Genomic DNA, 70,741 nt, shown 5'->3' on the forward strand with positions numbered 1-70,741 from the left:
ACAGTGGAAGAACGTCTGCACTGCAAGGCGTGTGGCTGTACCAACTTCTTTCGCCTTCACTCATCGCCCCTTGCGCCATCCTTCCTCAGCTGCTCCTGGCCCCCAGCCCCTCTGGCCGCTGCAGAGGGAACAGCCCGATGTGAAAGGGGCTCAGCGAGGACAGTGACAGCTCCTGCCTGGCGTGTCACCATCCCAGCCCGCGCTGCCAGCGCTTCCACAGGCCCCGGCGGGGCAGGAATCTCAGGGCACGGCTGCTGCTTTTTGGGAAACGCCGCTTTTTGAAAACGCCACTTTTCGGGAACGCCACGTTTTGCCACCTCGGGAGTTTTGCAGAAGCACGCAGCTCGTGCTCGGTGGAGCCGGTGGATCGCTGAGGGACTGATGGGAACACTTCTGGAAGCAGCATTACGGCAGCGCTGTGCAAACACCTCGGCCTCGGGGCGGGCCGCTGCCCTGACCCCGAGCCCGAAGCCAGCTCACAGCGGCGGCATCCGTGAGGGCACCGGGAGCCCGTCCCCGAGGTCAGGGCACGCAGCAGGAGCTGCCTCCCTCTGCCCAGCCCCTGCGCCGCTCCCAGCGCAGCCACGGGGCGGGCGAGCCGGCTCCGGCCGCCCTTCCCCTCACGGAGCGGGCCTGCCGTCCCCCGTGCGCAGCCGTCCGGCCCGCGGCAGCCACGCTCCCCGGGGGACAGGCGGGAGACGAACCCTCCGAAGGGGCAGGGACGGGAAAGGGAAGGGGCCGCCCGCGGGCCGAGCGGAGCCCGAGCCCTCCCGGCGCGGAGGGGCGGCCGCGGGGGCTCCGTGAGGGCGGCCGTGGGAGCCGGCGGGGCGGCGCAGGGGGCGCTCCCGGGGCGCTCCCGGCTCCCCCCCGCTCCCTCCCCGGCAGGGCCGGCGGCGGGGCCGCCCCCATTGGCCGCGGCGCGGCAGCAGCTCCGCCCGCCGGAGCGGCGCGGCGCGGGGAGGGAGAGAGGGAGGAGGAGGAGGAGGAGGAGGGAGGGCGCCGGGCTGCGCTGCGCTGCTAGTCCGGAGCGGAGCCTGGCAGCGGCAGGAGCGGCGGCGCGGGGTGCGCAGCAGCCGGAGCCTGCTGGACGGAGGCAGCCCCGTCCCCCCGCCCTCCCTCCCCTCGCCTCTTTCTTTGTGCGCAGGGCAGGGGCGGCCCCGATCCATGGTCATGGGCGACAAGAAGAGCCCGACCAGGTGAGCGGGGGCGCGGGGGCGGGCGGGGAGAGGCGGTAAGATGGAGGGAGCGCGGCGCGGCCGCCTCTGCCCCGGCCCCGGCCGAGGGGATGGCGGCGGGTAGGCCCTGGCTGGCAGCCGCCGGCGTGCGCTCGGCCCCGGCGGGGGGAGGCGGCGAGGGGCGCCTAAGATGGAGGGAGCGAACGGGGAGGGGGCGGCGAGCCCGCGCCGCCCCGCCAGGTACGCGGGGGGCCGGGGCGGGGGGGGCCGCGGGCGGGGAGAGAGTGAGGGAGGCTCCTAAGATGGAGGGAGCGTGGAAGGGCAGCGGGAGGAGGAGGAGTGCCGGTGTCTCCCAGCCTGCCGCCGGTGCCAGGGCTGGTGCGGTGCGAGCGCAGCCATGGCGGCTCCGCTCGCTCGCACTCCCCGCTCCGCGCACTCGCCGCTCCCAGACAAAGGGAGGTTTAACAAGGTGGAGGAGGGAACGCGCCTCCCAGCCCGCAAACTCGCCCACCCACCCTCCCACCCTCCCGCCGCGGGCGGGGGGACGCGGGCGGCCCGGCCCGGCGGGTTCGGCCCGGCGGGGCCCCCGCACCTCTCCGGGCCCGGCCCCGCTCGGGGTTTGTCGGCTGCTCCCGGCCCCGCGGGAGAGCGGCGGTGCGAGCAGGCGCTGGGTTTCGGGGCTCTGTAACATGGTTTCTCATGTGTGTGTTTTCTTTCTCTCCTCCTCCTCCTCCTCCTCTCTCTCTCTCCTCCTCCCGCCGCCTCTCTCCTCCTCCCCAAACACACACGTACACACACACGCTTCCCCTCTCCCTCCCCCTCCTCAAGGCCGAAAAGGCAAGCCAAACCTGCAGCCGACGAAGGCTTTTGGGATTGTAGCGTGTGCACCTTCAGGAACAGCGCCGAAGCCTTCAAATGCAGCATCTGCGATGTCAGGAAAGGCACCTCCACAAGGTACGTCCGCACCTTTGAACGCGGCTCGGGCTCCGCGCTGGGCTGCGCCGACTTGTTGATTTTTTTCGCTGTTGCTTGGATATCGGCTGGTTGCATCCCTTCTCTCCCCCGATGCGGTCTCTTCTGTCCCCGTTCAAAAGCTTGTGGATTTTAAAAATTCCCTTTCAAGCGTTTAATTGGAGCTGGAAGACATGTTTCGTGGATGTGGCAGCAACCTGAATCTTTTTGTTGTTCTGTGCTTTTTTTTGTTGTTGTTGCTGGTGTGCAGAGAACCTTTTGGAGATGCACAGCCAGCCAGCAACGCTCTGACTGTGGTTTGGGGCAGATGGTTTTCTGTGGTTCGGGTGGAGGTTAGCCTATGTTCTCTGCAGGAGTAGAAATGATGTAGGATTAGGGAGCGAGAAAGGAAACGGCTGAAACTAAAGATGCCGTGAGAACAACTCCCTCCCTGAGATGTTGATCTCTCGGTGACTGTTGTCATCAGAAAGGAATCGGCTTTGTGCTCAGTGTGGGAATGGTGCGGGATTTTGAAAGCTTTAGCTGTCAGGTCTCTCTGATTGCTTTGCTCTGAGAAACTGTGGAGGTCTTTGTGAGGTGGTGAGTCTGACATGCAGCAGTTAATTTAATCCCAAAAAAGCCCCCGAAGTTGCTGTTTCTCAGTTGGGGGGTTCGGAAAGTTTGTTCTGGAGATATCAGTTGGCGCTAAAGCAGGCATGTGATGCTCTGCTTTTCCTTTCTTTTTGCGATTCGTTCTACCATGTTGATTTCTGATTTTGTTCATAATGTTCCTTCCAAATGTGAGTTCCCATTGCGGTGCTCTGCCAAAGAAACCGTCTGTGACGTTTCCATTGTGAAAGGCTGCGTTTTCCTTGAGTGCAGCTGTGTATTGAGGTGCTCTCATCAGCAGGCTGTTTGCATGACTTGGCTGTCTTGGCTTGATTGACAAAGGAGGTGAAAGCGTGTTGGATTGTTATTGTTCGCACTGTGCTTTAGACAATGTGAAGTGCCTACATTTTAATGGGGAGCATGTTTTCGGGCCATTGAAACTCTCTGAGTTACAGTAACAGAGCGCTGAAGTGCTTCACTCTGTGTTTTGTGATGCACGTCAGCTACAAGTATCTGTGCTTTTTACAAAATGTACAGAGGTGTTGAACTTAAACCAGTAGTAAATGGCGTGGTTAGAGCATTGAGTAAGGTCGAGCTTTGGGACGGCAGTGTTTGTGTGCACCTGGAGCTGATTCTTGACTCGTTCAGTCTTACGTATTCGCGCCGCTGAACCTTCCCAGCACGCTTTATTCCTGTGGGTTTCTGATTCCTTGGCTTCCCCGCTGGCTCAGGTGGAACGTGTTGCTTCTGCAGTCGCCTGGTCCTGAGCTGCTCCTCCTAACCCAGTCCCAGTGTCACACCAGTGCCCGGGTGTCAGCAGGAGCAGAGCCCTATGGAGATGCAGGGGTCCAGATGGGATCTGTCCTGTATCAGACACTCTTATTTTCGGTGGCCACCATGCTGCTGTTCATTTGGAGAGCAGCAGCCTGCTCTCACATGCCCTTACGTTTTTATTTTTTTTAAAGATAATTTTCAGACTGTTTGTTGCAGTAGTAGGGTGGTTTGCCTTTTAAAGGGCCATTAGGAGCGATAGCAGTCGATGATTTCAGGTTAAGAGCTGTAGCCTTACTTGCAGATGTGATCCTCGGGTCTAGAACATTGTAATTCTGTTTAGCTTTTAATGGACCCTTATGAATGGCTTCTAATTTTAATTCATTTAATTCATCAGCTTTCTATTCATTTTTGCTGCTTTTAAAATTGCTTTTGTTTGTAGAATTTGAGAAAGTATTTAAAATATTCAATGGCCCATCATGTCTTCTTGCATATTTGTATAATTTATGAATAAATATAACAGAAAGCAGGAGTGATTGAGTGTTGTGAGAGAGCACTGTGTGTTGGGAAGTTCTGAGAGGTCAGAGCTATTTGTGGCGTTACTTTGAATTTTGTAATATGTGATGTACGAGTCAGTGCTGGGAAATTACTCAGAATTTTTTTTTGATAAATGACTGATGTAAAGATACTTAATGAGTTATGATTGATAATTTATTACTTGAAAAATAAGGTGTCTGATGAGCTTGACTTTTAAGTTGCAATTTGACAAGTTGATGACACTTTTCCGCAGTTAAAACTGCCTGGCTTCATTGTGACTTACTTCAGTAACACTTAGGGAAATTTATCAAACTCACTTTAAAAAAAAATTCAACCGAGTAGTGAAAGACATGGTGAGGCAACTGTTTTTCATCAAATTATTGTGTGCAATCACAGCATGCCCAGGGATTTTTTTTAAGATCTGGTATGACCTACTTCCACCCTCCCTGTGCTGCGAAGGCAGTTATTTGTTGTGGAATTTACTTTGGCTGATAAATATTCTCTTATTTAAGAACTGGTGAGGCCCTTAGCTAATTCTCACCGTGTGTATATTTTTTCAGACTCAATATAATCTGTTGGCATGTGGGAGGGGTGGCTGGCAGCAGTTAGAAGTTTTATTTTCTCTGATCCAACTATCCCCTTTCCCCAGGATCTCATAAAAGGAGCTTCAAGCAACAGTGAGCTTTAGAGTTGACCTGCCAAGTCAAAATCGTTGTAGAGGCTAAACAGTTAAATTGCACTCGACTGCTTTTTCAAGGAGCTGTTTATAAATATTTCAGGTGCACTTTTAAATAAAAATTAGGTCAAATCCATCTCTGAAGAATTGTTGTGCAAAGATTATATTAAACCTGTAGCACTTGAGTGCTGAATTTGTTACAGTATGTCACTAACTTCCTTTCCTCACCTGGATTCTTGCTATTTTATGGTTAAACTTTTATTACTTTCTATTTCGGCAAGCATGATGAGGTTTTTTACTGTTTTCCTTCTGTGAGGATGATGGCAAAGACACCAGCTCTGTTCAGGACAGAGCCCAGCTGGGTGAGATGATGATTTAGCTGGCTGCAGAGTGAGCAGTGGGGAGCTGTTGGCTGGGGTTTACAGCGCCTTATTCCTTTCCTGGAGATTTTTATTGGTGTCACGGCACGAGGAACTGCTGCTGGTCACCACTTTCACTTGTGTCCTGTGGCTCTTCTGGTGGTTTGCTCTGGTGTAGCAACACCAGCTCCTGCTCTCAGGAGAAGACTGGGATTGAAACTTCTGCCAGGAAGTTTGCTCCACAGACGCATGTTCCTCTCCAATATCCATTACTTCTTCAAACACGGAAGGAAAGTTTACTTTGGATTTCCTAAGAACGTAAGGGCAGGATTTGGCCTCGTGTTTCCTGTGAGTTCCTATTTGGGGGTAGGTGATGGCTCTCTGTTTCTGTTTGTTTTTCTTAATGGCATTCTTGCTCCTCTTCTCCTTTGCTTCTCTGATAGTTTACATATATTGTGTTCCTGTACACCTCTTGTAACTTCCTCTCTCCTCCCAGGCAGGGCTGTGAAGTGTTTCTACATGGGATTGTTTTCAGACTTTATTGTGAAGGAGAATATTTGCTCCCTGCTCCTTACGATTTCAGGGAAACTGGTTTTGGAAACTCTCTTTTTGAACCAATAGGCAAGCGGTGGGATGTGGTGGAGCTTCTCTGATGTTAATTTTTCTCTAAATTTGGGATGAATGCTTTTCTTTTCCAAACTCCACATCCTCTTATCGTGAATGTGCCTTGAGTACAGAGAAATGCACTTAAAGTCAGTGAAAACTGTGAAAGCAACAAATGGATGTCTGATATGCAAATGAACAAAACAATGGTAGATTTTAGTACAAAAATGAGTTGCAATGTGTGTGTCCTCTGCAAGGTATAAATTGGGAAAGCATTTCTGTTTTATTTGTTGCTAATACCTGTATGCCTGAAGTCCAGGATTTGGAGTTTGCATCGAGTGATGTGAATGTACACGTCATTGTGGAGTGCCCAAGGAGTGCTTCACCTTTTTGCCATCCTTGTTTTTGAGAGGAGGCCAAGCTGAAACTGTTTATATTTATAAAATTAATTCTCTGGTATGGAACAGATGTCTCAGATACTGGCCTTTGTTTCTCTTTAGTTCTGCAGAAAACTCTCATGTTTGCAGGATCTGAACTACCACCTTGAAGGATGCAAACTACTGTCCATGTCACCATGGAAAAGTATTCTCTTCTGCCTCCAAGCTGGGCTGACCAGAATAGGCACCAGATAGTCCTGCTATTCCTGGAATGAGGAATCAGGCTTATGATCCTGACCTTCATACAAGTAATATGTGCCCTGCTTATTTGCCATGTGTTTGCAGGACTGCTCTGAAAACTCGCAGTGATGTGTGGCTGGGGTGTAGGTCGGAAGCCAAGTGGAATTATTTGGTTCTCTCAAGTTAGTTAGCTTTCACTTGCATTAAGGTGGGTTTTATTTAGCATCATAGCTGGCCTTTAAGTGGCTTAATTTCTATGATGTGCAACTTGTCTAGAAAAAAAAAAAAGCTGTTGTGGAAAGCAGCGTTGGTGCTTTTACTTTGGAATATTTGTTTTACTATTTGGCTGTTTAAATCTATTGTTAAATCATCCCTGTTTTTCCTGTTGATTGCTGAATTTAAATGGCTGTTGGATTAGGAGGAGTGAGGCATGTTCTGTAGCAGCCTGGAGTTGTGGCAGTGTTCCACTGGACCAGCCACATCCTGAGGATGTGTCCCCTCAGGGAGTGCTGTTGTGGCGGTGCAGGGTGCAGTGTAACTCTGCCTGGGCACAGCTGAGTGCTGGAATGCTCAACACCTATTTGCAAAACGTTTGCCCACGTGCCAGGAGTTCTTGAGATCTCTGTTGTCTCATCCCTTATTCACCAGCACTGCCTAAAAGTAAGCGGCTGTTACTTTGTGGATTTGGGGAGTGCTGCTGCGAGATCTGGCAAACCCACCAGGGCAGAGGAGCCAAGGGCAGGAGCAAACACCATCTGACAAGCAGACAATGCTGATGGTTCACAGCAAACCCTGAATTCTGGGGCTGTGGTTTGACAGCACACCAAGTTTGAATCTGTGACTTGTATTGCAGAACCACAGGAGTCTCAGCCACATGGCTTGGAGTATTGATCCATTATGAGCTGACTTCTGCTACAGATTCATGCTGCACTTATTTTTTAAAGTAGCATGGAGTTTAGTCTGTGAGGCTTCAGCTGAGCAGATGAAGCTGTTCAGCTTCAGATCAGCTATTATCTGTCAGCCTGGTGCAAGCATAACCCTGGCATAAGATCTGTGTCTTGTACTTTGGCTGTTTGAAAGAAGTGAGAGTTGTGTCCTGATTTGCTCTTTGCAGTGTTTGGCTCTGGCATTAATGATCTCATTACCATCACCCCAGGATTTCTCTTAGATCTCAGCACCTCTGGGAAATCATTCTCAGCAGGGAGAATCCTCAGTGTTGACGTGCAGCACCAAGGCAATACCCCTTTGCTATGGCTGTCAAATTTGGGTACCTGAGGAGCTGTGGGTGGCAAATTCACTGGGGAGTATGATGGTTCCTGTGACTCACTTTGCTTCTACCACTCTTTTTTTTTTTTCCTGAATGTCCTACTAAGGAATAATAGCTATACCTGTTGTTTTCCTTTTTTTGTTAGGATAAAAAGATCTTTGGGTTAAATAATAAAATCTTCAGCATGAATAAGGGGCATTGATAATATTGATATAGAGTACCCGTTTGGGTGAAGTGTGGGTGGTAGGGTTCAATGTCCATCTCTGATTTCTCCTGGAGACTCTCTGAAGATCTAATGGATAAACTGCAACACGGAGCGTGTATAAAACATCACTGCTAATATGCAGTGTGGATATTATTCATTTTTCCCTTCCTCCATAGGCTGCTTTTCTGGGAGACAGGAATCTAAATCAAAGTATGTATGTGCATGTAGGAGGAGAGGGCATGCAGCTCTTCCATTGCTGTGAGCAGACGTTGCATCCACGGGGATGCTGACCCCTGGCTCCCAACAGGTCCTCGTGGGGAACTGGTAGGCAGAGGAATGCAGAGCAACTTTCTCTGCATGCCTTTCTTAATTGCCCTGATTGTTTCATGTTCCCATCAGCTGCTGCTGCAGAGGGGCTGCTGCCTTTGCATGGCTGGTGGGTGTGTTTGCATCCTGATGTGGGGTTTGTCTGGTATGAGGAATTGGTTCAGCTGGAAATAAGACAGTGTGCAGTGTTGCCCAGAGTGATAGTTGAGAGGAGAGAAGTGGTGGATGCATGGTGTGGTTCCTTGTGGCCATCCTCTGCTCCTGTGGCATCCTGGCTGAGTGTCCTGTGCTCGGTGTTGGTGTTCCCCAGCAGCATGCAGCACCCTGGGATGGGACTCTGTTTTGGCTGAATTTTTAGGTCCCTGAAGACAATGCATGAGAACCAAGACCCTCGTGACGGGGGAAAGGAGTCAAGAAATGTGTTGTGGGCTGGATGGATTGTTTTGGCTGGCTACACCTGGCTTTTGTGCTGTAATTTGGACACCCCTGCCATAACTCCAGGCGAATTCACTGCTGATGTTGAATTGGGTGTCACTCGTACGCCAGCTGCTTTGCATTATTGGTAGGCTTACTGTTCCTTGCTGTGGCACTGCTCCTTCTCTTCCTGCTCCACTGGGCTTGAACAAACAGGTCCTTCCAGGGTCCCTCAGTGAGGAACACAGAAATTCACAGCACTTCTGGGGAGTCCTGCTGATCTGCGGGAATATTGCAGCAGAGTGAGACACTCGGCTCCTGCGTCAGGAAAAGCATGTGCTCTGCTTGTCCTTCATTTCATGTGCATCTCTCCTTGTCTGGGGAATTCTTCTTAGGAGGAAACCCACTGACCTATTTTGTGGGATTTCAGGTGGTTCTGTAGGTTAGTGGGTTCCAGTCCTGCAATGTAGGTCACTCGCAAGGTGCGCTGGAGTTTCGTAATGTGTAGCTCTGACCTGAAATAAGATTCATGCAGACTCTTTCTGTGGCTGTGTCTTGCAGCTGTACTTCGTCTCTTTGCACTAGGATATTTCTTCACAAGGTAGAGGGAGAAATTTGGCCATTTCCAGAGGGAAAGAGTCTTACAGGAGGGTTTATGAGTATTTATTTAAAGTTGTTTCAGACAGATAAGGGCAAATTTCCCTCATTGCTGCTTTGTGTTAAGGGCACAGCAAAAAAAGGAGACCAGGAACACTGAGTAGCCCATCCATGCTACTCTAAGCAGATGTCCAGGATTACAGGATACAACAGAAATAATGTGGAAATGCCTCCATTACGTTTATATAAGTTCCTTTTACAGCTGACATATGCTAAATACATTGATTGTCTCTTTGTGCAGACAGATTTCCTTTACATCAAGCAGAGCTCCTTTCGCACTTTTTTGGTACATCTGGAGGTACAACCAGATTCTTAACATTGCTCTTCCCATAAACCAGCTATTAATTAGGAGTGTGTTCTTTGTAGCAGAGTGCTAATTGGTACAGCAACAAAATCACTGCCTGTTAAACATGGCAAAGACTGAAATTCTGACTGGCTCAGGTATAAGTGAGAGAGAAAAGCATCACTTCTCTTTGCTGGCTCACTTTGGGTTTTTTTTGACTGTTCAGTAACTCGTTGTATTCCAAATCATGTGAATCTCAAGTTCTCCCTACAAAACCCAAACTTAATTGCTTTAAACTGGGTGTTGCTTTGATAATATTTTATTCCTGAAGTTCTCTCTGTGTTTCTGAAAGTTCAAAGTACACCCACAGCCAATTTTCTGTTAAGTAATACTAGAAATTCATGAGGAAAAGGGCTTGTAGAGATCTAAAATATGGGTCATGAAACCAGGAGACCTGATGTGAACTGTATGTGGTCTTTCTTGAGACACTGGCCTGGGATTGTGGAGCACATCTTTACGCTACAAGGATCAAGGTACTAAAAATTTGGAGAGGGAATTTTTACGAGGGCGTGAAGGGACAGGACAAGGGGAATGGCTTCAAACTGGACAAGAGGGAAGGATTAAATTAGGTATTAGGAAGAAATTCTTCACAGTGAGGGTGGTAAGGCCCTGGCACAGGTTGCCCAGAGAAGCTGTGGCTGCCCCATCCTTGGAACTGTTCCAAACCAGGTTGGACAAGGCTTGGAGCAGCCTGGAACAGTGGAAGGTGTCCCTGCCCTTCCACATGGCAGAGTGGTTGTAATAAGTGGTTTTCACAATCTCTTCAAACCCAGGCCATTTTATGATTCTCTGTTCAGAAGTTCCAAAAACTTTAGGTTCAGGATCTTACCAGATTGGTTGTCTTTAAATAAAATGGAAGCAAAACAAATCAGTTTTGGATTTTGTTTAGGGCTAAACAAGGAATAAATGTTTAGACACGTTTTCTCGAGCAGATTGTTCATGGGGATTTCAGAGTTATAATGAATTGTTTGTAACATGCAGAGGTGCTAAGTGAGACAAAATATCTTGCCTGAGATAAAGCTGCCTTCTTCAGATTTATATTTTTGAGTAGACAGAAGTGAGGCTGATCCTAATCTAAAATATTTTATCTGAACTAAATTATTTTTGTGCGCCTGGAACTGTGCCTGGATAATTCATGTGCAGCTTCAGGTGGTCGATTCAGGGAGGTGGACAGAGGATGCAGAACTGCTGAGATTTGGTGGCTTCAGTGATGTAAAGTTGATTAGAAAACTGCCTGATGAGTGGTGAGTGTGGGTTACTTCCTGCACCCCAGTCCCACATGTGCAGAGTTTTATAAATTATAGGGGTATTTATTAATGGAATAGGATTTTTTTCTTTTTTTTTTTTTTTTTTTTTCCCATCTATGTAGTAAATAAGTATATGGAAGGATTTATATTTTCTTTCACTTGTGTTTGCAGATGACAGTGGGGCTTGTATGATGTTAATGTGATTTCAGCCTGTGTAAGAGCTGCTGGAATTCACCCTTTGGCAAGTCAGCTAGCTAAATATCCTCGGGATGCCATTTTTAATCTGTATGATTATATTCACTGTCTGTGTTATAATTTGATCAAGAAATTTATGTCTATGGTACGTGTTTCGTTCCTTTGTTTAATTAAAAAGAAAAAAAGATCTAGTTTAGCAGAAGGACGTAAATCTTACTTGTGCTGGGTGGACAAAGCATGCTGATCTGTTCAGGTCGCTGGAAATGTGTGTCTCTGCTGGAATATTTGGCTCTCATTATATATCTTGGAGCTCTTATTCTGAAAGTGCTTTCACTGTTTTTTTCGGAAGTGGCACAGAGCACTTTCTCTTCCTGAGATGAGATTTCAATAAGAGAGGCAATACATTGATGGATGATGGCCCTGTGATGGAGTCAATCAGCCAGTGCAGTCATTTGTCTCCTGGGGATACAGGGTAGAGCACATCATTAGCAGCAGAAGGGGAGGCTTTCCTCTCTAATGCTAATAGGGCCAGGGAGCTGGTTGGTGTCTGTTTGCTGCCATTGCTCCGTTCTTACAGGTGCCTTGCAGAGAAAGAAAACCGTTTTTATTTGTTACCTATGGATGTGGATAAATTTAACAGAAATATTTAATAAGCTTTAGGAAACGTTTGTGATTCAGCGTAGTACTAGCAGTTTGTAAACCTGCATCACATAAAAATGCTGCCCATAAAAATGGTGAATTATTCTGGGGGAATTGTGTGTGTCTTACTGGTTTTACACACAAGTAGCTTGACTGGTGGAGATAAGACAAGGCAGCTGGCTGATTTGGAGGGTGGTGGGTGTTAATTGGAGGAGAGCTGTGGAAAGGGAAGCCCAGAAGTTACTGCAGCAGAGTCTGGTGGCGCTGGGTTTCTGTCAGAGCAAAAGGCAAAGCACGAGGCACTGAGGGAGGGTGGCTTGTCCCAGGGACAGTGCTGGTGTGTGGCAGCAGCACTGAGCTGCATTCAGGGTAGCTTGGTGTGCTGGGCATCGTGCAGCTTTGCCCAGGGAGGGTGAGTTGACCTGCAAACTGCTGTTCCTCCATGGCTGCTTTCCTCCTTTCTGGGGTCTTGGGAGCCACAGCAGTGATCCCATCAGGAGCAAGCATGGACTTCCCTCGAGGTGGGCAGGAGTGCTGCAGGATACAAGGCTACGAAACCTTGTGTAGCAGAATCTGTGTCCAGAGATGGTCAGTTCCAGCAGGGCACACATGGAAGCTGTAAGTGTTGGGAGAAAAGGGTTGTTCAGAGTGGCTGGTGGGTGTTTCTGTACCCTCCAGCGCTGTGAGCTGAGGGCTGGCAGCTCAGACATGACTTCCTGGGGACAAGGAAAGCTTTAACTTGCTGTGAATCTGGACATTCAGGTAACTTACCTATCCGTAAAGTAAATGCACTATGAAGTCCACATACAGCTTGTAGGAGATAAAGTTCATTTTTGGGAAGCACTTTGGGTTCTGAAATGTCTTCTCAAGAACTGCACGTGAAGTCAGACTTAACAGACACTGTTTATCTTCCTTTCTCTGAACTGTATAGATAATGGTTAAAAAAAAAAAAAAGAGCAAGGGCAGCCAGAAAGCAAGTGATGTTGAGCTGCTGGAATGGTGTGGTGGGTACTTGTACACTTCTTTTTTCTCGTGTACAGCGATGCCTTTGCTCCTGAAGTATGGGAGGAATGGCTCAGCCGTGTGGTGCTAAAGGCGTGGGGTTGTCAGAGTTGTGCAATTTCACATAGGGGTTAGCAGAGTGAGGAACATGCTTTGTCATGGGTGTGGGAATACAGGGCTCTGGCAGCAATTAGGAGTCATTAATTAGGAGTACTTATTGCCGGATGTGAGTCAAGTTAGTTGTAAGTTGCTTAACTTCTGAGGTCAAAAAGATCTGATGCATCTGAGATATGCTTTGTTAGCATCCATGGGACTGTGGGGCTGTCCACAGGGACAGGCTGGAATAGCAGAGCTCAAACTGAAATTTTGGGCTTCATTAGATGACTTATTGACAGTGACAGTTTGGCAGCACCTCTGCCAGCTGGGACCACGCATTTGCATTCAGAACTGTAGACCTGTGAAGGGTTCCTTGAGGCTCCTGGGTTGCATCAGCTGGGAATATACAAGTGCATGCCAGGAATTTACACTGCTGGGCTGAGTGAGACACACTGAATCAGCATTGAAAAAAGCAACAGTGAAATTTTCTGGTAAGGGAAAACTGTCCTGCCCCTATGAAGGGGATGACTTTTTTTCCAATTGCAAATTAACAAATTGATAGAAAAATCAATGACAAACAACATGGGTAGAATATCGTGCCTCTGTGCTGCATACCTGCTCAATGAATGCACGGGAGATCGCACTTTCATGTTCAGCCTGTGCACTTACAAAGATGTAAAACATGAGGACAGTCTCACTTTTTATGCCTGAAAGAGACATTTGTGCTGCCAACGGCCCAGCATGTCAAGCAAGTAATGGAAAAAGATCCGTAATAATGTACCTGTTATAGTTCTCAGGGTTTTCCCTAATGTGCAGGGACAGTGAAGGATAGCACTGAGCAGTAGTTTGGTTTTATTTCCATCTCTCCAGTTTTTCCTCTCTCGCCATTTTTTTGAGTTTTAAGCCAGACTAACTTTCCCACTGGCACTTGGAATTCAAAACTCTGAAGTTGTACAGCTGTGTACTGCACTTACTTGTTTATAAAAGCTGTCACAAGCATGAGTGGTTTGTTGGTTTTTTTTTCCCACAAAGGTGTAGTGTGAGGAGCAGGTTTACTTAGTCACGGTGTGGGAATACAGACACCGTGCTTAGAAATGAGTTTAATAACAGTTGGTCGCTTTATTTCCGTGTGTGCTGGCATCTGCAAGCCTGTCTTGGTTCAACAGGTAGCTGATGCTTGGGGAGAATGTGACCTTTTGCTCCTTGCATTGATTTTTTGAGTCATGTCCAGAGGCTGCAGAAATCAGTGCAGCACTTTGCTGTCAGCTGCAAGGGCTGGATCAGACCTCCGGGATCGATGCTCTGAGAAGAAAGGGAATAAGTTGACATGAAACTTACCGTGGTTGTCTTTTATGATCTTGCCTTTTTTTTCCCAAGATTGTTTGTTGAAGTAGATGTTTTTAACAGATAAAAAAGATTTGAGAAATGTGTTGAATAAAGCCCTAAACAAAGACTTCAGGGAATAGCGTGGTCTGTGTCCGTGTAAGCAGAGGACTCCTCAGACTGCTCTTTGCTCTTGGTCTTCCTGGAGCCTCTAAAGTCTGAACAGGGCCTGAGACTGCTACAATTCTGGATCTGGTTCTTTTCTATTTGTTTTTAGGTTTGCTCTTTTTTAAAGAGAGCACCTAGGTGACCAAACATTTTCGTGTTTTCAAGCAGAATGAAACAAAATACCCAGAAAAACCCAAGAGATTCACCATATTTTGCAGAGCTGCAGTTTTCAATGAGCCTCATCTACGTGCTCACTTGTATCAAAAAGATTACATTCCTTCTCCCTGGAGTTGTATCCATGTCTTTGCTTGTACAGCCAGCAGATTATTAGTAGGTAAGACAGGTCGATTATCGTGACTTGCTGCTTTCCCTGCTTGTGCCAGTTCAGGGTATTATTGTTAACAGCTTTTAAAGTAAAGTTCCTCTTGGAAGAATTGCTGGCTCCAGGCAGAAAAAGTTTTCCAACCAGTTCTGAACTACTGGGACTGTTGAATTTTTTGAATTGCTGTTCATCACTCCACAAAATTGCTGCGAGTACACCTTGAATCATACATAGCCTGAAGAACATCCTGGGGGTAGGGAGACACAAATAATTGTTTAATTGCTCTGCTGTGTAGCTTACATCATGTTGAGCATACAGAAAAAACTGATTCTAAACAGTGTTTTACGGTAACAGTTCTCTTGAGTCTGAAGATGAGCATTTATCCCAGTAAAGTTTAATGTGGTGGGAAGCAAGTCATGCAAATGTGTCTTGACTTGAGTTTAAGTTTGTTAATAAAAATATTGCTAGTCTGTCAGCTTTCAGATGTTTGGTAATTATGCTAACAGAACTCTTGAAGAGTTTTAAAAGGAGAACATCATTCTGTTGGAAGGAAAAACTTTGTCATTAACATGTGCAAATTGTTAATAGCTATTTTCATATTCTATTAGGTTAATGAAAAAACATCTTCTGTGGTTGTTTGCAGATACAGCAGAAATCAAATAATATACTAACATTGTTTTAATTAAGAACACATTGATAATTCTAAAAAGTCACTTTTGACATCCAGCTCTTAGGCTTGAAATGAATGTCAGACTTGGGCTTTTTTATACTCCAGGAAAATATGTGCTTTTCTCACAACACGCAGCGAAAGCAAGCTCATGAAAACCAGTATGCCAGAGCACATCCATTGCAAAATATCATTACAATAGTTAAGTAATTAGCCCACTGCATGACTTAGCAGGAGGGATAAACAGTGCATGTGGAATTGTGTTGGAGCTTGCAGGGAAGGTCCTGGCTGGCAGAGTGGCTGGGAAGGGCACAGGCAGAGCACATGTCTGGGGAGAGTGTCTGCTGGGTCCAGGAGCTGGTGGCTGAAACCTTTCAGTGCCTGTGAGGACGTGCAAACCAGACCCAATTTTCTCTTTCCCCTATAAAGTTGAAGGTGGCTGTTGGGAAGAAGAAGTCTTTGCTGTTAGCCCAGCTTGGCTCCTTCTGCTTCCCAGAGCTGTCCCGTGGACAGCATGTCCCAGCCCGTGACGGAGCTGTGGGTCAGGTCAGCAGGAATATTGGCTCTTTTTGCAGCAGACAGATGAGGGGGTTTGATTTGTCTTCCTTTCAGCTAGAACTGAATATTCTGAATCTGTCAGTTGCTGTCAAGAGGATTGTACTTTGGATTAGTGAGCTCCTGGAAGCAGTTTGAATCATTGCAGTTAAAAGCACGCCGAACAGCGGTGTAATTAATAGTTATATAATGGACCCAACAAGCTTAGGAAGCCAGGATGTAACTTGGAAAGAAACACAGCCCCGTGCAGTCTCTGCATTGCTTGAGGACCACTGTGCATTTAAAGGGTGAAGCTTTTTGTCCCAGGACCATTATGGTCAGGGCAGGTTATGTGCTGATGTGTCAGTTCCATCACGAGACTTACAGAGACATCTTTCTGCACCTTTCCTCTTCCCTTCCTTTTCTCTGATGTCCTTCTCATCAAGCCCTGGTCAGTCCAAGAACATTGCTCATTTTAGGCTTGTTGGAACTATTCTTTGCTTCTGTATTTGCAGAAATCTTCAGCTGCTGTGTAATTATGGATGCCACATGAAAAAACTCCCCAGCTCCTGAGAATAATACGCATTTCTGCTGTGGAGTTCTTGAATAGATATTTCAGGGCAATTATGCAATACCTTTCTGCTGTGCAGTACCTGTCAGCCCTTAAGCACTTGTGTTTTTAGGGGAGTTGAAATGGCTATTGAGCCTTCCAGAGTAGTTTCTGCTTTGTGACAAGCTCCAACCTGTCAGGAAAAGCTGTGTATTTCAGCAAGGCAGCAGGTGAGTCTGTACACGTCAGACCTCCTGTCTTGTAGGGATTGGATTGGAGGTGTAATGCTTTCAAGTTTATTATATTAATTTCTGTGAATATCTTAAGTACACTGATGTGGTGATCAAAATTCTGAGGTGTTGCTCTAATTCTGGGTGAGTTTGATAAAAATTTACTGTAATTTTCTTCCTCTAGCTGACTGCTGAACACTTCAGTTGTCTTAAACCTTTGCACTCTAACATCTAAAAATTTTTTTTTCACTTAACTGATGAAGGTGTGATGTTTGGAGACATGGTTTAGTGGTGGACCTGGCAGTGCAGGATTGGACTCTGCTTTTTGTCTGTTCCAACCTGTCTGATTCTGTGAAAAAGGGAGAATTTTGCTGGTGTAGAACTTAGTATTTCTGTTTCTAAAAAAGTGCCTTTTCAAATGTGATTGGTGATTAATTACAAAGTAATTGTCATCTCTAAAAAGAGCTACTTTATTTTAAAATAGGATACTACTGCTAAGCAAATGTAAGGCTGTCTGCCCTCCTGGTTTCTATCTACATCACTTCCCCAAGTCAGTTTGCTCAATATTCACTGCCACTGACCTTGGATAATTAAGAAAAAAGTGTGCTGCTCTGAGAAGATAAATGCAGTCTGTTTGGAATGAGGCTGATTAGCTCAGTTGTGAAAGTGTAATTTAATGTCTGTAGTTTCTGATGGGGTGGATGCTGCCTCTGCCAGGCTTGATGTCCCTCTTCTGCTCCTTGATACCCAGCTGAAGCTGTTGCTGAAAATCCCCTGAGCCTCCAAGATCTGAAACTTGCAGTGGACTTCTTCAATTTCCAAAGAAAATTAATTTAAGGCTTCTTTCCCTTTCTGAACCACTGACACTTCCAGCACATTCCCAGTGCAGCTACAAGGCTGCAGTTGTGCCCCGGGTGGAGGTTTGAGATTCCTGCCTGGAGCAGCAGCTGGAGCAGAGGTTGGTGCATGAGGCTGTTCCAGTTCCACAGCAGGATCAGTGTCACTGCCAGCCCTGTGAGCTGGGGGCAGAGTGGAGACCAGAGAAACACCAGTGGAGAGAAAAGGCCAAGTCACAAAAGCGACAAAAAAATTAGGGAGATGAAAAATTTATTCAGACCTGTGAAAAGACTTGTCAAAATTTGTCTGTTCGACAAGTCCCTTGCTCTCTTTTTTTTCTCTGTGCTGCTGCTTGGGCTTAATTTTTTTATTTGTGTTTACTCTCTGAGTTACTTGGATTGTTTGTGACTTAAAATACCTGCTTGTTTACAGTGTGAAGGCTGTTTGTTTTTTAAACATCTTCATGATGATCATGCAGTGGTATTTTAGTGGGCTTTTTTTCTTACTCTGGGTTTTCCACAAGATACTTATCACTGTATTTGCTCTGGCAGAGTACTCCAGGCTGAAGATGGTTCATGAAGTTAAAGTTGCATTTTAGTGATCTTTTTTTGGTTTTATTTTGCTTTAGCTGGTGTCAGCCTCATCTTTAGAGAACATACACTTGGTGGTAAATTGTGTATTTTGTCAGGTTGTCTTTTGTTATTTCACAGTGGGGGACTGTTGCTGGTGGGATCTTTGGGTGCTCATGTAGTGGCAATAATTGTCAGTAGGGTTTTGAATGGCATGTGGACTCCTGGCTTTTGGAGCCAAATCTACAGCCTTGGAAATCTTCAAGCTATCATAAGCTTCCCCCCATACAAAGGTAGAAATTTATTTGGGAAATTGCATAAGACTTGTTATGCAAGCAGTCTCTTTTTAGCTTCTATGTAAAGTGTATTATAGAAAAAAGTGTTATTTTTTTTTTTTTCAAATTCAGGCAGCAAGTGGCACAAAAATCTCACAACTGCGATGTTTTAATGAAGAGAGGTTTTAATGATGGTTGTGTTGTGTTTGGAACAGAGTTAAGGCAGAACTGTACACAGCTCCAGCAAATGCTCACACCTGTTCCCACAAAGAGATTCAATTCCCACCACGCATCCAGTTCTGAGGAACAGTGATTGAGTGGACAGACTGGGGATAAAATCAACATAGCTCTGTTAATTGAAATACATTTTTCCTAGAATGTTGCTGGTAAACAACTTCTTAAATGAAATCTATCCATCCAATCTTCCTTTACATCTCATTTAAGGATTTGCTGCTTACCCTGAGTTCTAGGTCATTTTTCACATGTCCGTGCATGTCCTGAAATAACTCATTTTGTGGACATCTCTCCCTTTCCTCTGCAGGCTGGTGCATGGCTTTGTTTTTGAGTTTCCCTGAGAATCTGGTTTTAAATAGAATGAGCTGATCCAGTGAAGTATTGCTGGGGTTGTAGGAGGACACGAGACCCCTGGTCCACTTTACACCTTTAACTCCACAGCATTAAAACACATTGTGGCTGCTTCCCAGCCTCAGCGCCCTTATGGGTTTTACATTCAGCTTGTAGCTGTGTGCCTTGAATAAATCTGTTTAGTTGAGGAAGGGTTGTTTCGTGTAATATGTCTGAGTGGAAGAGTTACTTGAACAAAAGAGACTTAGAATGAAGCTGTTAATTGTCACAGCCGGTGACTTTTTTCTGTGCATTGCTGCCAGCTGAGAGCACTTTAAACTCCCATCTGAGGTATGAGAAGGCCCATGCCTCTTATCTGCACCTCCCTGAGTAAGGAAAGCAGTTGTTCAATTATTCTCTATAATTAGTGTGCTTCAGTGGGTAGGCAGGTATTAGTTATTCACAGCCTCTTTCACTCCTGCTTTTCCAGGAGTGTTTGCCTTCCAGTCTTCTTCCTTCTCTGTCCTGAGGCATCTGGATGAACCTCACCTGCCAGGACCTGGGTAGTGGGTGGGCTGTTCCTAACAGTTGTGAAAAGAGGGAAGTTTAGATGAGTACAAAAATTGGTCCAGCTGACATAAGAATGTCTTACCTAGGTTGAAAGACTTTGGGGAGATGCTGTGATTGCAATAATGAATTAAATATTTAGAATAACTTTTCCAGTTTTCTGTGGTTCCCATGAAAGGAGGCTTGCAAGTCTGAGGGCCTGTTTTTCAACTTCGTGGGGTTAATTTAGACTAAGCTTATATCTTCCTGTAGATATTATTGAACTTAAACCAGCAGAACATCACCACCTTAGTACTACTGTTGCTGCTGCTTTCTGTAAAATGCTTGTTATAAAGTATTGCAGGATCCAGAAGGTTTCTCATCACTTGTAACCCCGGGCAGGTTTGTTGTGCACCTGTCTATGGTGTGGAGGGTATGTGCATAGAGGATTAGCGCAGTTTATCTGCATGGAGAACTTCATGGTCTGTAAAATTCTGACAGAAAACTTTAACCCCGTGTTATGGGAATGATACTCTCCAGTAAGTGGACCAAAAGGGAATATATGACCTGATGTTCTTGATGATATGAGAAAAGAAATACAGAAGATGATTTTGTTGCTGGAACCTGTGTTATAAAAGAAGGCGAGTGTGAAGCTGTTGTGATGGTTTTTTGTTTTTTAAGCAGTGAAGAAATAGCTTGTCAAAGGCTCTATGTGCAGGTTTTGCAGTGGGCATTGTAGATCCTGCTTGATAAAAGGTCAGCTTCTTTAGACTTTATCATTCAAAGTTCTTTCATAAGCTTATCAGGTATTTTATGTCACTACATGTCAGTCATTGAGATGGTAGCCTTTGAGACAACATCTGTTTAGATTAAAAATCCACTTTCCTGAGAAAAACCTTTTCTTGGAGACTTCTTTTGCCAAGTACTTTGATGGGAATACGTTTCTGTTTTGCTGAAACTTGTGTTTCAGCTCCTACTGTAAAGAAAAGGGGACAGTTGGGGCAGAACAGTGATGGAAAAGCACATTGCATTTTTTTCTGGCTTGGGTGTACCTGAGATTAGGAGAATGAGGGTCCTGAATTTTATAGCTTAATGCAAGCACACCATTCCCAAAGGAAGTAGAACAAAGAAGAGCGCTGCTGCAGATGTCAAAATGAGCAAAAGATGCTTAGTACCCAGATTTTCTGCTGAAAAGTGTATTTTAAAGGTTCGTGTTACTCTTCCTTCAGCCCTGATCCCTCAGTCAGTCCACTGCCTGTGTAAGGCAAAGAAGTTTGCTTGAACCTGGTGGAATTGGTGTCACTGAGGTTAAACTTCATTGTAGGCTGTATTGTCTGAAACACCAGCGAAGTGCATTTGTCTGTGAGCAGAGAAGCCGGATGCTTCCCAAGCATTTGGTGTCTGTACCAGCATCTCTGGGAAATGTCTGCAGCCTCCAGCGAAGGAGCAAAGGATTCTCTTACAACTCACGCTGGTAGTTTTTTAACCACTGTGTAAGTAGCGTTTAAGCTACAGCAAGCTTTGACTGTGTAACTTGTTGGCTTTTCCCTCTTCACCTCACCACCTTCTTTGAGCTTAATGTGACACTTGGGGTCAGAAATAGGAATCCTTTTCAAGGAAGCTCTGAGGTGATTTGCTACCTTTTCCTTTAGAGAAGACTTGAAGATTTTTCCAGGTTCACAAGGACCTGGCTGTGTGTGTTTCAAAGAGCAGCATGAAGTGGCTGGCAGGATCAAGGGCTGCTTGTTGCTTTTGGATGGAGCTTCCTGCCTGTGCTGCCACTGGGAGGGGGAAGAAGCTGAATAAACAGGGAAACTGTGAAATAAACAGAAACAAAACCAAACCAAGCCCCTGCCTCGGGGCGTGGGCTCAAGGCAGTCAAGCGGACTCTCTTTTGTTAAAAGGAGGCACATAAAAGCTTTTCTGCTGTTGTTTTTTTTGTGCCATAATGATAATTTCCATGTGCTTTTCTGTGGTATTCGATTGCTTTTAATTTCTTCCGAGGAAACTTAGCGGAAAAGCAAAAATATGTGTTACTGCAGATGAAGGGGTTGCTTCAGCCTTTCCTGCCGCACGTACCCCAGTGTTTTTAGTAGAAACGATACATTTCAGGTAGTCAGCTTAAGCTTGCATGTTTTTTCAAGTTGTTATTCAGCTTTTAAAGATGTTATTACAAGTTTTGGATTCCAGGTCAGGCTGTAAATACTCATTTCGGGGCTTCAGTACTCAGAACCTTTCTCACAATGACAAAGCTGCCACTGCACTGGTGCCAACCTGTCTGGCTTTGTGGGTTCATCAAGGGGGAATAGGTGGGTTTGGGAAGCAGGAATGGCAGGAACAGACAGGGCTGTCTCATCTAGGCAGTGCAGACAGGTGGGAGAAGGTTGGTTTGGTTTGCATCCTGGCACTTGCTGCTGCTCTAAGTGATGCTGGAGATCATGAAAAGAAGTGGTGATGAAAAATGCTTTCTTGGTTTTCCTCTAGATGGTTTGTATGTGTGTAATTGCTCTCAAAGTTATGCCAGCCCCAAAGCTTGTGCTCTTTTACTCCCCAGTTTTGGTGCAAAATGCGGGTAGGAGCTCCTTAGGAAGTGATTGCTCAACACCGTTCTCCGCAATGCGTTCGAGTAAAAACAAAGTTCTGTTTTTAGCTTGCTTTAACTTGGAAGTTCTAGTGATAAGCATTTAGCTGCACAAATCCAGTAAGAAAGTAGAGGAGGAAGCAGCAGAACATAGTAGAATCCCACTGAGTCATTTTTGTAAGTCTCCAGAAGCGAGTAATTTCTCTAATCTGGTAGATGTGTATCGCCAGTGGGGTGTAGTCCCAGAGCTCAAAAAAACTTCCCCTGTAGTTAAATAGAAATAAACCTTAACCAAGGGATATCTTAATAAATACACCAGAGATTGAAGTGCCTGGGTATTGTTATGTTGGAAGCTGGATGATTCACTTAAACCAGAATCCAACCCAATGCAGCTTAGTAGTGTCTTTCCTTAAATTATTTTGTTACTGTGTTTGCTAATCTAAAATAATTGGTATGTGTTTATTAGCACCAAAAAATTTTTGTAATATGTTGTCTAAAAATCCCTATATTTAGTTATATAGTTGGTAGTTTTATCTTTCCCTGCTCATATAATTCAGAAAAATATGTCTGTAACATGACATCAGATATAAAGTAGAAAATCTTGGTGTGTCAGGGCAGTGTGTGTTGTCTGAGTGTCTGAGGAGGCTGTAGAGGATGTGCCATGTGCTGTTCTTGAGTTTTCTGTTCTCTTTTGTTGTTCAGAGGAAGTGAAACTTCAACTGTGTTCTGAGTATTCTTTTCTTCTATTTCCAAGTAAGATCTCTGCTGGCTTCTGTATTTCATTCATCTACAAACCAGTTTCACTTTCATGATACTTCTTAGTTACACATGATGGTAAATTTGCATTTATTTGCTATTTGCACGTTGTGTGGTATTTCCTGTTGTATATTCATCCTGTCAGAATTTACAGTGGGATTTACAGGGCTGATGCATTGTCTCACACCTAAAAATACCTCAGTATATCTTTTCTACAGAAAAATGCCCAAGCCTCATTTCTTTCTGCCCTGACTAATTGCCAGGCATAGAGACAGTTTAGCAACAACCCCTTAAATCGATGAGTGACAACTGACTTGGTCACAAAAAATTTTTGAGTCCGTATCTTTGAATTTTGGCTGTCATTTATTTAGTTTAACAGAAGGTGAGTTATATAAAAAGAAATTACTCAGATCTCTCTTTTGACGTGCAGATTTTGAGTCATTGCAAGACGAGAGTCAAGCGAGGACGGATGTTTTGTACGAGAAAGCCTCGTGTTGACTCTCCAGCCTTTGGTTAAAGGATCGTGCTGGATGCTGCCGTTCTTACCTCACGTATTTGCCTCTCAGAAATCAAACACCCAGAGACACTCACTTCTGTACCTCCTTTTCCACCAGGGCTGGGAAGTGAAGTAGCTGGAAGCGTTGGGAGCCGCGGGGGCCCGCTTCGCCCCGAGCCTGTGCAGATGACAGAGTGCATTAGGCTGACAAAGCCACACGTGTTGCGGGTCAGGCAGGCTGCCAAGAGCTCCGCGCTCGGCCGGCGGGGAGAGAGGCATTAGGAATCCCAATAATCCGCACATCAGTCTCCGTGTGCTGCCTGGTCAGTGGAGACCCAGCGAGCGAGCTGCGGAGAGATTGTGGGTATTAAGTGGGATGGGTAATGAAAGGCTGTGCTGGCGCTGATGTGAGAGTCTTTAAATGGAAAATGACTTTAAATGATGGTGCCAGGGCAGTTGAAGTGATTCGCCGCTGGCGCAGGATCACAGTGTAACCGGTAGTTTGCAGTGAGACTAACCGCTTCTCCTGGGTGGAACGCCACAGTTGTTTGAAGAATTAAGAATCGGGGGGGAAAGGAACTTTTCACTGAATTTGCTTGCTTTCCCTCCTTGGGGCTTGTACCAGACTGATGGCAATTCAGGATTTTGGTTGGGCGTGTTCATGTACGTACAAATAAACACAAGTCATGTGAGTGTATGCGAAGCTGCAAAGTAGGAGTCATCAAGATGAAAACAGTGGTAGGACAATAAAATCAGCATTTAGGCTCAAGATTTTCTTATCTGAGAACTTTCTTGAAAAACGATAGTTTGTCTGGACAAATAGTTATTGTTATCTGCAGATCAGAAGTTGGCTTGCGGAGAACTCGGAAATGTTTCTGTTGTTGTAATTAGTTATTCCTGGCTTTTTTTTTTTGTTTGTTTGCATAGAAGAGCACTCTTTACTAGCTTTATTTGTGTTCCCCTGTCCTACATTATGCTGGGCACATACAGGTAACTCAGACTGGTACTCCGTGTGGGAATCAAAGTTTACTAAGGAGAGCTTCTTCTAAGGCTTTCTAGCTAGTGGCAGGAAGAACTTTCAAACTGAGTGTTGTAATATTGTCTCCTGGCAAATTTTGAAACCATCTGGGTCAGTTCCTCAAGCCCAGGAGTAATAATTTTGAAAGCAAAAGTTTCAGAGCTCTGGGGCTGTGTTGTTCCCACGGTGCCTGCACAGCAGCTATCGACAGCAGCCTGACTTTCCCTGTGGCTTTCCCAGGCAGCGGCAGCGTGTGCAGGATTGCTGGAGCTGGACACCCCCAAATGTCACTGGTACATCTGTGTTCACTTATCACATTGTGTTCAGAGAACACAATGGAGAAAAAGAGCTCCTCTGAGCACATGGTGGCCTTTTGGAAACGCATGTCTGCCTGCCCCATCCTTCAGAGAGGCTTTTATTTCTTGGCGTGTTTGGAAAAGCAAGCTGGGTTATTGAGCAGTGGGGTTTTCTCTAAACCGCTGGCAGTGACCTTTTCACTGCTGATGCTGCTGGGACAGAGGTGTGAAGGAGTAGTTGGGGTACCACTTACTGGGACCAGTGGGACCCTGTGCTGCTTCCCAGGCAGTGTCTGCTCCACCTTGGAGCAGCACTGATGTCTCTCTCAAAGGCTGCTGCAGGCTGGGCCTTTGTCATGAAGCTGCATTCCTGGCTGTTCAAGAGCTCTTGAAATGGTGCTTTCATATAAAAGGAAATCCTATCATTGATGTTCTTTTAATAAAAAGGAGGTTTGGCTTGCTGGAAAAGCTCAGTTTTTTGCTCATTTAGGTAAAGCCTGCAGTGTCTGATGTAGCTGAATTAAAATTACTGCCTTGCTCAATTGGCTTGCCTTTTTTTTTTTTTTTTTATGGCATCCCTAGAGATTTAGGGCCTATTAAGTCTATTCAGAATCTGTTGTAGAAATGGCAGTTTGTCATTTTGCTTCTATCTGGACTTACTCTGTTTGGTAAATGATGGAGAAGTCTTAATTTTAAAGTGTACAGTATTCCAGTGTCATGCAAGTGTAGCAGAATTTTGCTCTGATGAAGTAGCCCACCTATTTTGAGGGCAGTTTGCAAGAGTTGCTTAGTAGAAATTCTTCCATTATTTTTAAGAAAAGCCATTGTGTCTCTCTATCCACTGGTTGCGTGTTCAAGTGATTTGCATTTCTCAAACAGTAAATATTATGTGTATCTAAGCACTACTCTCCAAGTTCTGGACTGGTAATATGGGATCAGCTTGGGAATTTAACTGACATATCTTTTTTTTTTTGATAGGGAGCATATTTTCTCTGCATCTCTCCTTTTTGTTCCTTGTGTTCCAAGTTTGGTCTCTCTCCTGCTGTGATTTTGAAGTGTGAGACTTGAGTGTCCCAAAACCTGGAGGCAGATGCTCGCAGATGGGACATGTCAAGCTGGATTATATGTGACAATTTCCGTTATTGGTTGGGATTTCAGTGTCTGAAACAGAAACACATATATGGGCTGCTTTTCTAACATTGAGCCTGGTATTCCTGGTTTCTAGCTTTAGTGCTAAAAACTGTTATTTTCCTCATATTTTTTGTTATTTGAATTTATAATGCAATAACCATGAGCAGTTGCTTTGAGGAATCTACATGTTAAATTTTTATCAGACTCATTTATACCCTCATGCTGCCCCAACTGCACTTGGTTATCAGGAAGTTTTGAGCCAGTGTGCTTTTCTCAGGATTACACATAACTTAATAAACAGTTAAATAAGAAGTATTTTAAGTAATTGTTTTAGTTGTAAATCCATGTATTTTATTATACACATCTTGGTTGCTGCCAGCTTTATGAACTGTTTTCTGATTTTTTGCTAGTGAGAGCAGCTTATTTTTGTCAAGCAAGTAAAATGGCCTTAGTTTTATCATCATTCTGGTGCTTGTAGGCAAGTAAATTTTGTGCTGAGATCAGTGATTTTCCATAACAACTTTGTAAGTCCCTGTAAATCATGGAACATTTGGTATTTTGCAGTAAGGTATGGCCATAGATGAAAACACCAGAAGCAGCTGCATGATAAATTTTCCTCTCTGGGAGTACGAAGTAGCGATTGGAATTTTCAGTGATGGATTAAACTGATTCTCCAAGTGGATCTGTGATGGGTCAATAGCATGAGCAGGGCAGTTGCAGTAAGGTTCCAGAAATTAAGCTTCTGCAGCACTTGCAACATAAAACTAAAATTATTGGTGACCAAGGAAATTGGCATACCTAAGCAGAATGATTTTTGGAATCTCAAGGCCATCTTTGCAAGGTTGGGCTTGGGATGAGCTGTGCATTTCTAGTTGCATCTCATTTCAGTTGTGGTTTTTGTGTATACACACAGAATTTTTCTATTGCTGTAGAACTTCTTCCATATAAATTCAATAAATGAATAGGAAGCAATGCTCTTTCTGGAATGCATAGCCTGGACCTAACTACTGCTGGTGGTCGAGGGCAAGAAGGGGAGTTGTAAAGTTGTTTTTGTTCAGCTGGAATTTAGGGTGGTGTTGCAACTGGGAGTTGTTGCCATTTTAATCTATTACATATTGCAAGTTTTGTTTTAAGCAGAAGGGATGTATTGTGCAGTATTTTCTTAATTTATGATTTTTTTAAATGAACCATTAAAAATCTTAATAGAAACTTTTTTTTTTTTTTAAAGTAAAATAATGGAGCAAGAAATCATCTGAAAATCTGTATTTCTGGCTATGTACTTTAGTGTTACAGTGTCACAGAATCCTGGAATGGTTTGGATGGGAAGGCACCTTTAAGGTCCTCTTGTTCCACCCCTCAGGGACACTTTTCACTAGGTCAGGGTTGCTTAAAGCCTCATCCAACTTGGTCTTGAACACTCTCAGTGAAGGAATGTTTTCGATATAGTCATGAATCAGAAGTAGTAATTTTATAGTATTTGTAAGCATAATGAAGTTGTGATCGCTTGGACAGTTCTGCTTCCCCATCAGATGAGACAAAAATGGTCTTACAACCTGGTAAATTTGGTGTATTGCCAATCCTTTACTAATTTTACGCTTAGTTAATTAAGGGTGTTGAACTTCTTATTTAAGGAAACGTTATTTTTTTAAACGAAAGCAGAAAAAGCAATTTCACACATTTCCCGCACTCTCGTCCTTAAAAGATGTTCCTATTGGAAGTTAATTCCAGCAGATAAACACAGAACAATCTTTAGTTAAAGCACTGTCCTGCTGGGCGTGGTGTGTGAATATATTTATTTATCCACACCCAAAGCTCCTGCTCTGCTCACTGACAGGGAGCTGTGGGGCTGCAGCTCCAGGGATGGAGCTGGGGCTGGCTGGGAGCATCCCAACAAGTGTTTTCCAGGGATTTGGACTAGTCAGAGACAGCAGTTGTGGGATGAGGCTCTGCTGGGCAGCCTCAGGGCTTTGCTGGCACTCATTAGTACAGATGAGATATAAAATGATCTGCTTAGATGGGTGCTACAGGTGAGCAGGCAGGTGAGGCTGCCAGCACCGACTGTGCTTCCAGGCAGGCTTTTCCTTTGAAAGGAGGAGCAGCAGCCTTTCTTCCAGGACTCGAGTGTGACTTTTGTTTTGCCTCCTGCAGACACAGTAAGTTAAATTTCACGGTATTAGCGCTTAAGTAAACGTCAGGCTCTGTTCCAATAACTGATACTCAGCGTTGTTACTCATCACCACTGCTATTTTCAATCCTCGCTCTGGTAACAAAGAAGCCTGAAGAGCAACTTCTGTTTAGCTCTTGCTTTTTGGCTCTCTGTTCTCCAGAGTGCACAGAAGCTGCCTTTTGCTGCTGTCTTGAAACTGCTTGGTATCAGGAACCCTCCACGGAGGCACATCAGGATAAACCTGTGGTCCAAAACACGTGCACCACACAGTGATAGGTATCTCTTTTTGGATGATTTTAGAGTTTTGTGTGATATGCATAGAAAAGGAGTGGAGCCCATGGGACTTGGTAGAACAGACCCAGGGTTGTGGTCACTCAGCTTCAGCCCTTCTTAACCAGAAAACCTGCTCTGTGATTTGTCCGTTTCCCTGTGGGGAAAAAAAAAAAAAACCAAAACAAACCAAAAGAGGAGCCAAATGTTTGCAAAAAATGCAAACAGTGATGCTTCTCTGCTGAAAATTTTCCAATAAAATCCCAAATAGCCCCTTTCTCTGGCTCAGGGCTCCTTTCTTGCTGGCAGCTCACCAGCTCCTAAGTCCAGCTGTGCAAGGAGCACCATATAAGATGTTTCTTAATTTGATAGGAAGTGAATGGTCCAGATTCACTTTCATGGTTGCATTTTGTTTGCAGTTTCGAGTTCTGTGCTGTATTAGAATGAGTGTTTTGAGGAATTCTGTGATGACTCCGTTTTGGTGTGGCAAAATTCTGGTCAAACTGCTTCCAAAAACATCTTACAGCCTTGACTTCAGATTTTTGTATTGGGTTCATGTGGAACAATGTATATTAAAAAAGAACTGGAAATGTACTGAAAAACCTATTACACTGTGCTGTTGAGCAGTCATAGTGGAATAGTTTATTGAGCAGTTCTGGGACTGTCTTAGAACTGGTTTTTTGCATGTTTTCACTAAAAAAAACCAACAAAAAACAGAAATGTGAGCTGCAGAATCAATCTGTGCAGTGACAATTCTGAGAATAAATCTCTTATTTATACACTTTGATTTGTAAACAGGCCCTAATAGTAAAAAAAAAAAAAAAAAAGTAATGCTGAGGCTCCTGTAAAGAGCAAGAATGGAATATTCTTTTTACAGGTATCATTCAAAGTCTCAGCTCTCCTCTGGTGGCACTTACAGACACTTCCCAGCAGCCAGGAACACCTGTCCTGCTCTGTGTATGCAGGTGGCAGCTTGCATTTCATTTAATAACATTCTCATTCTTACTTGATTCAAAAGAAGAGGGGGGAAAAATAGAAGAAAAGCATGTTTTCATCCAAAAAGACAAACGAACTGACAGCTTTGTGGGAGCCCAGTAAATATTAACTACTGCAAATAATTTTGAACTTTTTAAAGTTTGCAAACATAAGTATGGGATGGCGTGAGGGCGGGGGAGGATTGTTCAATCTGTGAGAAGTGACCCGGAGTCTAAAAACTTCTGGTGGACAAAACCAAAAAGTTTAAAACACGCTTCTGAAATGTGAACAGCTCAAGGTTTGTTGTCATGAGCAGGAATAGTTATCAGCAAAGCTGAGGCTTCTTTATCTCTGTTGTCTGTTCTTGACTCTTCCAAGGAGGTAGAAGACGGGGGCTGGATGGTCAAGGAGGATTGAACAATTGAACAGATTTTGGAGGTCGCAGTACACTTCTAAATGTGCTTAGTTTATTTTGTGACAAATAGTTGCTTTCTTTGTGTGAAGTTGTCGTTTTCTTTCATTTTTTTTCTATAATATTCCGACTTGCACTCTGAGTGTTTCAGACTTGTTGCTGTGCCCAGCACCTGGGGCCCACAAGTGGGCGTTCTTAGATGAACTTCTGTATTTTTAAAATATCTGTCTTCTAAATAAAAACACAGTGCTAGGGGTAAAGGAAAAAAATCTGGTTTTCCACCAAAACATTGCTCAGTCACATATTTCTTGCAGTTTGTCTTTCTAGTCTTCTTTTACTGTTGTTATTGTTGCTTTGTTTCCTGGGTCACGTGGAGAACTTGAGATAAATGTATACAGCTTCCATACTGCTTTACAGTTCTACTCTAAGGACAATGTGCCTGTTCATCCTTGTTCTTGTTGCTAAAAAGGACCATGTGGTCATCACAAATGAGCTGGAAAATATTCATGTAGGAATTGGGGCTGCTTACATCATGTTTACAGCTTAGCTTCTGCAAAGCTTTGGTTTCTTCTGGATGTAAAATTCTTTTGAGGAGGTGGGTTAGTTTCTAATCCTGCTTCATGCTCAGAAGGGTGCTTGTTTTGGCACTAAAGTGTTTTATAAATGCTGTAAATACTTCTAGTCTCGTTTTCTTGTTTTTCTTTGAGCAAAGATATATTCATGTGTGACTGGGGTTATTAAAATAATCGTGTACTTCACACTGCACAGGGCATGAAACACGTTCTCTCAAAGCACCGCCGAGCCGCACAGAGGTCGGCCGGTATCGCCGCGTGCATCAAAGCCAGAACAGCATGAAATTATCCAAATCCTCCCTACTTCACGTTCCACGAGGCTTTTGACTCTGAAATCCCACTCGATGCCACTTTCATTCTTCTGATAACACAGTTGTAGGGAAGTCAGAGCAGTTGTAATTAGATCCACGTTGCTGGGGATTGCCGGGGTCCCTCCAGGTCTGTGTTGCTGTAGGGATAAAGCCCAGTCACTTCCCTGTCCTGTGGTGTCTGCAGGAGACAGGTGCCTTCCCTTTTCTCAAGGCAGAGGGGCCAGAGAAATCCCAAACACAAACAGAAATTAGAGTCATGTGAAAAATGAGGTGCAACTTATCCTCCTGTAGCCCTCCTGAAATCCAGGCCTGAGAAACTCCGGTGTTGGATGGGTGGTGATTTGTGCTGCTGCACTCCTCAGCTTGCTTGCTGGGGTTAGGAGTGGAGCAGCAGAATTCCTGCGTGTCCATGCTCTGGATTTGGTTCTGGGACAGTCTTTAAAGGGAAGTGTTTACTCAAGCAGTGAAACACTACTTGCCAGAACTTTAAAAGTTACACTTTGCTTTTTAATTTCTGATTTATTAAAAGAGCACAGCAATGCAGGCAGTGAACCCTTCAGAAAAGTCCTGCATTTATTCCACTTCTGTGAGTGAAACATCCCAGTGTCACTTCACGTGGCAATCTGAGGGTACAATATTTGCATACAGTGCATATATATATATTTGTTTATTTGCATATAGTATATATTTGCAGGCACAGTGTGTCTGTGAAATCTGTTACTGAAAGGTAGTAAAGTTAATTTGTGTGCGTAATTTACGGGAGTTGATGGTGAAGAGACCCAGGTGCCACAGCCATTCTTAGGGCAGATAAATATATTTCAGCTTTTTCATGCAGCAGCGTGTCCTTGCTGCAGAGGTCATGAGTTGTTGTGCAAATGTCTGCTCCTGGGATGTAAACTACAGTTCAGTTAATGTGAAACAATTTATTTGTTTGTACATAACTTTGAAAGCACAGTTTAATTTCATTTAATTGCTCTCAGTTTTACAGGGGGAGAAGACAATATTCTTCATGCTGTAAAAAGAAAAATGGTGTGCATTTGTTTGTCACATCAGTGTTGGATCTTTACTCAGGCTGTCACCTAAATTAGGGGGAAATTGCCCAAGCAAAGCATAACTTTATTGTAAAGAAATTCAGTTAGGAGAAAACACACCTACTTCAGATACTTGCATTGAAAATTCAAGAACTAAGTCTAACACTAAGTATTGCATCTCTTCAGCCAATTTTTTGGAAGTTGAGGCTTTTTAGCTGTGAGTTGTGAGTAGTCTTGATACTTCCAACCTTCTAGTAGGTTACAACATAGTTGCTCCTTGAGCATGAGTGCTGGTTAGAAAGCCTGAAGAGGCTGAGCTAGGGTTTGATTTTTTGTCACTTAGATGTATTCTCTGTGTACCTGAAAACTTTACTGTTACAGAAAGTAAACTGATGAGGAGACTTTGGGATATAAAATGGTTAATACTTGTTTCTGTAGCTGTTTATTCTTAAAAAATAAAGTTTAGAAGTAGTTGTAACTTTCTGTTCAGATTGTTCTGCTTAAGTGATAACTACTTTAATATAATAGTGGTGTATTTGGGTTGAAGCATTCGCTTTGGAGGTGGCCATATAAATCATTTTTGGTAGGCAGGGGAACTTGGAGTAAGTTTTGGATGTTGCAGCTGCTTTACTCAATTGTGGTTCCTATGGTTATAGTTTGCTGTGGTTAAAAATGTGCTGCTCAACTTGCTTTGCTTGGCTTTTTAGTAAAGGACTTTTAACCAGTGTGTCCTGGCTGTAGTGGCAGTGTGGGCCTTACTTGAAGGATTTTATTACTCCTATTATTATTACTATTGCTGTGCCAGTTACTTAAATTACCTGTTTTTTACCCTTTTCCTAAGCTTGCTGCTGGCGTGGGTGAAACAGCCAGATTAGGAACTGGAAAGCTATTGGGTTATTTGCATTATTTTTTAAAAAAAATCTGTTCTAGTAGTGCAGCAGATCTTGAGAGATGCTCAGTGTTGACCAAAGTCTCAGCAGCTTTGTTCTCCCTCCCTCATGGCAGGAGACACCCCATGGGCAGAGCTGGATCTCCTTCCCACCGGTCCCTGGCTGCTTCCCACTCTCTTCCCTTCCAGTTTTGGCTTTGCCCTCACCGGCAAACCATCCTGCTGGGTAAGAGGGAATGTATAAATATGGATTTTGGAGAAGTTGTGCTGGTTAGGTCAGCGTGTGGCCAGAAAATGATGAAACTTAATAAATTCAGTGTGCTGTCACAGGCACAGATAAGAGCATGGGGCAGTGTCTCCACAGGAGTGCTTTAAGGCTGGTCCTTCTGCCAGTCCAGCCTTCTATGGGGAAATACAACGGGGTGTATTTACGTCGGTTTGGTTTTTATTTTAGTTTGCATTTTAAAATCTGTGTGTCTGTTCAATCAGTGCAGCACCCCTGCAGCAGGAAGGGCAGCTGGGCAGCACAGGTTGGGCACAAGGCTTGGAAATCACATCACAAGGAGCACATCAGAGTTGTGCAACGTGGGGAAAACTCTCAGATGCATGAATTAGGGTTTCCTCTGAATGGCTCAGGTTTCTGACTTGGCTGGTTATGTAAACAGCAAATGACTGTAAGTCTGGGCAGAAGTGGCAGCTTCAAGCAGTGAGGTTAATAGTGTATAATCATGCAGGGAGATGGTATCTGCCCTCTCTTTGAAGATTTCTTGACATTTTATCTTTTTTTCAGTAGGCGATGAGCAGGTTGCTTGACACAAGTTATTGTTGTCAGCTTTTAGTGTGGTTGCATCAATCTGAAAATCTTTTCCATGTAACCAAACTACTTCTTTTTATGTGTTAATTCTCAGTCAGACAGAAATTGCTGGGTACTGGATTTCAAGGATGCTAAATATTTTCACTGTTCTGTGGAACAGGTAACTGCTTGATCTGATCTACAAAACATTTCAGTATCACAGTTATTTAAGGCTGAAGACCAGATCATTGTCCACTCAGATGTGTGTGCAGGTTGTAGCATCAACTGAGTTACAGTTTGTATCTTGGGTAAAAAGGATGCCAGAGGTGTTGAGATGGGTCAGGGGCCTGATTACAACCCGTTGCATAGACTTTATAATAATGGTAGAGAAACTAAATACTTGGGTGTATATTTAGTAAGAACATCTTGGTACCATTATACAGGAAACCAGTACCAGGAGGGGCTTAGCAGATGCTGTCATGGATTTTCCCATGACAGGGAGTCGAAATTCTTTGGGTGTTCCTTTGTGTGTATCATCTCTCAGTGCAAATATTATGTGTGAGCAATTAATGTTTTATACTTTTTTTCAGCACATCACACCACTAAGTAGGTGCTTGAAACTTCTCTAGATGTTTGTAGCAGAAGGTGGGTGCAGGTACAGAGTTCTGCAGCACAAACCCCTGGGGTTCTGTGTGCCAGCTTGTAGACCTGATGTTACTTTGGTGCAGCTTTCACTGGCAATCTGTTATAGTCTGATCTATGTGCAAAATTTGAATTGTATTTATGAACAATTTAACAGCTCTGGACAAGCCTGAACAACTGTTGCAATTAGTATCTGGTTTGTTATGGATGACTAAGTGAGCTGATTACCTGGTTTTTTGTTCCTCTCCCACAAGCTGTGTGGTCACAGGGAGCATAGATCTTTCTGGAGTGATGAAGGGATCAGATCAATCATGAATAGCCAAAGTATTTAGACTGTAAATTGCTTTGTGATATGCCGGGGGGAACGTTTTTGAGTTGTCAAGAGAGGACATTAGAGTTTGGATGAGGAACACAGGAGAGACAAAGGTACCAATTCCAATGAGATATGCGAGGATCAATAACCAAGGTATTGGTTGCATGCAAAGCTCCTCTCTGTGTGAGCCGTAATTTGCAGTGGCAGCAGCTTTTGAAAGGCAGTTTGCTTCTGTTTGTTGTCTGAGCACACTGGGGACTGGGACAATGGTGTGAGGATGCTGTGTCGGAGGCTGGCACGGCTGTTCCCAGTGCCAGTGTGAATGCCCACTTGTCTCCTGTGCCCCTGCCAGCCCGGCCCTCGGGACAAAGTCATCTCAGTTACCTTCTCTTGTTCTTTGTTATTTGTGCAAGGTTTGCTGCTGCGGAACCAGAAGCTTATTTGAGAAATTAAACTGAAGGATATGAAGGAGGCTGATGGTTATCAGGAAACTTTTTTGTCACATTCTGTTCCTTTTCTTAAAGTATAGCCGCAGTGTATGGCTGGCAGCTTCTTGAAAGCTGCTTTTTCATGATTGTCCCCCCCCAGAATTTGCTGTGATTTCATGATATAGATGAAGAAAGGGAGCATTATACTTAATAATGTTAGATGCTAAAACCTGATGAAACAGCAGTTCAGAGCATTTCTTTCTTTTAACGTTCCTGTCTTGTTTGGTTACAGCAGTAGTACTTCACATCAAATAAGGACATCCATTTGGTTCTTTAAGTGGAGTGTTCTTCCCTGGTTGCTGAAATAAATCTTCATACTGCTCTCAGTGTAGTTATTTTTACTGTGTAAGACTGACTATAGATCTCTCTTTTCATTGTCATTATAGAAAACCTAGAATAAACTCTCAGTTGGTGGCACAACAAGTTGCCCAGCAATATGCAACCCCACCACCACCTAAGAAGGAGAAGAAGGAGAAAGTGGAAAAACAAGACAAAGAAAAACCTGACAAAGAGAAGGAAATTAGTCCAAGTGTTACAAAGAAGAACACTAACAAGAAGACTAAGTAAGTTTGAAGGATGCAGTATTAAATGTGATGTGATTTCAGTAGCATTGTGCATTGGTTAATTGTGCAGTTAAACCAACATCATAATCTCCCTCTTTCCTCCAATTCTCACAGACCAAAGTCGGATATTGTGAAAGATCCTCCTAGTGAAGCAAACAGCATACAGTCTGGGAATACTACAACAAAGACCAGCGATTCAAATCACACTTCAAGGTAACTCTAAACTAAAATTGAGCCTGTGGTATCTGAAAACTGTGTTACAAAGCAAACACTTCTTTTTTTTGATATACCAGCACTTGAACACTTTGCATGTGAGGACAGATTCAGGCTTTGGAAATGCTGATTCTGTTGTCCATTCCGTTTTCATTTCTCTGTTAAAATAATTGTATTGTCAATTGGGTACTAGTGCTTTTGGCTGTACACAGTGGGAGAAAAACATTAACCAGCAAAGAATTGTATCAAATTCTTATCATCACTCGATAGCAGTAACAAAGGTTACTTTTTTTTACTTCCTTATCCATAATTCAGTCACTGTAATTGTCCAGATAATTTTCCAAGTATACAGGAACTAAGTATACACGAACAGATTTGCTGGTATCTTGCTATCAGCAAAAAGCACAAATGGCTGGTTTGTTGTTTGTCTAAGTTTGAAGTGGGTGTATGGAGAGAGGTTTATTCCTAGTCTTGCCTATACTGTTCTTCCATTTTTTAAATCAAAAATTCAGCATCACAGAGCAGTTCTTCTATTATTCAATTTGAGAGCTACAAGAGGCAGAACTGAACTGGGTGCTTTGCCTGTGTGGGCTGTATAAGAATTACATCTCTCTTTAAAATGTGGGGTAATAGGTGTTTTATAGTGAAGCCACATGAACTGAGGCAGTATTAGCTGCAAACACTTGTAAAGCACGTGAGAAATGTGGTTGGCACTGCTGTTGGCATTCAAGTCAGGCGAGGTGTGACTGCAGAAAACTCTTGTCTTGGAAGTTTTCAAATAATGGCATGAAAATCTTTAGAAAAAGGGAATATCCTTTGTACAGTAACCCACTGGAATGTAGTGAGAGCAGTGTGAAATCTACTGTGCTACAAGACTGAGCTGTTTGCAGGGGCTGCTGCTAACTCTTCTTCAGCCCCCAAACAGTGAAGTGTCCATTCCTGATTTGATTACAAAGAGGTGGCTTTATTGCAGTGGCTCTTTTCTAGTCCTGTTCTTCTTTAAATAGTACTTATATTGAGACTTAGTATGCAGGAGACTTGATGTACTTGACTAATGACATAATATTAAATTGAGAGATTACATCAAATAATTGTTTTTACTCATTAAAGGAGTCACTCTGTCTACTGCAAAGTCTTTTAGGCCATGTTTTGTGGCAAGCTTTTGCCAGTCCTAATTAAGCCTTAATAGTACCAGGTCTGGCTAGGTATTTTTAAAGGAGGCCTCATGTCCTTTACTACTTAAACTGTCTTTTTAAGTGTTTCGTTTAGTGGAACTTTTCTGACAATTCACTGTTCTCAAGAGTGCTGTCAAGAGTCTTTTTCTGATTTTTACAGAAGGATAAGTTTTTTTCATGCCCAGATTGCTTAACAGTTGTTCTGGGTTTTTTTGTAAATTGTCTTTTAGGGCTCTCTGGATTTTTAAGAAATCCTGTTTAAATTTCTTGGATACCGTGCCTGTTTCTGACAAAATATCTTGGTTTATACCATGCCTTCCTGTGTACTTTCAGATTGAATGTTTTGAAACACTTCACTTATTTGGCCATAAAACTTTTTTGCTATAAACATGAAGCATCGGGGTGTTTAATTTTGCAAAATAACATGAGTGAGCCAATCCCTTTCTTCTGTAAGAAGCAGAAATTGTATGCATGTGCTGAAGAGATTGGTGGTTTCCATCTGTGCCTAATCAGCTCTTTGTAGAGGGGAAACCCTGAAAACCTCCCAGAGAAATGGTTGGGAGGATGAGTTTTTAAAGTGATAATGTGAATGTTTGTGAGTGTGACTGTGGGGAAATCCTGTACCTCAGCCCTTCCATGTTACTTTGTCATGATCACATTTAAAGATGCTTGGGCATTTCCATCTTTTTTTTCATTTTTAAAACAAATTACAACTCTGAGAGCTGCCTTTTAACGAGCAATAGCCGGAGTTCACGTCCAACCCTGTAAGAAGGTGGAGGCAGCAGGCTCTGTTCCGGTATCTGGGCCAGCATTTTGGCTCTTTCTGAGTACAAGAGGAAACAAATGACCGAGGCAAATTACAGGAAGAGCTGGGTTTCCTAGAGGAACTCGGGGCTCGGGGAGGAAAATACGTCTTCGTACTACGCTTCCGGGAACAGCGGCGGCCGTGCGGGGGATCTGCCGGGACGGCACCGGGGCGCCGGCGGAAACCTCAGAACCTGCTGAGACAGCTGCCCTTTCTCCTAAGCCACAAACGAGGTGGCATCATTTCATCTCCCCGTGGTTACGTGTGCAGCGTGGCAGCTCCTGCCAGTGTGTCTGTGCAGCGTGGGTGCAGCTCCCTGCCCTGGGAATCCAGAGCGCGGCTCTGGCCTTGGAATGGCCGGTCCTGGAGCAAAGGGGCTGCTGCAAGTAGGAGTTTCACTGAGGTTAGCCCAGGGCAACAATGTGGTTTGGTTTTTTTGGTTTTTTGGTTGTGTTTTATATCTAAAACATGCTTTTCCTGTGGTACTTGTTAAAAATTGCAGCAGCCTCCTAAGTTAGATAAGAAAATACTATTTTTGGTGCGGTAACTTCATTTTTGGTGAGGAAGGTTGCAGAAATACAATTGTTCTATTTTGGAAGCTGTACATCCGTCTCCAATGCATTTTTCTGTTCTGTGTGATTCTGGAATACCACTTGGAAAACTGCTGCTTAAGGACTTTTTCCTTGTTAACTTACCACTGCAAGCCATTGAGTATTCATGGTGGGTAGAAAATGAGCTTAATTCCCTCTTTTTCTGTTTTAGTGCCCTAGCCTTGTGTGCTGCAAGTGAGGAGGAGAAAAGGCAGAGTGGTTTAAAAGCTGGAGCTTGATCCCAAAGTAAACTAACCTTCCCTCCATCCCTCTCAATAAGGCAGCTCTCAGCAAGCTACTTTTCACTGATGTATAAAGACTCTCCTTTTTAATTTCCCTATTGGGAATATTCCGCTGCTTAAGCCTGACCCTTAATTAGGAGCAAAAGCTGTAAATTACAGCAGTCGCTGCAGCTGAGTTGGAATTTGCTGGTAGCTGGAGGAGTGTCCAAGGCTTGTTGAAGCAGAGCTTTGGACCAGCCCATGAAATGTGCTTGAATGTCAGCTTCCTAGAGCTTCGACCCTTATTAGCTACATTACTAATTGAATGATAACACAGCATGCAAATTACTGAGATAATCCTGAGCAGTAAATACCAGTGGGTTCTTTTCAGGTGGTTTGTATTTTTTTTTTTCTCCTTCTCTTTTTCCCCCTAACCAAAAGCTCTGGCTGCAAAAAATACCGTTGTACATTTTGAGCTATTTTATCCATAGGCTGATTGGGCATCTGATTTGTATAAGCTCAAAGCAGCTGAGGGAGAAGCCAAGTTGTCCCAGTGCCTGTGTTGTTTGCAGCTGCAGAGTTCCAACATGGGAATGAAAGAACCGTGGCCGAATGCTTTCATGTGGTTTTGTATTGCAGAGTCACAGCCTTGTCTCATAACATCAGGGCACATGATGAGATGGTGAATTTAGATAAGAGAACTCTTTCATCTGCCCCTTGGGGAGGAGATCCTTCTCTCTGTCTGGCTCCTGTCCGCTTGGCTCTGCTGTGGTGTCCTCCTTTCTGGCAGGGTTGGATAGGGAGAAGCCTGCAAGAGACTCCCTGTGCAGAGCCCTGTGAGACAGGTTGTTCTCTGGGGCTGAGTGTACTCTGCAGCCCTCAGAGGCACAGGGAGCAGGTCACACCTTCATCCTGTGCTCTGCAGCACTCTGCCTGCCTGGGTTCTCCTCCCAGCCACTGGCATCTGCACAGGCTAAGGGAACACGAGTCACACTGAGTGTGCTTGCAAATGCTTTTCCTGATAAACTTTCCCTTTCTCCTTTATTTTTATCCTTTTAATAAATGTCTTCTCATTCGTTTTAGACCCAGACTGAAAAATGTGGACAGAAGTACCGCACAGCAGCTGGCAGTCACAGTGGGAAATGTCACAGTAATTATCACAGACTTTAAAGAAAAGACTCGCTCTTCATCCACGTCGTCTTCTACAGTGACCTCCAGTGCAGGATCAGAACAACAGAATCAGAGCAGCTCGGGCTCTGAGAGCACAGACAAGGGCTCGTCCCGTTCCTCCACACCCAAGGGGGACATGTCGGCAGTCAACGACGAATCTTTCTGAAAAATTGCACATGGAGTTGTGGAAACTATGAATCAGGGTATGAAATTCAAACACTCCACCTGCCCACGCTGTTCAAATCCTGGAGAGCCTCTTCTGTGCTTGAACACACTTTTCTCGGACATCGACCTCTTACTGATGCAACCAGGATAATTTCTGCTTGCCGTGGGCATCTGGCCACCAAGGAATTTCTCACCCTAGCGATTACTCTTGACACTTTTATGTATTCCATTGTTTTATATGATTTTCCTAACAATCATTTATAATTGGATGTGCTCCTGAATCTACTTTTTTATAATATCTGCTGTGCACAATTTTCCATGAACATGACAACTTTTTGTTTTGGGGTAGGGAGCGGGTGGGGTGGGAAGGGGACTTTATTTATTGCATTCACAAGCTCCATCCTCTTTCAACATATCCTTTTTAAGTTCAGTTCTTCTTCCAGTTATACTGTGTACTATCAGTTTTGATATAAATTATATATAAATATATATATAAATAAATATATATAAAGGGTTATTTGAAACCAATACATGGAAACGCTGGTGCTTGAAACACTGTGAAGTGATAAAACAAAATAATTGAACAGTTCAAGATCTGGGACAGTCCCCTTCTGTGAAAGTACTGAAACTGAAATGGAACTGGTCTTAGGTGAAAAGTGTTCCTGAAGGTTTGAACCTATATGGGACCTGTTCTCTCTATTGTTCCTTCCCTGTTTCTTCCCTAAGCAATGGCGAAAGTGTACTGGACACGGTTTTAAATGGTACAGCTTGGGATCTGAGATGAGAGAGGATTGAGTGTTTCCCCTAGGGTCACTCAGGTTGGTGATGTGCAGGTCTGTGCCCAGCTGGAGCAGAAGCATTCCCAACCAGTCACGCCACAGATCCGTGTGTTTGGTAACGTGAGCGTTGCTGTGTGATGCACAGCCAGTCCCACACATGGTGGTGGTGTTAATGAGTTCCAGCCAGCAGCCTCAGGGCCCGAGGTAACTGGAACTGGAGTGGTTACTGTGGGTTGAAGGCAGCAGGGAGCCTGGGAGCAATCCCGAGTTCAGGAACCCAGCTGGTGCTCGCTCCAGCCGTGTGTGGGTCGGTGCTTGTCAGCCCTGTTCCATCTGTCCTGTCCATGCTGTTGGGGTGGCTCTATTCCTTGTAGTCCATCTGTATCCCAAGAGTGGTTTCTGAACATCATCCTGTCCAGTGATGGGCTTGTCAGCGTTTGGACACTTCCGAGTCTCCTGCTGTGGGAGCAAAAGTAGGGACAAGTTTTCATGCTGGCAAGTGAGCAGTGTGTGGCTCATGCTCATGACCAGCATCTCCTTCATTCTTACTCTAAAGCTATCCAGACTATAATTTCTTTTCCTGGCCTGTTAGTGTTGCTTTACAGTTTACCTTCCATGCATTATCCTGCTAAAACACTCAGCTGAAGAGGTGAAACAAACTTTTTTTTAAAAGGCAAAACAACCCCAATCCTCTTTGGCCTTTCATCTTTATTTAGTGGCCCCAGGGTGCTCTGCAGTAATTTCAAGGCTCAGAGGCTGTGGCTTCATCTGACATCAAATGCATAACTTTTGGGCATGATGAAAGAGGGCCACATTTTGACAAACTTTGTGCCTGCTTGTTATATTGTGAATTATTTGCTTGGCAAGAGAAATTTCTCTTTGTGGAGGCAACTGATTTTTAAGATTTCTTTTAAAATCTGTGTGGTTTTGAGTAGCAGACGTAGGTTCCTTTCACACTGGCGACAGAAATGTGTAAGGGATCTGGTAGAGCCCCTGCTTGAAGGCATGTGCAGTGGCAGTGCCTTGGCAGCAGTGGTTTCATTCTGAATATGTTAACGTGGGCACCCCAACTTGATTCTGCTTATATTCACAGTATATAGGCTGTCTTTTGTAAGCATTTTTAAAAGTATTAAAGAACCAAAGGAAAACAGATGCTTCCTATGAGCATCACGACAATTTATTATACATAGTTTTAAATACTATGAATATCTCAATCCACATTTTAACATTAGTGGGATATTGCAAAGACATTCCTTTTCCAGTTTTTACTATTCCTTTAAGGGTCTCAGGGAGGGTAAACTGGTCAGCCATATTTATTTATTTTACTGAAATGTATTGGAATAATTTTTTAAGAGAGATTTTTTGAAGATGCCCCTGAACTTGTATATTTTGCACTGCTTTATAAATGATCCATTATGAATTAGGCTTGCGTGCATCTCGGCCGTGATCCAGCCAAGAGCGTGAGCGAGTGGCAGGTCCCGCTGCCCTCAGCAGGGCTTATTCTGGTGCTTCAAGTCAAACCACGTGCTCACCTTCTTCGTTGGATCTGGGAAATTGTGCAAAAAAAAAAAAAAAAAAAGAAAAAAAAATAGCATTGTGTGTACCAGGAAATTGCTTCTTTTTCAAGTGAAACTAGACCTGTAGATCAGTTAAAAAGCTTTAACGCCGTACCCAGCTACTCGTGGTAAAGTCGGTAACATCTGTCCCTTTGGCGTGCCTCCTCCATATGAAGTAGCTTGCTATAAACAGATGGGAAAAATTTCTTTGGAACGAGTGACCTGTAATCCTGCAATCAGTTAGGAAGTGCTGGCTAAGCACTGAACCCCCCCAGCCTCATCCGTAGCTGTTGTGTTGTGGGTTTGAAGGACAGCGTTTGCTTTCACACTTGATTTCGGAAGCCGGCGTTCCTGCGGCACCGCGGGCGGGGTTCCCTCCGTGCCACGGGCCAGCCCGCCCTCGGTGGGGAAGGTGTTCCAGAACCAAACCAAGCAAACACTAGGGTAGGGAAGGACCAGATTCACGGTGTTCAGTGGCACAGAACGCAGGTAAGTGAAGCACAGTGTTACGATGGTGAAGTCTTGACTCTTACACACACACACACAGACACCGACACAGCTTGCCTGACTCGCTCAGTTGTAGTTCTGCAAAGGAAAGGTGACAGCGTTTTACACCACCAGGCTATTTATTTCAATTGGAACTTTGCTTCAGATTGGACAGACCCAAAATTTGGCAGCAGCTTCTGTGAGTTTATTTCCACTGAGATGTTTTCACCTGCCTTACCAAGATCATTCTCAGTCTACTTTTTTAAACTCTACCGTAAACTTAAATTATTGAAAATTTATGAATTGCTGACTATATAATAACCTTTGCTTGTATGTAACCGAATGGTTTTAAGAGCCAACATTTAGAGTATGACAATGGAGCTGAACAGTTTTTAATGCGCAAGCAGTTCTGTTCTTGTGTATGACTTGTAACCTTAATTTACTGTGTAAAGATGGTTACATTATTTCCTTAGCTTTGTTTGTTGGAGACAAATATAGAATGCTTGTTTAAGTATGTCAAAACATAATCTTATCTTGTGGATTTTTATGTTAATGTATTATACGAGCTCTATTTTTCATTTGCCCAGAAAGACAGCTTGTATAACGCTTCTGAAAGTTTTTCCGCTCTGTAAAGTCTTTAGAGCTGACAGTCCTGTTAGGTTTGTTTTAATCTTCATGCTAAAGTGTCAATGGTGGTTTTGTGAACTGGTCAGAAATTCACAGGTCTTAAATGTTTTTGGGAAATTTATATTGGACACTGCTCTTTGTCTAGCAAATAAAAGATGTTAATATATTCCTGTTACTGGCATGTGCACGACTGTTATTAGAAGCCACTTTATCATTTTCCTGCTTTAAATAGAAATGTCTATTTATGAATTCTGCTTGTAGTTTTTTCACAAATAAAATAGTAAAATTTAATTATATCTGAAAGCTCTCTTTTTTGGGAGATGCCAGTATTCAGAGAAGGTGGAGAGTCCTGTTGTTGGAGCAGCTCCTCTGTGTGCTTGGCTCATCCCTGAGCCACTGCTCGAGCACCCACTTCTGCAAACACAATTTGTGCCCATGGAACACCTCAGTCAAGTAAGAAAATCCAGTTTGTTCTCTGGGACTCACAACTTGGGGAGGCTTTGTGGCAGATGTGTCTGCAGAATTTGGGTTTCTGGTCCCTGGAAATAAAATTTTTTCCCCTTTCTGTAACTGCAGGAATGGTGAGGCTTAGTGCAGAGGATTTAGTGAGAGCCCTTGGGAGTTCCTTCACCTGTTTTGGCGCTAACAAAGTCCCAGGAGTAAATTTAATAAAATGTAATTGAGAGTCTAATTGTATTTTTGTAGCATAAAAATACTGGTATTTTGCAAGCAGTGTTTTGTTCCTCTGCCTAGGAAACAAGGTGATGTGAATTGCTGTGCTCTTTCTAGCTCGTGTTTCCCCTCCACCACCTGAGATGGGAGATGTGTGACGTAACTGTGCAAATATGAAGTTGAAATTTGAAAGCAACAGATAAAATGCCAAGGGGACAAAAAACATTTTTCCTGGGAATAGGAGGGCAGTTCCTAAACGAAAAGGCATTTGGATACTTCTAGGGGAAATGTGTGTTACAAATAGAGGTCGCTTTAGGAAACCCCATGTGCAAACAGACGCTTGAATGCTTTTAACCTCAGTTGGAAACGATTCAGGTGCCTTTGTGCCAAGAATGAGAAGAATCAGGAAAGGTAGTGGTTGTTCTACAGACCTGAAAAGCATTTGCTTGGCATGCTGAGGGCTGAGCAGAGGAGTCATTGCCTCGAAGAGTGTACAGTCCCTGCCCTCACCCTGTGACCACCCAAAGGTGCCAGAGCCACCGTGGGGACAAAGCATAGGAGCTAAAGGGAGAGGAGGCCACATCTTCATCACCTTGATGCTTGAATGGAGCCAGCAAAAGAGACTTCCATGGCAGTGTTGTCTCCCTCAGAGCCTGCCACTCACCCCTTTGCTGAGATTTCAGGTCTGGAAATGCCTTGCCTTGGAGCCACATGAGCCAAGGGCCACCTCCAGTGCTGGAGCTGCAGTTGTCCCTGCTGCTGGCTGCCACTGTATGAAGATGATGCAGTGCCACACTCACGGATTTGTGGATCCCTCCAGGATGCACGTGTTCAGATTCAGGCTGGTGGCTTGCCTGGCAGCAGGCTGGATGGATTCCTAGAGCCCCACTCAGTTGTTGAAAGATAAACCTGAGTCTGTAATGCTTTAAACAGAGGAGAGTTGTGAAACTTCACTTGTGATTCACAAACGATCAGATTAAAAGAGAACCAGAACAAACTGATCTGGAGAACCAGCAGGATCTGGAAGGAAGAGAGAGACTGGCTGCATTTTGTAACACCTGGATGCCCTCGTGGCGTTTGTGGTTGTAACAAGGAGGGGGAAATGTCAGGTCTTTCTGCCTGCCTTTCTCTTGGCTGTCCCCTGAATATTTACATGCCCGAATCTTGCTTGCCTTTTCTCCTGCTGTCAGCAGACACACCGAGGCTTGTTTGCTGTTTTCCCTTAAGATGAAGGACTGCTTGATATTTGTACAGAGCCTTTTTCCAGACAAAGTTGGGGCTGATGCTGATTCCAGCTGAACCCATCTAATAGGAGGACACTGGAAACTTCAGCCGTGTTTTCTCATTGTTTATTCTCAGCAGAGGAAAACCTCCATGCAGAGGTCACCAATAACATCAAAAGCAGAATTTCCTAATCAAAGCACTTCACACCACTGCAATTATCCCACTTGCAAAACTTCCCCATGGCAGAGCATGGAAGCCTGTGACAGTGAAGAGCACTCTGTGCCTAACTCTGGTCTGCGGTTAGTATTGATAATAAAGGTAAAAGTGCTGTCTGCCTGCAGCCAGTGCTGCACATCTCAGCTCAGCCTGCAGTCCCCTGTTGCTCCTCAGACAGGGATCACTCCTCACACAGCAGGAACTGATCTGGCAGCCTCGGCTGTGCAGGAAGCAAGGAAGGCACGAGCCAGTTGTGCTTCCTAGATGAGGAATCAAGAAACAAATACTCCCTTGTTCTCCTCTGTCTCCATACAAAAAAAAAAAAAAAAAAAAAAAAAGAGGCATTGCTCTCCACCATGACTATTTATTATTCCCAGGATACTGGAATTTCATTACTTTCTAACATTCTTAATTTTTTCCAACTTCTTTTCCTTCTGCATGAGGAGCTGTCAAAAGTGTTCTGACATCCTTAAAAGGCTGTTCCACCCCCCTTTTCCAAAACCATTCTGAGAAGGACTGAAAATGGCACAGTGGCAACTAGAGAGTCCCAATGTGAGAATCCCTGCTGCTCCACATCCCTGCCTTGGCAATCCTCCCTTCCTCCTGCCAGCAGGTGAAGCAGGGGCATCCAAAGCTGATATTCCCTTAAATACTGTGGAATTCCCAGTGTAATACGCACTCAATAACAGCACATAAAAGATTTTTAGGAAGCTTTTTAATTGGCCACAGCTTCTGGAGCTGAACAGAGTTTGAGGGGAGAGATCTGAAGTGTTTAAGCTGCTCAAAGTTTCTCTCAAGTGTTGGAAAAAAACTAGTTTGGGAGCTGAATCTGGGTACAGAATATCCCAGTGAGCAGGAGGAGACTGGAATGCTGTAGGAACAGCACAGAGTGACCCAGGTAAGTAGAATGAGAATGGATAAAGCTGATTTTTGTTCCTCGTCATGCTGTGCTGTCTGATTCATGTCACCCAGGAGGTTTGGTGTGGAGTTGGCAGGAGGAGTTTTCTATGTTTGTGTGTATTTTAGGAGGGCCTAAAGTTCATAGCAGAGAAGCAGAACCACTGAAATTTTAGATCTGCCTTCACGCAAGAATTGATACCTATCTAATAAGTACGACTATAATCTTAAATAGAGATGGTGTATTTTTACATAGGTGGTAGAGATATTCTATGGGGCAGGCTAAAGGTGCAGTGAAGTTTAAAAGCACAACTTGTCAAGTGTTGCCTCTGATGGGGATTTACTCCTTTTCTGACTCTCTCGAGTAATCACCAGCATAAGCCAAGAGTAAATAGGGCCAAGAATCCCTCCCACCCCTTTTGGGTGGTTATTAGTGTCTTACTCTGCAAATTGGCTTCCACAGCAAGTAGGCTGCCTCTGTTCCTATGCTTTACTTCCCTGTGGGGTTTATAAACATAAGTCAAAGAAAGGGCAGGAAAAAAGTAGCTTTCCACTGAACTAATTTCCTTGTGATCCAAGAAAGACAAAATCATGGAGTGGCAGAAGGAGCTGGTCAGGCCTCCAGGCTGATGCTGCTCTCTGAGTGGGTTAATTTATTTATACATCCAGATTTTTTTTTTTCAAAGGTTTGAAGAGGTGTCCATCAGCCTTGAGCCTCCCGCTGGCTTTGGAAGAGGCTTGACTGGATGGAGAAGCTGCCCTGCAGCCAGGGGAAGTCCTCTGGGTGCCTATGCCCAGGAGCAAAACGAATCGTGCCTTTCAATGTTGCTCACATCCACATGTCCCTTTTCTTCATTCGCAGCATGGAGAATCCTCTGAAATCTCCAAATCTCTTTGCTCAGCCTTTGAGAGAGGTGGAGGCTCTGGCTGAGGGTTGGGGCTGTATCCAGGCTGGAGCAGGTTTGAGAGCAGAGCCTGCGGAATCCCGGCAGCATCCCTGCCCGCCCGGGACTGCGGCTGCCCCCGGGACACCGGCCACGGAAATGCACTTAGCTGCTCCTGTTGTTCTCCTCATTCAACCCGAGTTTTGCCGGTGTGAATTTAAGGCAGGAAAATGCGGGTTGGAGCAGAGGAAGCGTTCCCTAGAAAAGGAATAGGGTGATTCCTGGAGGGGACCGGATTGTTGAGGCAGCGCGGGGTGTGATGGTTTTGTGACAGCCCGACAGGGATCGACCTGCGAGTCGCTGTGCGACAATGGCACGGGGGAAATGAGTGATGGGAACCTCCCCTGACTGCAGAGCTCCCGAGCTGTGATGACACTCAGAGCGGGAGAAAGGCCGGCGTGGGGCGGGAGAGGCTGACAGGGACACCAGATTCTGGGAACAGGCTGGTGTCCGGCTCTGCCCTGCCCGTGTCTGTGTTGGCTGCCTCCAGCTTCCCGCTCATCCCAGGAGGGTCTGCCATCCCCCTGGCCTTTACAGGGTCTGCCATCCCCCTGCCATCCCCCTGGCCTTTACAGGGTCTGCAATGCCCCCTGCCACCCCCTGTCACCCCCCTGCCCTCTGCAGGGTCTGCCATCCCCCTGGCATCCCCCTGGCTTTTACAGGGTCTGCAATGCCCCCTGTCACCTTCCCCTCTGGCCTTGGCAGAAGGAGCCAGCCTACATTCTGTTTCTCCGTGCTGCTGTGCTGCTCCAGCAATCCTGGAGCAGGCCTGGGGAGATGGTCCTGCTGGAACCCCCTGACCAACACCTTTGTCGAGCCTTACTCTCACTCCCAGTTTATCTTACCACGCAGCACCAGCTCTGCTTTTGGGTCCTAATGAAGCCACGTATCCTCTGCAAGTCCTGTTAGAGATGTCAATCGTCATTTTCCTCCTGTGCCAAGTTATAAATCTCACAGATTTACACATCCAAAGTCCTCATCAATCAAAAGATTAGGTCAAAGGCAATGAGTTGAAACAAGTGGGAGGTGATTCCACTGAGAGCAGTGATGAGCCAGTACTCATTCCTGTAGAGCTGGTGACTCCCCTGAGCTGGTCTCACTCTGCCCTCTCTGCCAGCCAGAGAGCTTAACCAGCGGAGAAAAGGGTTTTACCTAAAGGATTTCATTGGAGTGGTCCCTTTCCTCCCCACATCCATACAGTGTCTGAGAAGCAGGAGCTGGATGGAGCAGGATGTGAAGCTCCCTGGCTGAACCCAGGCGGCAGACCACCATCCTTCCTTGTCTTGGGGAGGAGCCTGCACCGAGCCCCTGGAGTTATTCCTGCTGATGTGTTGAGTGCTGTGCTTTACACATGGCTGGGAGTGACTCTCTGTGCAGGAAGGAGTTTGTGCCTCGTCCTGCTGGACACTGGGAGATGTTTTTCCCGACAGCAGATCAGCAGTTTATTTGTAATGGGTTAATGACTCTGCTGGTGCTCAACAGGTTCTTCTTCATGTTGGGTTTGCCAGAGGGGGGTTGGCATTGCCAGTCGCAGGGATGGTGGAGTGGATCTCAAACAGCACTGACATCCAGTGAAGCTTTGCTCTTTTCTCACCTGTATCCAGCACTAACAATACTCTCAACATCTGGACTAGGGTAAATAGAGACTTTTTAAACTCTGTATTCCCATCTGGATTATTTCCACGTTGCTGACAAAGCTGGAGGTGATCTGTTCCTGCAGGGACAAGGACTTGGGATCTGGTCACAGATCTGGAGACACACAGAAGCAGAGGGTGAGAAGGGAGAGCTGCCTCTCTGCTCCCGTCATCCCTGGCTTGTCATGTGTGTTTGGACATTGAGATGCTCCTGCTGAGGCTTTCACCAGCTCTCTCTCAGGATTTTGGCCAGTGCAAGTAATTCCACTTGGGAGTCTTAAAACTGCTGTCTGGGGAGGCAGAGCTCAGCCTGCAGCGCTGTGTGCATATATCCTTGCTATTCCATGGATTAAAAAAAATATAATAAAATAAACAGTGGTGCTCTTACCTCAGGCTATCCATTAGGAGTGTGATTTAGTGCAGGGAGGGCTATAAAGGCAGTTGATAAATCTTCTGTGCAGCACAAATAAAATCTCTTACAGGAGGAGGAAGGGCCCTGGATAACGGAGCGAGGAGGGAACAGCCCTTTCTCCCTTGTCTAATTAGGCTGTCCAGGAGGAGTTAATATAAAATAATAGATCTGGAAAGCCCAAATCTTCACAGCCTTCGGAAGGACTTCATCCCCTTAAATTACGAGGCTAAGACCTCATTCAGCAGTGCTTTGAAGGAGATCAGCTGGCAGCGCTATTCACGGCGGCCCCGGGCTCGGGCGCGGGCGCTGCGTGATTGCAGCATCTTCTGAAGAGAGGAGCTCGCTCCTGTTCCCATTGAATGCTACTATTTTTATCCTCCTTAATTTCTGGAAGGTATTTCCAAGTGGGAAGCAGAGCAGAGAATAGAAAAATTTTACCTCTGCTCCGTGTAACAATTTCTGTAAAAAGGAGGGAGAATTGTTTGAAATAGCTGGCGTCTATTTTTGGCACCACCGAGGTGGCAGCAAAGCACCTGGAGGGGTTTGCAGCCCTTGGCACCGTGAGGGTGATGGAGCATGGGGTGAAGGGGTCACTGCTGGCCCTTCCACGGGGTTCACAGGCTCCTGACTCTGCTTGGAGCCAGAGGTGCCTGGGGATGTCTCGGAGGGGCCATGGGGAAGGGTGATGCTGGCAGGGGAAAAGGGAGTGTCTCTGTTTGGCTGTATCCCCCTCCCAGCCCAGGAGACCCCTCCTGTCTCACCCCTCCTGGGCCCCCCTCGCCTTTGGAGTGTGGTGGGGAGAGCTTTGATCCTCTCCCATATGGGAGGCAGAAGAGCAGAGGGACTTAATTAGGTGCAGTTACCTCACCCACCGCAGAGCAGCCAGGCCTGCTGGCATAAGGTCAAAGAGGAAATCCAGGACCCACCAGGGCCAAAGTGGAGGAGTTTGGAGGGATGATTTGGACCTTGTGCTCTCTCCTGCTGAGCTGTAAAAGGCTCGAAGTCTTCCAGCATCATGGAAAGGCTGGAGAGCTCAGGACTGACCATCACTGACCTCTGGATGCCTGTTGGAGCTGTGGGGTGAGGAGAGTGCTTTGGGAAGAGAATAAGATAGGATGGATCCTATCTGGAAAGCACAGCCTAGGACTGAGCATTGTGCAAGGGGGCAAATAGGGACAGTGATTTGCGAGTCCCCATTTCAGTTTGTGACCTTGGCCGTGCAGTTTTGGATGTGTAACAGGGCTTTTATCTTGTGATTACTCCCTTCTGCAGCCACAGCTTTTGGTTCTCTACGTGCCCAGGCTCTCTGAAGCTGCTGAGCACAATGTTGGCACACACAGCTCTTGTGCTGGACAGAAGCGTCCTGCTTCACTTGAACATGAAATATAAATCAGAGATCAAGTGAATTATTGTGCCATGCTGCTGCTCAGGCAATAGGGAGTCTTTAAATCAATCAGGCCCCAAATAAATAAATAAACGTGCAGCAGACATGCTGGAGTGCATGTCTGATTCCTATCAGAGGCAGTAATTCAAGGCAGATGCTTGCAGTTCTCTGCTCCCCGCTCTGCGTTACCTGGGCTGCTGGAGTCGCAGGAGACAGAAAACAGATTTTTTTTTCTCCCTAAGCTTTCATTATTGTTGCCAAAGAAACCATTTCATTTGGTTGCCACGTGTGCAGCAAATCTGGTTCAATCCATCTGGATGCCGAGGGAGAAGGGCTTTGGGGAGGGAAGTCTGCAGGGTCCTGTCACCTCAATGCCCGCGATGCGCTGTGACCCTGGGGATGGGAGCTGCAGGAGGGAGAGTCATGCTGCTGCTTGGAGAGGCTGGAAACATCCCACTTCAAGGGTTTGACCTGCCTGAGCATCCCCAGGGCAGCATGGACATCTGGGTGAGCTGAGGCTGAAGGGGCTCATCCCTCAGAGACCCTCCAGACATGGCCCCGGGAGCAGCACGGCTGCTGAGTGCCTTCCTGCAAGATCCTTCCACCCTGCGGCATTGAGACTTCACTGGTTTTCCTTTCAGCTCACACTGGCACTAGGGAAGGAAACATTTGAAGTGTTTGATCTTTCTGGGCTGCTGTTTCCCTCCTGCAGGCGCCAGGCTCGGGAGCAGAGCTCCCTGGGGTTCTGAGTCTGCCAGGCAGCATCCTATTGCCTCCTGGCTGGCACCATCCTATTGCCTCCTGGCTGGCACCATCCTATTGCCTCCTGGCTGGCACCATCCTGCTGCCCCCGTGGCTGGCATCATCCTGCTCCCTCCTGCCAGGCACCATCCTATTGCCTCCTGGCTGGCATCATCCTGCTGCCCCCATAGCCAGCATCATCCTGCTCCCCCCTTGACCAGCATCATCCTGCTCCCCCCATGGCTGGCACCATCCTGCTGCCCCTGTGACTGCCATCGTGCCCTGTCCTGGCTGCTCAGCCTGGGCAGGAGCACTGAGGGTGCTCTGGGTGACTCTCCCCATCACTGCCCAGCCCTGGGGCTGGCTCCAACACCAGCAGTGAATGCAGTCAGCCAAGCCTGGGCTGGAGGGGACTGAGGTGACACAAGCTGTGCTGGCCAGGGAGGTGGGTGTGCTGCCCCAGGAAGGTGTTGACACTGAAGGCTTAGTCCCTTTTCCAGGGGAGATTTTGTCACTTGCAAAAGATCCTGGGGCCCCTCTCATCAGCCCCTGGAGCTGGAGGTGTGTATTTGGATTTCACAGGGACTTCGCTTGCAGCTGCAGTCTGTGCCCTTGTGTGTGCCCAGTGCTTATAAAGTTAAACCAGCCCTGACGCTGAGGAGGGGCTGCTGGCACACACCATTTCATCTGTCCTGAGCAGACCTGGCAACATCAGTCCAAGGTGATGATATTTCCCTAAGTCAGAACTCTTCTCCCTTGAGTTCTTCCCGGAGAGTGTTGAAAGTGAACCTTGGACCAGTGGAGCTGACACTTTGTGATAAAAGATAAAGGGGTTGCAACACTGGGGATTCAGCCTGGATTTCTGAAGATTTATCCCCAGGGGAGAGATGAAGTGATGCATGGGTAAGTTTTTTTTTCCTCCTAAAACTCCACTTGTAACCCCAGAAGAATAAAGGTCAATTAGTTAAACCCACTCAGCAGATAATCCTGTGCCCTTCTGAGTTAGCACAATCTGTGTAAGAACAAGGCATGCTGACACACGTAGGACACACTGTTTATCCCACAGCAGGTTCACCCCTCAGCCCTGGGGGCCATTTTTGGTTTGTTCCTTCTCCAGCAGCTCATCCCAGCCCTGGACAGCAGTGTAAATCCTTCTTTGCAAATCATTGACCCGATAGGTCATAAAAGTTCCTTTATGGCCTGTCAAGACAAGCGAGGTTCTTTACGTGCACCCTAAGTCAGCACAGTAAAACTTTTATGGTGTTTTCAATAACAAGAGCTACTGCACATGAACAGCAACTAATTTTTAAAGCCTTGGTATTTCAGCTGAGATGAGATTTTTTCCTCTCTTCTGTTGGAAAAACACTTTGATTAGTGCGCTCAGCAGTCAGTGCCTGGAGCTGACCTCTCTGCCTGACGTGGTGCTCCAACTTCCACAATTACTGAGCACCTCTGGAAAGGAATTTCTGCAAACCAGGCTGCTCTTCTGGTAACATCCGTGCAAGCGCAGGAGCTGAGCTTCAGGTTCCTTTCAGGTGCCTTTGGGAAGCAGGAATCCCTAATTCCAGCCACTGCTGCACCCGAGGGTTGAGTGTGGAGATATCCAGAGGAAGGGGGACAAGGAGGGGCACACCTCTGCCCCTGGGACACCTCCATTAGTGAATTCACAGGGTTTATTCAGAGTGCTCAGCCTGCTGCTTGTTGCAGTCATGATTTCTGTCCTCTAAGGTTGCTGCTGTGGCCATGAGTGGCCGCTCCACCCCAGAGTGGACCCCGGGGCAGAGATGATGAGATGTGCTGACCTGGACAAGGGAATTACTTTTTTTTGTGGTGGTGTTGTTGTGTTTTGTTTGTTGGGTTTTTTTTTTTATAAGACAATGACATTCTTTTCTGAGCTCTGCCAGGCCTGAGCAGTCCTGGCTGTGTATCTGACCTGAGATGTCCTCAGACAAGGTGTGATGGATGTTGTCCCTGTGCCCTTTAATTACCTGGTGGGAATGACTGTGCCCTAAATTCACACTGCAGCAGCCAGGGGCTGTAACTTCTCTCTTCTTCACTGGAGCCTCAGCCACTTCATTGCTTCTCTTCACTCCTTTGTCCCCAGTTACAGCCTTTGCCTCTTTGGACTCAGGCTTGCTTGGAGCTGTGCTGCCCCATGACCCCAGTGTGGGGGCCCACACGTGCCCCTGACCCCAGTGGGTCACAGGATTGGGGTCTGTGGTCCCATGCCAGCAGTGGGGTCCCTGCTGGCTGGAGCCCCAGCCCTCAGAGCTGTTCATGTATGATGAGCAGATGGACCCCAGGCACCGAGGTGGGAATCGATGCTGGGACAATCAGTTCTGATTTTGCAGCCCTGACAGACGCAGGGAGCAGAAGGTGAGAGAGGCCCTGCTGTTGGGGTTTGGTTCGGATTTATTTTACCACATTTTCATAGATAATCTGTCTGGGTTTGCTTTCTTCTTTCTTTTCAAAAAAGAGTCCTCCTTTTATGAACCATGCAAACATAGGGAAACCCTTCCTCTCTCAGGTCTGTCCCTGGACAAAGGCAGTGGGGCAGTTCAGGGGCTCTGGGAGCTACAGCACAGCCCAGACCAGGATCTGTGGTTTGGGGTGGAGAGGATGCTCCTGCTCCTGGTCCCAGCTATGGGTGAATGGTCTCTCCAGCAGAGGCTGAACCTCCAGGAGGGCTGGAGCCAGGGGAGCCCCTCCATCTGTGTGCAGAATCTGGTCTTTTCCCCCATGTCAGGAACCACAGCGATGCTGGAGCAGCAGCACAGCAAAGGCTGGGAATGCTCAGGGGAGCTCCAGGGAGGAACTGTTGCTGTCGATCTGTTAATTAAGATTAATGTGCTAGCTGATAAGGATGACTCTGCGCCAATTGCTGTTACGAGCCAAGATCCTGCGAGGCAGGAGCAGCACATTCCTGCTTCCTCAGCACTTGGAGCCTCTGCCTTCAGCCTGAGGTTTGGGGCAGAAAGAGGGATCTGCACAGTTCCCCAAATGCCTGAGAGCCCCTGGGCTCACTTGCTCTGCTGGTGGGATTCTCGAGAATTTGGTCTTGTGCTCTCTTGGCAAAGGAACAGTTTCAGCTTTCCAGAGGCTGTTAAGGCAGAGCTTTGCATCCTCTCCTCTTGGGATTAGTGTTGAAATTTTTCCACTCAAATAGTGCAAGAAATGATGGACAACGCTGAAAAATATATGTGTGCATATGAGTTTTTTTTGCCCTCTCAGGTGGGATCTCTGAAGAAGCTGGATGTGCCTGGTACAGTAGGATGTGATGAATTTAGGACTTGGTTTGTCTTTGCCACAGCTGTCAGTGCAGGATTTTGGAGCAGAGGCAGTTTGCTGAGCACCACAGTGCCCCATCCCATCTTGGGAAGAGCCTGCGGAGTCAACACCTCCACAGTCCCTGAGGGAGCCCAAAAAGCCAGCAGAGTCACTGAAACTGGAACAGCTGCAGGTGACCATGTGCTCAAGGCTTCAGAGCATCACAGATTATTGAGGAGCTCATTTTAATGTTCTTTACCCACTTTGCTTTAACAGCTTCCTCACTCCCTTGGTTTCTGTGTCTGGTACCAGCTGCATTCAAAAGGGCAGAATTTGTGTAACCAGCCTCATTAAAGCAAACAGGTTTGCCAGAGCCTCAAAGTTCACCTTTTTGGATAGTATCATTTTATGAGTAAAAGGTAGAAAGGGAAGGAGCGTTCCCTGAATTCCAGATGAATTTCTCCCCTGCTCAGTCCTCTCCTGCCTTCTCCCCTGACTGCTCCTGCAGCTGCTTTCATTTCCCTGCTGTTCCCCACAAAGGCCTCTGGCACCAGCCCTAATGAGTCAGTGTAATTAACCTGTGACACATCCCGGTGCCTGGTGGGGGACAGGGACAGTGGCCATCCTGCCCTGCTGCCATGAGGTGCAGCACTGGTGAGGCGAGGTGTTTGGGGCAGCATCTCGTGTCGTGGGCAGTATCTGCTGTCGTGCAGAACAAAGATTTTGCTGAAATAACACTGCCCTGGGGGAGGAAATGCCATTTTCCCTGCCATAAAAGAGATTCACCTTACATCAAAGGGGGAAGCTAATTTTTTATTTTTTAACCTCGGAGTGGGATATGATTTTAAAGCTTCTGCTGTCCCACAATTTGCTTTTCCTTACAGGCACTTCTCCATGGCCTCACCAGCATCCCCTTCCCACCCTGCCCCTGAGCTCCATTAGTTTCAAAGCTGAGCCAAAATCTTCTTGCCCTGAGAGCTGGAGTCTGCACAAAGATGCCCACATAAAGTCACACATGCAGAGGGAGACAACCTTATCACTGCACCCTGCACCCCCCAGAACCTCCTGTGACTGCCAGCTCCTCGCAGACAGAGCAATCTCCTAGCAACCTTGCACTGGCTCTGTGGATGCAGCCTAATTCTGTTTCTGGTCATCCAGAACAAAACCTCATGAAGGCATCTGGCAACCAGAGTGACAGGCAGGCTGTGGTGGAGTGCTGGAGCATCTGGCATGATGATTATTTCAGCAAAATCCCTGCTTGGGGCTGATTTTGAGGTTTTGATATTGAGCCTGAGTGTAACACTCAAGTGAGGGCTCTGCAGCATCCTGCTGAGTGCTGGGTATCACCTTCCTGAGCTGAGTGCTCAAAGGAATGACCCAGGCGCTGGTGAGGGTGCTCCTGCTTCTTTCTTTCATCCTTGTTTCCTAATAAAAAAGGAGTGAGAGAATGGTTGTGGATGGCACCAAATAAAAAGAGGAAAGAGAAGAGGAATGAGGAAAAGAGTGGCATTTCTCTAGCCTAAGGGAACAACACATCCAGCCCCAAAAATTTGAAAAATTTGGCAGTCTTTCACAACCAGTAGATCTTTTTGCAAATTGCAGCAGTGGAAGGATTTTAGCCACATCTGCTCTCTTGTCTGTAGGTGACTCACAGTGATGCCCAGCAACATGCTGGGCACTGGGAGCTGCTTTAGTGGAAAGTTTGAGCACCAGTGTCTTGCAGTGCCAAGTCCTGACTTGGCAGGGTGGGTTATGGAACCTGAATTCCAGCATTTACTGACTGGTGAGGATTTGGCTCCAGGATCTCAGTAGTGGTCTTTGCCCGTGCTTCCCATGCAGAATCCATACAGGCAAAGCAGTAAGTCTTTCTGAAATAAATTAAATGCTGATGCTCATTTAGAAAGGATTTATAGGAGGCAGTGTGTAGCTCCAGCTGGCAGTGCAGGGATGGAAAGTGGAGCACCAGGCAGGGATGGGGGCAGGACGGGGGGCTCAGGGTCACACTGTGCCCCACGTGGCAGCTGCTGCGGCTGGAGGGTGGCTCTGTGCCCATCCCCTGTGGGGACAGGCTGGATCACCTACACATTCAACAAATTCCACATTTCAAGGAATCCCCTGCTGCTTCAGGGGTGTTGGTGGTGCTCTGCACCCCTCCTGAGCTCAGCCAGTCCTGTGCTTTGGTGATATTTTGCTGGGTTTCTGCTGGAGGAATCATTTCTTCAGCAGGGTTGAATTGCCATCATTTTTGGTGTAAATCCACTAAGAAATCAGCAGGGAGAAAGAGTTTCCAGTGCCTTCCAGCCACTGAACCACCAGTCTGGAGGGAAGAGGGCCTTTTGTTACCACCCCTCCTGTCCCATCCCACCGTGCTCCTGTGAGCAGGTCCCTGGGAACTGCCTGGGGCTGAGTGTGGTCAGCGGTTTTGAGTGCTCCATCTGGGAGTGTTAAAATTTCAGTACAAGCCATTTCACGTGGAGGGGTGAGAGCCCTTTACTGCTGTCACTGAGCTCAGGACTCCCACCAGGGTGCCACTGATTTTACTCCTAACCTGGAATCTCTCCAGAGCTGTCCAAACCCCAGGCTTGGAGCCAGCCCTCTGACCCAGCTGAAGACCTGAATTTAGATCCAGACACAAAATTTGGGGACTGAGGGGTTTCCTGTGAGTTCATCCCCAACTGAAACCTTCAACTAAGATTTCACCAGCTGTTGCTGGATGTCTGGAGAGTTTTGTGCCACCCCCTCTGCCCCAGCTCTCCCACCCCTCCATGAAGTGGCTCCAGTCCAGTCCTGCACACACACAAACCTCTGGCACAGGCTGATTTCTCTGCAGCTCTGCAGGGGCAGGTTTTCCTCACACAGCGCTGCGCTCTGGGGCAGTTTATTCTCTTGGCATCTGGTTTTACCCTGCCCTGGCTGCTCACAGAGGGTTTCAGAGAACAAGGGGCTGGTTTCAGATCTTGCTATTACAACCTCACATTCAAGAATTACTACTACTATTATTTCCAAGGAAACAGGGACTCACACTCGTATCTTTTATGTGATTTCTCACATCCGGAGGTTCTCACGTGACTTTGCTGCCTATTTTTAGCTCCTCAAACATCTCTGCCAGGATGAAAGCTTTAAAGAAAACCCACCCTTGAAAGGGATGAAACAGGCATTTGCTTTAATGGTAAATTTGTGACTGTGACCCCCAAATCCCTACATTTCAGCAGCCTGAGGAGAGCAGGCAGGAATATCAGGCTGCAGTTAACTGTTTCTGTGTTTGCTGTTACACCTTCCTTCTTCAAACAGCAAAGACTTGTTGTAAAACTGAGCTGTTTCCAGAACCAGATCCACCTACAAGTCATTTAAAAGCCTCCTACCTCAATTTTGCAGGTAAAATGTTAGTCTAGCAGGAATTGAGAGGAAGGATTTTCCCCTCCATCTGCTTCTTGGCTGGTTTGGGGGAGGGAAAAAAGCCACCTTGGCTATTTTCACTTGCAGCACCCACCTTGGGGTGGGATGAGTGAGGATGGGACCCCTCTGTCCTCATGGGTTTGGAGGGGCTGTGGGCACCCACCTGCTCCTGCCCCATTCCAGCACATGGGATGCAAAACTTGGCATTTCCTTTGGCTGCCTCGCAGGAAGCATCCTATTGAAAAAACCCAGCCATAAATAACACGTAGTTGTATCCAGCTCTTAGAGCCAGAGGAAAATTGTTCGCATTGTCACAAACTTTCATTTCCATTTTTGTCTCAATTTCAGCTTCATTAACACACGCTGACCTGCCTTATCAATTATAGCTATTTCTAGTGCGGGCATTTTGGTAATTGGCATCCAAATGTCAGGACAGCCAGTTGGAGCTCTCTGGGTACAGAAACCTCAGCGGTGCCTCCCGCTGATGACAAGCCTCAGTAATTAGTGATCAGCCGAGTCCCACCCTCGCTGCCACAGCTGCAACATCCCCGAGGTGCCACACTGGAAGCCAAGCCCCAGCTCTGCTGCTCCCTCCTGGGACATGCCAGGTCACTGGGCACAGATCAGGGTGGCAATCAGCCCCTCCCTGGTACCCCAGAGCCACACAGAGCTCTGCACCCCGACAAGTTTGAAGGTGGCAAATTTATCCTGGATGAGTCAGGGCTGAATCTGTTCTCCTTCCCCGAGCTTGCAGCGTTCAGTCCATGCCTTTACTCTGGCTGTTCTGTCCCTTTTCTTCCCTGGGTTTAGGGGTAGAGGCATGGAGCTGTCTGAGCTCCTTGGGGTGATGGTAGAGCTGTTCCTGGAGGAGGAGGAGGAGGAGGCATGGAGGGCTCAGCATTGTGAGAGACTGGCAGGTTGGAGGTGCTGGGCTGTAGGAGGGATGAGCTGGAACAAGCTCCTGCCAGACAAGTAACTGGGACTGCTTCAGCAGTGGGAGGTGGAGATTTTATAGGGCCTCTTGGTGCTTGGTTTCCTTTCAAACACTGGTCTCAGGGCAGAGGCTGAGCTGCCTGCAGAAAGCACAACAAGAGTGAGAGCAGCAAGGTTTGGACCCTCCTGTGCAGCCCCTCCTGGGCAGGGCTGTGCTCCGGGCAGGTCACCGCTGAGCATCGCCTCTGCCAAATTTTCTTTTCCTTTGGGAAGCTGAGGAGAGGCCTCTGCCTCCATCTGAGGGGTTCACTGCTCTGTGTCGCTGCTCTGGGGCCAGGCCCTTGCAGGGAAGGGGCAGTTCCCAGCCCTGCCGGGAGCTGCAGATGTATTTACCTTTCCACGCTGAAACCACAGAGCTGTGGAGACCTGGTGACCCCGTGTCACACGCTGCCCTGCCACAGGGACAGGGCTAATTGAGACGTGACAGCCCGTGAAAGCAAACTTCTCCTCAGAGGTCAGGAAGGCAAAGCTGATGAACAGATGCAAAACCTGAGACTTTGAGAAGCTCCTGGAAGAGCATCACAGGCGAGTGAAGGCTCATCCCAGCCGCGGCTGCCCTGGGCTGGGTGTTTCTCTGTGCAGACAGGGAATTTGGGCAAATGCCTGCCAAAGCCTTGGAGATTTTGTGGCTGGATGCTGCGGAGGCGTGGGATGGCTGGTTCCTGGGAGAAACCGCCGAGGGTATGAAGGGCTGCAGGGACACTGCCTGAAGCAGGCAGATAACACAGACCACCAGGTGACTCGGGAGGGAAAGATGAGTGGGTGATGGGAGAGCATTCCTGAACACCCAGAGCAACCCTGAGCTCCTCGTGTCTGAGGTAAATTAAAATGGAAGGAGAAGAGCTGCCTGGCTGAGGTGGATTATGAGTGTGTGCCTGTATTTCCCTTCAGGAGCAAAAAAAAAAAAAAAAAAAAAAAAAAAAAAAAAAAGCATCAACAAAAATCGAGCTAACAAAAAGCTGCCAACATTTTGAAATGAGGCAAGGCTGTAATTCTCAAAAAACAAGCGGACCCAGAGGATGCAGGGGGAGCTGTGCCAGCTGCCCTCTCCCATCGGCAGCAGCAGCCAGTGAGCACAGGCGGTGCCCGGCGTGTGACACGCCAGCAGCCTGTTATCAGGGTGACATCCCAAAGATAAATGACTCCCATTATTGCCTCCATTCCCGGGCAGTCCCCGGAGAACCCGGCAGCTGTGACCGAGGTGCTCAGGGCTCTTCAGAGCAAATCCTCCCGGCTCTGCCTGCTCCTGCAGGTGGGGTTTGCCAGGGCTCTTATCCTGGCACTGCTCTGAAAATCCGAGCCGTGCTCTGGGAGAGAGCTGAGGCTGCTGCAGTGCTCTACCGAGAACAAGCCTGCTGCCAATACCCCCTGGACTGGGGGAGAACATCAGTGTCTGGCCCTCCTGGAGGTGTTTTTTGTGGCACATCCCTCTGCTCAAGTTTTACAGCTGGGGCAGAGGCAGTGAGATGTCATGGCACGCCGTGGTGCCGTGCACTGCGGCCATCAGAAACACGCCTGCTGCTCTCTTCTCATCTTTTCCCCTGATATTTGCCTCCATTCCATAGCAGAGCAGGTAAAACTGGCCCTTCTGCAAGCCACAGGCAGAGTTTGGGCTTGTTACCATCAGCAGGGGTGGAAAATGGCTTTGGGGTTAAATCATTCCCACAATGATCAGGTTTCACAAATATCTCATTGTGCTTGGAATTAATGTGAATTAATCTGTGCAGAGAAGTCCTTTATGGAGGTAGGGGCTACCTTGGCTTTCCAGAAATAGAGATGCCTCCTGCACTAACATGGGTGCAGAGATCCTGACTTTCTGATCTCTCCTCAGCCTCAAGACAGCCCACAAGAGGCTGTACATGAGCAGGCTGGGCTCAGAACCAGCACTCAGTTCAGCTGCCAGCCGGGGGTACGGGCTTGGCTCCCCACCCCCGGGGTTGGCCCCACATCTGGGAGAAGCTGAGAGTTCAGAGATGTGATCTGAGTGGTTTAATTCTATTACTCACGAGCTCTGAATAGCTGCTTCAGACACCCTTGACCTTCTGCTGCGGAACAGATCAAAGCCCATCTCTCTGTGATGATATACTTTATCTGATTCAAAGGGGAAGCGTCCAATGAAGCGCTTGTTTTGAAAACATTATTTCACGTTGTGCCCCGTTAAATTGTTGACATGTTGCCCTCTGGCTATTTGGCATTAGTTATACTCAAACGCTATCTACAGCCTTAATCTAATTTCGCCTTTCCTCATCTCTATTCCTTGATCTTCATATTGCACTGCTTAACAAATCCGTTCAAGGACAAAATTGTTTCAAGACGGGGTTTGATAAGCCGGGGAATGGGCTGCAGAGCCAGGCAGGAATCGTGTCTCGGGTCCCAGGCACTGCAATTCAGAGCAGCCAGAAGGGGCCTGGTTTATCTAAACCTCTCTCCTTCTGCCCATGAGTTCAGATTTCTGCGCCAGGAGGGGTTTGTGGTTGGTGCCATTGATGGATATCTGACTTTGGGGTGGTTTTCCTGCCCCTCCCTTTGAGGAGCTGCAGAGCTGTGTGGCTGCTGTGGGACAGGCTCTGTGCCCTGTCCCCGTGGGTGGCACTGCTCCAGGGAGGGTTGGTTGCTTTGCTCTTCCTCACAGCTCTTCAGGCTGGATCACCTACACTTTTCAACAAATCCCCCGCTACCTCAGGGGTGTTGGTGGTGCTCTGTACCCCTCCTAAACTTCTCCAGTCCTCTGCTTTTATGATGTTTTGCTGGGCTGCTGCTGGAGGAATCATTTCTTCAGCAGGGCTGGAGCCCAATTGCCATCATTTTTGGTGTAAATCCACTAAGAAATCAGCAGGGAGAAAGATTTTCCAGTGCCTTCCAGGCACTGAACCTCCAGTCTGCAGGGAGGAGGGCCTTTTGTTACCATCCCTCCGAGCTGCTCCATGCCTTGGAGGGTTTATGCTGGGTATTGAGTCATATTTATTCTGTGCTCCTTTGTGATAAGCCCCAGGATTTGGTGGGGAATTTGGGAAAAGTGAGCCCTGCTGTGCTGGAAGTGTGCTGGATGCTCTCACTCTTTGCCTTGCAAGTCTAGATTGGAACCAGGTGAAAAAACGTGCTCACAAAGCAGCCAGTGGAAAAAAATAGCTTGATTTTAAAAGTGTTTCATTTTGAAAAAGGGAAGAAAAGCTAAACAATCAGCACTGTTAACATTTTCCATCACTATCCTTTTCAGGCAATAGGACTTTTCCCAAGCTCCAAAGCTCCAGCTCCAGCAGCAGCACATGGCTCCTAGGAAACAGCTTTCATTAGAGGAGCGTGGAAAAGGTCCTCAGAAGTGGAGCAGGGGTTTACAAAATGGAAACAAGAGTTTTCATGAAATCCTTTTCCACCTTTTTAGTCCTTTCTTGGGGATCTTGAGGATCCTCTTTGTGCTGGCCAGGTCATGGTCCCCAAAGATCTACAACAGCAGGAATGAGATTCTCCAAATGACAGCCTGGCAACCCTGTCAGTCCCTTCAAGAGCTTCAGACAGGGATCCTAGCAATTTTCCTAGGAGTCAAGCATAAATTTATACTTTCTGTTTCTAGTAAATTGCCATGGGAATAAAAAAATAATAGGCTCTGACAAGATAAGAAAACTCAAGGTGTTGAAAAATCCTTTGGTGATACAAAACTGAATGAAACCCCAACAAACTGGACATGTTTAGCATCAGCTCATCTCTTTCTGACATCCAAGCAGTTGGAAATATAGATGTAATTAAAAGGATTTGCAAAGCCAGCATAACACTAAGACGACTATTTTACATTATTTTTATAATGAACTTTAGTATTTACACTGTTGCAGCAGGAATCCAAATAAATGTTCGTGGTTTATCTTTTTTTTTGACTCCAGTACATTGACTTTGGTTAAACAGCTATATTTATCATTGCAGTGCTGGCTATAAAAGTGAAAGGAACAAACTATAAAACGTCCAGTGAAGCTGTGTATTTCCTTAGGTGGGTGGGTACATGGGCAGTTCATAATTCTGGGGGTGGTAGCCACCTTCATTGCACATGAACAATGTCATCTACAGTGATGGTCCAGATTTACAGAGGTTTTTAAGACTCAAAAGCAATAGCTGTGTGTTTATCAGGATCGTAAAATGGTTGGGGATGGAAAGATCATCTGGTTCCAAGCCCCTGCCATGGTCAGGGATGTCACTCACAGCACCTCAGCTGCTTGGAAAACCCTGACCTCCCTGTCTGGAGAGCACAAACGTTGGGATGTAGGTCTGGGTACCTCCTGGTGACTCTGCCTTCTTCCTAATGGGAGTGAATAACATGAGGCTGACTATAACTCTGCTTTATTAAACATTGAATTCTTCACCTGCTGTAAAGGGGAAAATGGTGCTGCAGAGTCAAGAATGAAGATCAGCTCCAAAGCTAACAAATGAGCAAAAAGGCCCCAGAAGAAGGAGTAAGGAGCCAGATGCCAAAAGGACACCATGGTTTAGGTGGCCTCCAGCTCCGCAGGTTTCTCTATGCAGTAAAATGCCAGAAAATGAAAGATAAGGATCATTCTTCACTCCTTGTACTCTGCCTAATTCTGTAATGGTCCGTGGTGAATGGTCCAGAGCTCTGCTCATGAAGTGATGGTTCTGGTTGGAGTTGAACATCATCTGCTCTCATCCAGGAACTTCTCTTGAACTGTGGACCTGGAGGGTCCCTGTTACAGCCTTTGCTGGAGCCTGTCCCCACACCAGGAGCAGAGCAGAGCCCAGGCTCTTACAGGGCTGTGCAAGCAGACAAATACATGGGGTTTTTTTAAGAAAGAAAAAAAAAAAAAGTAAAAAAAAAATAATTGTGGTAGAGTGCCTGGTTGAGTTACAGTAAATCTTAGGAAGCAAGAGCAGAGGGCAGCTCCTTACATCTGGCTTAAAACTAATTGATCGCTTTCCCCCGGCACACAGACCTGTCTTTATACTGAGCTTGTAAAGAAAAGTTCCCTGAAAGTCACCGGAGACAAATAATCCTTCAGGAGTCAGTGCTGACACGGAATTACATTTTCAGCCATTTTTCAGTTGTGTGCGTCTCCATCCTGTCACATTAGTTTGCTAACACTTCCAATGCAACAATGAGACAAACAGAGCATTGTGCTGGTCCAAGCCAAACATTCATCTCTGCTTGGCACCGGTTCAACAGGCCTGTCAAAACTGCTGGCGAGCTGGCCAAAGCTCATTAAGTGGTTGGATGCATATTTAGCATGGAAAAGAGCTTTACCCAGGGCTCTGAGTAATGTGAGGGCTGAGCGGGCAGGAAAGAGGAGGGATGGTTGGGAAGGAGAGAGCAGGATGTATTCCTTGTGGATTGCACCTAAGCTGGAATAAAGGAATAATGTAAATATCTATTGAGGGAACATATTTCAAGGCAGAACAGAAGTGAATTGCAAAATCCCTGGGCCCAAGGCCAACCTTAAATGTGTCTCAGAAGAGCCATCGACGTTGCTGCTCCTCGAAGTGTGCAAAGTTACGGGGATGGTTCCCTTGGAATGGGAGCAGATCTGCTGGCCTGAGCTTTCCTTCCCAGCCTGAGATGGGTGGGTTTGGAGAGGCCTGACCAGAGGCTTCCCTTGCACATTGGCATCATCAGAGTCCACGGAAGAATCTGAATTTTTGCGAATCCAACACCAGGCAGTGTAAAGCATCCCGAGGTGCCGGCAGGAGCCTGGCTCAGCCCCCGGGGCTCTGACACAGCTGTTAACAGCTGGTGAAGCATTTCCTCAGGAGGAGAGGAATTAAGAGAGAGATTTAATTGCAGAGCCTGAATGTTTGTGTTGCCTTCTGGTGTTGAGCTGATGTCAAGGAAAGAATTATCGGTACAAGTGGCACTTCCCAACTCGTCCACGTTCCCATGCCTTTGCTTCCTGAACTGCTCAGTTTCAGTACATCTCTGCAGAAGACTTTTCAACCTGCAGGAATGCTGCTGATTTTCACAGGCAAATCGTCAAATATTGAATAAATTTACCTCCAAATATGTATACACATGTCAGAAAAATTCCTTTCTTTCTTCGCGCATCCATGTTCATGTACCAGTGCCCACATAAATCTGAGTTTCCTAAATTCTTGCCTAAAACTCCCAGTTAACTGTTCCATTAAGTACTCACTCTTGGACAAGGAAAATGAATGACAAAAACCCTACGTGTTGCAGGGGGGAAAAAAAGAGAGAGAAAAACGAACTACTTAAAAAAGAAAATTTACTGCATGCAACTGAGATGATCCAGTATGAAGGCAAATAATTAAGATGCTGGAATTGAGAAATCCTTTATTACAGACGAAGAAAGAAGCCATTCATGGACTAATTAACAGAATGCTTCAAGCAAATGTTAACAATTAACCAATTGAGTCTTTAAAGGAGTGGTTTATTTTAAACCTAGCACCTCTGCTTACTTGCTTGCTTACTTAAACACTTGCAAACAATTGCTCTGCTCATTCAGCTTGTCTTCTTACTCCACCTTTGTTTTTTCTCTAACTATAAGTTCTTGCAAGGCCTTAGAAGGGGTCCTTTAGTTTACAGTGATGCCCATCCTGATCTGTGCAAGAAATTCAGGACCATCCAGGTCTCTGTGGCAGCATCCATCCTTGCCAAGATGAGCATCTCCTGAGGTCCCTTTGGAAGGTGCTGAGAGGTTTTTGCTGCTGGATTTTGTTGTAGCTGTCAATCAACCAGGAATTGCTGAGTTTCAGTGCCTGTGATTTTAAAATGGAAGTTAATTGTGTTTGAAAGTGTACAGAACTACCAGAACTGATTTGAACTCTGTGAAAGGGGAAGGAGTTCAGTGTTCCTTATCTAAGTAAAGAGCTTAATGAGCATATCTAGGAGCGAGGCAATTGCTTGGATAACTGTGATGACTTCTGGTTGCTGGGAGCTGAAGCTGGGTCTGGCTGTAAGAGAAGATGAGGAGGTCATGTTACCCTGGTTGTTACCAATCCCTCCTGTGCCTGGTTCACCCGGGGACACGGTGGGTTGTCTGAGCTCACTGCTTCAAGTCTGGCTGGGAATGGCTTTGTGGTTACAGGTGAGCACAGTCAGGCAAAGACAGGGTTTCTTTCTCCTCATGAAATCACACCAGGATGGAGAGTGGCAGAGATGTGCTGGAGTTTGGTTACTTCAACCACTCCTCAAGGCAGAACTTCAACCTCACAGCAGATATTCCTGTAATCTGTCCCTTGTAAAGCCCCTTTTTGGCTGAGGGATAAGATCCCATCCCTCTCCAGGCTTTGGGGAGTTAACAGGCTGCAACGTTTCATTTCCACAAACCGGAGACATGAGGGCTGAGAAGACATCCAGGGCAGGATTTGCTTTATCTCTCTGGCCTTTGGGTGACTTTTTCCTCTCACTATGGTGAGCATTGTTCCCTCTGCATGCAGTTACCTGACACACTTACCTGACACTTAATCACTGCTGCCTGGGGTTGCTGGGTGTGCTCAGCAAAAGAGAGCCTTGGAGGCAGAAGTCTCTGGGAAGGGTAAAAAAAACCCCTCAGAGCTTGTGTTTGGCGAATTCTTTTTGCCCCCGCTTCTCCAGGGCTTATTATTGAAGGACTCCAGGCTCAATTAGACCGTAAAAGCTGCCTGACATTGTGATTGATGAGATCTTAAAAGTGAGAGGTGCTTACCAGCCGTGGAGTGTAGCCAGGGCCCCGTGTCTCAGGGCTGTTCCTGCAGGATGGAGCACGGCTCTGCAGGGAGAGAGCCCCGGGAATTCCACCGGGATGAAGGTCCAGAGCCCACCTGAAGGGCTGGAGCCAGCAAGGGGCAGCCACTGAGGGATGGCACAGGCTGTGCAGCCACAAGGAAACCTCTCAGGGATGCCCAGCTCCAGCACACTGGGATTCAGAGCTGAGGATGGGCTTCTCAGAGTGCTCTTCCTTTTGCAGCATTTGGGAGTTTCTTCATTTCTAAAGGCTCTGCATTGTCTGGAGTGACTGGGAAAAGCACAACCCCATCATCAAAATACCAATTCTGATGTGGTTTAGCTTTTTTTCCCAGCTGACAGAATGGATGAAATGTGTCCTTTCTCACAGCTGGCCAGAAACCTACTCAAATAATTTATTGCGGGTTTTTTAAAATCAACATCTTTAAAGCAACAGCTTTTTTTTTAAATCTCAGGCATCTCTGGTGCTCCTCTCCAGCACCTGCAGGAGCTGCAGCCAGAGCTCAGCCACAGCTGGCACAGTGGGATCCATGAGTAACAGCTTGTGAGAGCTGTCCCTGCAGTCCTGCCCTGTCCCTGCAGTCCTGCCCTGTCCCTGCAGTCTTTCCTGCCTGTCCCTGCAGTCCTGCCTTATCCCTGCAGTCCTGCCTTATCCCTGCAGTCCTGCCCTGTCCCTGCAGTCCTGTCCTGTCCCTGCTCTGGCTCATTCCTCGTCCCTCTGCTCTGGCTGTGTGGCCAGAGGGAGGTGACATTATTGCTGTGACTCACAGCATTCCCATTCTGCCTTTCCCAGCCAGGACCGTGTTTCTCAGCCCACAAGGAAGGTGTTTGACAGCCCTGTGGTTAGATCCCTTTGTGACAAGCCCAGTCTTAACAGCTCCAGGTCTAAGGTTGCTTTTAAATGTACTATAAATGAAATTATTAATTTTTTTTCCCTGGGGTTCAAGCATCTTAATGTGCTATGAAAGAAATACCTCATGGCTAAATACTGCTCTTCCACAATAGATGCCATATCATGGAGCTGCTGGCTCCAGCACGACATCTGTTAAGAATCTACACATTACAGCTAAGAGGATTTTTCACCTTAAATGAAGTTTCTGTGATCTGCATAGTTCTGCTCGTGGTCCTCAGGTGATGAGGGAAAAAGTAGCTGCACGACTTTGATCTCCAGTGTACTCTTCTCCCAAACCACTGTTGAGAGGCTTCATTGTACAAGAGGCAAAACAAAACCTCTGTTGAAGCAGTACTTAGATATTTTTAAGTAGACTTAGATTTGCAGTTACAATAACAAACTACAAAGGATACCAAAAGGTAAGGCTCCTACTGTGTTGGCTTGATTGTGCTGCATACCCTGTGTATTTTTTTGGACATGAACCCCAGCACACAAACCTTACCCAAAACCCCTTTTCTTCCCTCTCCTTGCCTCCAAAACTGCACTGGGGTTGGCTTGGTTTGGTGTTCCAGCCTCTTGTCTTCACCTTTTCACAGCTCTAGAGCACTAAACCATGTCATGTAACACCAAGTTATGGGACATAAAATCATTTCCCCAAAGAATTTTAAACGTCTCCAAACTAGAGCGTTCATAGCCAAAGTTCAAAGTTATTTTTTCTACATATGTATGTTTCAGGTGGGGGGATTCTTTTGGATGGAAAAATAAAGTAAAAAGAGTAAAAATGAAGTAAAAATAAGTCACCCCAGCTGGTGACTGAAGCTGGAGTATCCTGGAGGAGCAGAAAGATGTGGCCCAGGCAGATGCAAGGGGAGGGGAATGCTGGCAGGTGACAAGGAGAGATAAAGTGATGGTGATGCTGGGGCTGGAGTGGAGAGCTACAAGATAAAACCATGAGAATATAAAACAGCACAAGAATAAAACTTTGGTAACAAGATTTGTATTGGGGAAAGGGAAGAGCAGTTAAGACTTTTAAGGGTTACTATGAAACATCAGGGTTTTTAAAAATATATTACTTTGTCCTTCCAAGAGACTGACTTTATTTATATTTTTTAAATAATGCAATAATCAATAATAGATTAAATCTCCATTCCATTAGAAATCCTTTTGCACAGTAACAACAGAGCCAAAATCTCTGGTGGTACATTAGAAAACGAAATTTGAACCCAAATCTGGCTAGAGTGTGCTTTATTCCAGGCCTAGCAAGACTGTCTGCCCAGACCTTTTCCTTTTCCAGGCTGTGCATTTGATGAAGGCCTGTCTGGAAAGCCACAGCCCGTGACTCTTACCCAGCCCTCTCATTAGATTTAGCCCTGCAATAGATGCTCAGAGTCTTCAGTGCCTGTAAATTAATTTTCAAAGTCTCTCCAGCCTCTGGGATGGGCTTTGCTGGCAGCAGGAAGAGCTTGGGATGTTCCTGGAGTGCCAAGGATGGTCCAGAATGACCAGAAAAAAACAATGGACTGCTGCAGAGTCCACCTTGAGGGATCCTGGAAATCCTGTGTGTCTTTCAAACCTTTCTTTTTAGTTGGCTTCTTGCCTCTCCCTGCCCTCCTCCCCACCCTCAAGAAAATTCCATGCACTGAAGCTGCCCTGGTCACTGCCCTGGGTGTCCTGCAAGACATGAGCACAAGGTTTCTATCCATGCAAGATGGCTCAGGGTGGGATTGCTGGAGAGTTTCCTCCTTCCTCATCACAGCCATAGTGGGACAGTGAGAGGAAGAAGTGCTCCCTGCTCTGCCCATGTGCCTGGGAAGGGTTTTTGTGCAATTATCCCGTGAGCAGGGCTGCTGCTGGGGAATGTGCTATCTCCTCTGGAAGCAGAAAATTCCACTCTCCCGTGCTGTCTGACTGTATCTCTCCTGGGTATTAACATTAGCTCATGAAGAAGTGTTTGTGAGGGAGAATTGAAGCCCAAAACCTCTTACTTGGCAAAATGCACGACGAGCCCGGGGGAAGAAGGAAAGGCATTGGTGGACCTTGAGCTCCTGACACACCAGGATGCTGCAGCACATGTGGGAGATGTTTCTTCCCCTGACATCTTAAAAATGCCTACTAAGCACAGGCCAGGATGCAGATAAACGTGGGGCTGATGAATGTTTGCATGGGGGAGCGTCGCTGGACAACACATGGTCAAAAAAACTGCAGGCAGAGAGTGGGTTGAGCAGGTATTTGTCCAACAAAGTCTCTGTTAACTTGGGATTTTGCTGCTTGGCCCTTGGAATGGGGATGGCTCCCAGGGCTGGGTGACAGGCACTGTCCAGCTGCCTCTGGTACCCACAGCTCCTTCAGACCTCACCTGGTTGAGCTTCACATCAGCACCTGGTATGTCAGTATCTCCTAGCACTGAGAGTGACTGTCCCTGAGCAGTGTGTGCACAGCGTCTGCCCAAAGTCCTGAGCAGCAGCTGTGCAACTGAGGCTGCTGCTGCTCTTTTCTGGGAGTGTGTGCTCTCCTGGACAGGGAGGTTGATAAATCCCATCAAATACCAAATGTTTTACGAATCACCAGAGTAAACCAACTCATCAAACCCGTGGAGCCCGTTGGGAGGAAGGCAGGTCACTGCTGCTCAAGCCAGGGGTAATGTTTGCTGCTTTCCTTTCACAAAGTGTGTTATTCTGCAGGACATCAAACCCTTTGGGAAAGGGCATGTGAGTGTGTCTGTGTGTGAGGACTCCAAACCTGGATCCTTGTCCAGAGGGTTCCTGTGCTGTGTGTGCTGAAGGAAAAGCTGGATTTAACATCTGTCTGGCTGTGACACAAGGTTTCCATGTGAAAGTGCATCCAGCGAAGCAGAGAGCAGGGTGGAATTCCTGCCCTCATTGAAGTCAGTGGGAATTTTGCCACTGACCTTGATGGATCCAGGCTTTCACCCCGGACTATACAGTAGCTGATCCAGCCCTTTTGTCCATCAATCTCATGGCAGCAAGTGCCTCTATAAATCGCTCCTTGAAAGAGAAGAAAGGACAGGACTTCAAAGTCTCCCCTCCCAGCGTTGTCCTGCAGAGGCTGGTCCTGGCTGGGGGCTCTTTTTTTTGGCTTCCCACAGATCCCAAGCACTCAGCCTCCAGCCACAGGGATTGTCATCCCCCAGCAAGAAATGGGGAGTGTGTGGGGCAGATTTACTGCCCATTTCACTGGCTGGTAAAAGCGAGGCAGTGCTCCAAACAGTGACACGATTTATTTTTAACACAGGTGTGTCCCAGCAGTGGCTGTGTGCCCTCTCACGCACAGAGGATGCAGCAGGTTACAGAGTGAGCTTTGCAGCATCCCGCTGGTTTGCGCCGAGCCAGGAGCAACTGCTGGGATTTTTCAAGAAGCATTTGCTCGTTGGCTTACTCAAAGCCTTTTTACTGGTTTGGATGTGAACATTCAAACGAGATATTGTCTCTACCACGAGTTTGGTATCCTCTGGTCCACATCAGGTTGTAGGGGGCAACTACGAGTGCAGCTGCCCTGGAATTATTTTGGGTCAGAAGAGGATGCAGATGCTGTAGGACACCGGCTGCAGGGAGCTGCCCAAACCACCAGGCAAGGGCTGCCTTTACAAAACACCGTCCGGATAGTGATT

The 70,741-nt window shown here is 46.2% G+C and overlaps 1 protein-coding gene across 1 annotated transcript; it reads left to right on the top strand.

Moving 5' to 3' along the window:
* The first annotated feature begins 976 nt into the window (after nucleotides 1-976).
* RYBP (RING1 and YY1 binding protein) lies at nucleotides 977-43,057 on the top strand. Its single transcript, XM_066327176.1, has 5 exons — nucleotides 977-1,196; nucleotides 2,004-2,129; nucleotides 34,803-34,979; nucleotides 35,094-35,192; nucleotides 39,067-43,057. Exons 1-5 carry the CDS (start codon nucleotides 1,165-1,167, stop codon nucleotides 39,317-39,319), a joined length of 687 nt encoding a protein of 228 aa, XP_066183273.1. The 5' UTR covers nucleotides 977-1,164; the 3' UTR covers nucleotides 39,320-43,057.
* The last annotated feature ends 27,684 nt before the right edge of the window (nucleotides 43,058-70,741 follow it).

Source organism: Sylvia atricapilla, chromosome 11, assembly GCF_009819655.1.
Source record: "Sylvia atricapilla isolate bSylAtr1 chromosome 11, bSylAtr1.pri, whole genome shotgun sequence".
In the NCBI taxonomy this organism is placed as follows: Eukaryota; Metazoa; Chordata; class Aves; order Passeriformes; family Sylviidae; genus Sylvia; species Sylvia atricapilla.

What these genes read in the sequence shown, in the direction of transcription:
- RYBP (XM_066327176.1), top strand. Translation starts at nt 1,165, where the DNA reads ATGGTCATGGGCGACAAGAAGAGCCCGACCAG. An exon ending in AGGAAAGGCACCTCCACAAG is followed by an intron (nt 2,130 to 34,802) that starts GTACGTCCGCAC and finishes TTGTCATTATAG; the next exon opens with AAAACCTAGAATAAACTCTC. An exon ending in AACACTAACAAGAAGACTAA is followed by an intron (nt 34,980 to 35,093) that starts GTAAGTTTGAAG and finishes CAATTCTCACAG; the next exon opens with ACCAAAGTCGGATATTGTGA.